Source organism: Cryptomeria japonica, chromosome 5 (assembly GCF_030272615.1).
Source record: "Cryptomeria japonica chromosome 5, Sugi_1.0, whole genome shotgun sequence".
NCBI classification, from domain to species: Eukaryota; Viridiplantae; Streptophyta; class Pinopsida; order Cupressales; family Cupressaceae; genus Cryptomeria; species Cryptomeria japonica.
Window position 1 is genome coordinate 557,225,046 of NC_081409.1, and position 72,089 is coordinate 557,297,134.

A 72,089-nucleotide genomic window follows, 5' to 3' on the forward strand; every position below is an offset into this window, starting at 1 on the left:
AATGTAAGAGAGTGTGGAATGGAAAGGTATCCCACCATGGCTTAAAACTGGTCCACGTTCAGATCAGTAGGAAGGGCAGTGTCTCTCAATATTTTGTCAAGAATAGCTTTATGTGTGGGGGATATGCGTAAAATCTCAAGGATGGAAATAAGCGCAGGTGTTTTTCCTAATTGTTCTACAAGGTCATACTCAGGCTTGGTTGATGAAGAAGTGGTGTTTTTAGCTGGAGCACCTTGCAAAGTGAATTTACCTCGACGGGTTGTAACGTGACATTCAGAGGTAGGTTCAGAAGAAGATCCAATGCCTTTCAGAATAATCTTGGGTCTCTGGGTAGAATTCTCAGGGGTTTTGTCCTTGATGATAATGGTAGAGACATATTTGTCCATCGAAATGTGATTGATGGTTGAATCATAGTTATAAGATGCTCTGGTATAGTTGGTTTGGTCATCTGTGGCTTTAGCTTTTCCCTTGTCATGCTTTGGGAATGGTTCCTTAAACATCTCATGTTCTTGATTGGATGAGTGTCCTTCAATCTTAATGTCACCTCTATCAATGAGATCTTGTATGATGTTCTTCAGTCGATGACAATTTCCTGTCTTATGACCCTCGCTCTTATGAAATTCACAATATTCATCATCATTCCACCAATTTGGTTTCACCTTTGGCTCATATGGAGGAAAATTTGGAATTGTGATTACCTTGTTTGCCACTAGCTTTTTGAAAACTGACTCAAGTGGTTCTCCCAATGGAGTGTACTTCATCTGTGATTTGGAAGTTGTTTGAGTATTCACTTGATTGTTTGTAGAACTTGATTCCGAAAAAATGAATTTGGGTCACACTGTATTGGCATCAACAACACCATCATTGACTGTGTTCTTGTTTTTATTCCAAAATCTTGGCTTATCTTTTCCTTTAAAGTCATCTTTGTTTTCCTTGAATATCTTAATGACTCCTTGTTCAATTAGGACCTTCTCTACCGCTAATCCTTTTTCAATGACGTCCTTGAAGGTGGACAAACAAGCTTTCCTTAGATCATAGCCAATGTCTTTGTTAACATTTTGGGTGAACATCTCTACCATTTGTTTTTGTGGAATTTCACAAGAGCATCTGCTAGCTAGATTTCTCCATCTTTGTAAAAATGATGCAAAAGACTCTCCCTCTTTTTGCTTGGTGTTGCACAAGGTAGTGACTGATATGTTTGTCTCTATGTTGTATGAGAAATGTTGGATAAATGCCTCTACTAGATCACCCCAAGACTTAATTCCAGGTGGAAGTTGGGAGAACCATTCCATAGCTTGATCACCTAAGCTTTGTGGGAATAATCTCATCAAATATGTCTCTTCTGAAGCTACCTCAATGCAAGCTGTAAAAAACTGTCTTATGTGTGCCTTAGGATCCCCTTTGCCTCTGTACTTATCAAATTTAGGTGTCACAAAGTGTGTACGAAATGGAGGCATTGGAATGCTATTGTCAAATGGATAAGGACATATGTCTCTCATTGTGTAAATTGGCTTCGGTGTATTTATGTCCTCCATTTTCTTTTGTAAGTCCCTGATTTGTTGCTCCAAATTGTTCTTAGGTGGAGATCGACTCCTTGGACCATACCCCATGCTTGAGGCACCAATTGGAGGAGGAGCATGCTGCATATATGGATGATATTGATCATACACATGTTCATATGGAGGAGGTCTATAATGATGTTGTGTATATGGACCACTTAGTATAGATTCATGTTGAGGAATGAAATATCTTCTTTGTCCATGTATACCATACTCTACAGGCATGTCATGAGTTTGTTCTAGCGTGTTGTCCCCAAATTTGACATAGGGTTTCCTTGTGTCTAAATTTTGAGCATGCCTTTGAATATCCAATTACTTTGGTGGTTGATCCTTAGCATTGGTATGTGATTGAGCATATTTTTCTGCATAAGACTTCCATAATGGTCTGCGAAGGTGAGTATCATATGCTTGGCCATGTGTGTATGGGACCTCTGGTTTTTGAAACAAAGATGATGGTGATTCAGGCACCATATGTGGTCCTCTTTTGCCTCCACTATTAGGCCTCCTTTGATCCATGTTGGAGTGAGATTGTTGCAAAGGTCTATGTTCCATTATTTGAGACATGTCAAAATCATGAGGTATCTTGGCTCCACTTTGTGCCATCACTTGTAGAAAGTATTGTCTATCTCTCCTCATTATTTCCTCAACCAATCGATTGAAATGGGGATTCATAATGGTGTCTTCCACTTCTGCTGAATGTACTGAAATGTTGTCCATATTGTCATTGTGTGTATCATTGTTGTTTGTAGTGTCAATGTTTTCAACATTTGGAATGTTTCGATAAGCATCTATGTCAGGTAATGTAGTATGATCAGAATTGAAAAAGATATCATTGTCATACTCATAGGAGTTCATGTTTGCGGACTCTTGAGCCTCTTTAGTTTCTCTCCTAGATTTTTGGGAACGAGTTTCAACCATGAACTAGGTCTTGACCAAGATGTGTGAGACTAGATGAAAAATGGAAAGAGTATGGAAGACCAAGAGTTGGATGGAATGTAAATGAATCTGAGGTATACTTGCAATGTCCAAAGTGTAAGACTAAGTATGTATGTAGTAGAGTAGGTGTGGCTTCCAAAGAGAGGATAGTTTCTCTTGATGAGGTAAGTTGACCTTGACTCTAAGTAAGACCAAATGAGACCCAAAGGTGATAGACCTTGATGAGGGACCACTTAGCAAAATGTTGTTGTATGTAATGTGTTAACAAAGTGTGATGAGGACAAGCAAGTGACCTTTTGACTCAAGTTTAGAAAAATGTGAATGTAATGTAAGGTGTAAAGCAATGATGGACTTTGTGAGACCCAAAGACAGGTTGAATGCTAGATGAAACCCTGGAGAAATAACCTAGGAAGCTCAAGAATTGCGAAACTGACTGTGTTTGTTTGTTGGGCTGTAAAAGTTTTTCAATTCTAGATACAGACGTGCGTGTATACTACACAGACGCGATTTCCTGACGCATATGTGGTTCTGTTTAACACAGATGCGTTTCTGAGATTTTGTTAATGCAATATTGATTCTGAGAACACAGACGCGTTTCTGCCCTTCACAGACATGGTTATACGACAGAGACGCTATTATGTCAGACACAGACGCGCTTCTGCAAAATTTGTGCAATTTTTTCCAATTTGTGAAGTTGCTTTGTTGTGACCAAATCTGAATGTTTGACTGTTTTTTCGTGACAAGATGATATAGTGTTGATGAGGACTCAATGTTTGCAAGTGTCTAGACTCGAAAATATGACTCGAAGAAAGTGTGTTGTTTGATGTAAAAATGTTTTGCATACACTTGAGGACACAAAAGATACAATGTTTTGCTATTTGGTCTTGAATGTTTTGAATGTTTAAAATAAGTCAAGCACAATTCTTATGGCTGGCCAAGACAATAGTTGTTGATCCCACATGGGGTTTTACCTCCAAGGCTACGCTATTCAGAGTGGATACTTAGATGCTTGACCTCACTAGCTCCACCCTCGGCACTCACTTCTCGGGTCAGCCAAGCATCAGTCCCCACGAAAACTCCCCGTGGTGAACTTTGTATCTCTACTAAGAACCGTATGTGTGTGGGCCGCTACCAGAGGTTCGACCTCCTGCCCCAACAACTAAAAGGATTTGGGCTTCTAAAACAAAAATATTCTAGTAAGGGCATCCGCTCGTGTGGCCATACATGCGACACTTTCAACTTTGTAAATACAGAAGGCTCCCAGCCAGTAGGGGTTACGCCCTACAACTGATCAAATAAATTTGATCAAATGGGTTTATGGGGAGACATAGTGTCGGTATGAACTAATCAGCACACGTTATCCATAGTTTTCACCATGAATATAGCTATTTATAGTGGTTTGGAAGAAGATGGCTTTTCTTTTGCTACCACTTGGGTTGTTCTCTTCTCACTAGTAGTCCTAATGACCACACAGAAAGACAGGCCCTCTAAAGATTAAACAAAAAGAGCCTATTGCTCAAGACACGAAAGACAATGGTTCAATTTTAGTGCACCAATTGAAGTGTTTGCTAATCTATGAAAAACAAGGCACATAATAAAAATCCAAAAACCCTTGCCAAGGACCTACAACAAAGATTTATTAGTAGTTTGGATTGTTTCAAATGATCACCCCTTCCTGCAAGCACACAAGTTAGGTAAATTTTAGATCCAAAAGACTTTGTAAAAATAGGGGCCTTCAACAAAACGATTTTGCTTTCAATACACGCTGCACCAATTTTGTTAGCTAGATTTGCAAATGTTAGCTCAAAATAATCCAGATCTAAAAAAAACCGAATCAATAAAACTCCAAAAATGAAATCAATGCACACAGACGCGGTTACCCCAAACACAGACGCGACTCTCTGACGCAGACGTGCTTCTGTGAAACACATATGCGGTTTCAGAACGCAGATGTGGCTTCTGGACACAGACGCGTCTAAAAACACCACAGACGCGACTAAGGAACACAGATGCGGTTTTTGGAATCTGCAAAAAATAAAATACCGTCGAGGATGTAGATGCGATCCAAGATGTCGTAAACGCGACAAAAAACCAAAAACGCGATCCGAAAGTATGCAGACGCGAAAATACCAAAATGTCATCGAAAATGTCAGATCTGCAACTTCAAAATACAATATCTGCAACAAGGATGTTAAATGCAAAAGGGACAAGAGTCCCACAGGGTGTGCCAAAATGTATACGATGAAAATGGATAACAACAATAACAGTGTTGGAAGACTAAATGGATTCAACCACAAAACCCTAGCCTAACAACAACAAAGATCCACCATAACATATGAAGATTACCTAAGACAATGCAAATCAAATGAAATCACAAAGATTATACCATCACATGTCCAATAGGGTTTGGATCTCCATTCTTCCTATTTCCATTGATCTTGCTTGATATATTTGCTCTCATATTTTTATATGTGCACAAGAGCTCAACAAAGAACGGAATGTGGTTGCAAGTAGGATCACAATATGAAAGTGCAAAAGCATAGTGTAGTCGAGTGCGTTAATTGATTAGCCAGGTAGTTAGGGTTTGATAATGAAGGAAGCATCTCCTTATATAGAAGACACCATAAGAAATGGAGGGATAAGATTGAGAGGTGTAAAAGGAGGTCGGCTATGATTAGAGGGTAGGTAGAGAAAATAATAAAATAATGAAAGGGTAGGTAGTGTATGAATTAAGAGATGAATGACATGTGTCATGGGTAGAAAAGGCTAATGAATTAATTAAATAAATAAAGATTTATTTAATTAATAAAGGAAGTGGGATCAATTAAAGAAATAAGATATTTATTTAATTTAGGAAAAGGGATAATTTAAATAAATAAATATATTTATTTAAATGAGAAATAAGGGTAGAAGAGGATAAATGAATTAATTAAATAAATAAAGATTTGTTTAATTAATAGAAGAATTTGGCTAAAGTAATTAAATAAATAAAATATTTATTTAATTAGACATGACAATTTTAGGTGTCTACAGATAGATTATGTAAAGATCGTGGCATTAATAGACAAAATACAACTCTATATTATCCACGATAGAATGGATTTGCAGAAAGAATGAACATGACACTAATGGAGAAGGCTAGGAGTATACGTGGTGTTGGTCTCAAACAAAATTTTTGGGTTGAAGTTGTAGCCACTTATTGCTACCTGATTAACAGGTCTCCTACATCAGCTCTTGTTGATAACACACCTATGGAAGCATGGTCAGGTCACAAGCCTTCATTGAGACATCTTAGAGTTTTTGGTTGCGACGCATATGCACATGTGTCAAAGGAGAAGCGAACAAAGTTGGAGAACAAGGATGTGAAATGTATTTTCATCGATTATAGTTATGGTGTGAAATGATACAAGCTTTGGGACCCTGTTGCGCAAAAGACAATTCATAGTAGAAGTGTTATTTTTAGAGAAATTAAATCTCCTTCTATTACATTGCAGCCAGAACAAATTAAATAGGAAGATATGATTTAATTCCCTTCAATGCCTGAAAGAGTTGAATCGAGACCACTTGATAGGAAAGAAGTTGAGGAGAGCTAGTCTAGCTCTGAATCTTCAGAAGAGGAGGAAGAACCTCCAAATCAGCTTGTTCATAGGTCTACAAGACATAGACAACCACTTGAAAGGTATTCACCTGATGATTGGAGATGTATTTTTTCTTTGAATACTAATGTGGATGAACCTAAATCTATAGAAGAGGCATTAGGTGTGAATGATACAAAATCCTAGAAGATTGATATGGAAGAAGAAATGATGACTTTGAAAAAGAATGATACATGGGATCTTGTACCATTGCCCGAAGGACAAAAGCTTGTTGGTTGTAAATGGGTTTTTAGGAAAAAGATTTGTTCAGATGGAAGCATTGAGCACTATAAAGTAAGGTTGGTTGCAAAAGGCTAGTCTCAGGTTGAGGGTGTTGATTATGGTCAGATATTTTCTCCTATTACAAAAATGACATCCATTAGATTTTTGCTTTCTATTGCTGTTGCTTATGATTTAGAGGTTGAGCAAATGGATGTAAAAAATACTTTCCTTCATGATGATTTGGAGGAGAATATTTATATGACACAACTAGAGCACTATGTGGTGAAAGGTAAAAGTAATTTGGTCTGTAAATTGAAGAAATCTTTGTATGGCCTCAAACAAAGTCCTAGGATGTGGCACTAGAAATATAAAACATATGTGTTGAGTTTGGGATTTGAATGTTCTAAATCAGATCATTGTGTTTATTATAAATCCGATGGTGATCATTTCCTCTACATTGCATTATATGTTGATGATATGTTATTCATTGGTAAAGGGAAAGGTATGACTTCAGAACTAAAGTCTCAACTTACTGCTAAATTTGGAATGAAAGATCTTGGTGTAGCGAAACACATTCTTGGGATGGAAATTAGAAGAGATATAGTGAACAGAAATCTAAGGCTAGGCTAGAGTAAGTATGTGAAATCAATTTTACAAAGGTTCAACATGCATGATTGTAGATCATTATGTGTTCCCTTCATAGTTGGAACAAAATTATCTATTTCAGATTGTGCTACATCTCCATTATAGATGGAAGACATGAGAAAAGTGCCTTACTAGAGTGTAGTTGGAAGTTTGATGTATGCTATGGTCTGTACTAAACCAAAAATTGCCTAAGTAGTGGGTGTTCTTTCCAGATATATATCTAATCCTAGTAGAGTTCATTAGGATGCAATCAAAAGACTCTTCAGATATTTGAAGGGTACCTCATAGTACTCTTTGTGTTATCATCATAATTTGGTTGGAGATGTGATTTCCCTTGATATTTATGGTTATATGGATTCAAACTGTGCAGGTGATATTGATAGTAGAAGATCCAACAATACTTATGTGTTAACTTTATTTGGTGGTGCAACTAGTTGGATGAGTAAGTGATAGGCTGTGGTTGCTTTGTCCACTATAGAAGTAGGGTATATGACAACTACTCATGCTTGTAAAGAAGTCATTTGGCTTAAAATATTGTGTTCAGATATTGGAATAAAACAAGGTGCAATGATAGTTAGAGTGCGATTTGCCTAGCTAAGAACTCGACATTTCATTCCCAAACCAAGAACATTGATGTTCAATATCATTTTGTCAGAGATATTGTTGAAGATGGAAGGGTGAAGTTGGTTAAGGTAGAAACTTTGATGGATGTTGCATATTATTTAACTAAGGTTGTAAGCATAGAAAATTTCATATGGTGTTCGAAATCTATGGGCCTCATGGCATCTAGCAAATAATTTGTTGTGTTGATACTCCCTTTTCTCTTGCAAGGTGTTCGACAAGTGGGAGAACGTTGGGAAAATTGTGTCTCAGCCTTGCATTTACATGAGGTTACTATTTATAGTAAGTTTTTTCGTTTGAGCATGAAATGATGCAAAATTATCCCCAAAGCTTCAGATTGGCTAATTAAGCATGCCGATAAATTTTTGTTGCAAGATCATAGCTAGTTTTGAAGATATTAAAGTTTTTATTTTTGGAGGGTGCGATGAAAGTTTTAAATTTAATTTTGAGGACTTTAGACCCTCTAAAATGCCCTGAAAAGTGGGTGTAACCAACATAGCCAGTTACATGATGATAGATCACTTCACGAGCTTTTCAACACATCAAATAATTCGTCAATCAGACACCTGGTTCACAAGTTATGGCCTTTAGAAGTTTGGACTCCTGAAACAAGAAATATAAAATGCATCAGACACATAAGTGAGTTGTAAAAGGGAGGGACACGTGTTGATGTGTGTTTTGACATGTCATAGGGCATCTAGAATGGAGATAAGGTCGACTCTACTTTATTGGGTGGTTTTAGCCCATAGTTTGTAATACCCTTTGGCAGTTTCTTGTATTGTATCTCCTATATATGAGGTGCATGAGATAGAGGTTGCGTGTAAGAGTCTTATGGCCATTGAGTTACCTCTGAATCTCTAATCAATGGTACTCCTATGAAGAGCTTCCTTCACAAGTATATTGTAATTTGTTATTGATTGTTGAATAATATATTGAGGTGCTTTTAGAGTGTGGGGTTTTTCTCCCAAAAGGTTTTTCCCCATGTAAATCATTGTGTTGTTGTGTTGTGGTATGCATGATATTATGATTATTTTAGTTAATTTTTTGTAACTATTGTAACAATTTGTTAAATTTTTGCATTACCCTCCTCTCAAGATTAGTGTGGGAAGTTGTTCCACTGCTTAACTTCCTTATAATGCCAAATGGTGAGTTTGGTTGTCAAAAATTTGTCATTCACTTGAACAATTGCTTTGTAAGTAGTTGGATATAAAATTGTTTAAGACATTGTATGACAAAGTAGCTCCTGAAAAGGATGTCTTCTCATCAACTAGGGAGACAATTAAATCAAGTTGACATTTGTGCATTGACGCTAGATTGAGACTATCATAGTTGTCAATTAAGTTTCGAGAGCAGGTTGAGTTGAAGATTGAAAAGCAATGACAAAGTGCATAGCTTGTGTCAATGATAAGAAGGTAGTTGGGGTTTGATGTTTAAGGATTTGCAACAAGATTTTTAAGTTAAGTATTCATGGCGATAGGAACTTTGTTCATAGCAATAGGAGCTTAAAGAAATGTGTTAAACATCATAACATTAAATAATAATATTATTAACCATTTAAATGGTTTATAAGGTCGATGTTTAATCTTTAAATGGAACGAACATAAAAATCTAAGATCAAATTTTAAATTACTAACAACCATTGCATCTAATAGAAGTTTGACGCGTAGTTACAAGTTTTTGTTTTGTGTGTAACAGATTTTGGTAACTATTTGTTGTGATTGACTTATTGATTTAAATGGAAAACCTTGTTTTTTAGTGGGGTTGATCAAGGTATTGAATAAAATGACTTATGAAGAAATACAATGGAGATAATAGTAGAGCATTAATATTATGTTTATTGTTGCAGATATAAGTAAAGTGATCAATTATTTGTATTGAAATAGAGTAACCCTATGTATTATGTTTTGATTTCTTCTAAGATTGTTGTAATGGAGGATTGTGGCTTTTCAATGAGAAGAGCTCTTATTGTCAGCAAGGCATATAGTGTATTACCAATGAGGTGTTGCCAACGAGGCATAGATTGTTATCAGTGAGATTTATGGCCAATGAGGCTTAATAAAGTTCTTTTTCATAGTGATTTTTTACCCTTCTAGGGTTTTCCACTCAAACACTTGTGTCATGAGTTGTGCATATATGATTTTTATGTTCTATGAATTTATATATATGTCTCGATGCTATTATTTTATGGTTTGTAGACTGGTGTATGTCTCAATGCCATTAATTTTAAGTGTTTATATGTTAAATCAATAGAATTTTATAGACCATTGATTCAACCCCCCACCCCCACCTCTTAGTGGTCCAGAGTATTCCAACACATATTAACTTTGACAATATGGTGAAGATTAGTTCTACTCGTGTTGTAAGGGATTTACCAAATATTATCAAACTTGTTGATACTATGGGCATGGAATGCCAATTGGGAAAGTAAACAGAGAGGAGATTCAAGAACAAGGAGTATTCAGTTTCAAAACCTTTGGAGTCGATGCATACGAATCTATGTGGACCTACAAGAAAAAGAGGACTAAATGGTGAAAGTTATTTTATGTTTCTTATTGATGATTAATGTGGAATTACATGGGTTACTTCTCTGAGAAAAAAATCTGAATCTTCAGAAAAGTTTAAAATATTCAACCCAATGGTTGAGAATCAAGTTGATGCTAAGATAAAACATTTAAGGTTTGATATAGGATGATAGTTTACCTCAAATGAATTTTATAGATTATATCAAGAGTACAATATTAGAAGACATTGTTTTGTTCCTAGGACACCTCAACAAAATGGAGTTGTTGAAATAAAGAATAAAACTATTGTTGAAATGTCTAGAAATATAATGAAGGATGTTAATTTGCCTGATGTGTATTGGAAAGAGGTTGTGCATATTATTGTTTACATTCTTAACTGGGTTTAGATAAGAGTGAAAAACACAAAGACGCCTTATGACCTATGGAATGAAGACCTCCTACAATCAAGTATTTCAGAATCTTTGGAAGCAAGTACTACATAAGGAGAGATGAGAAAAATCTAGGGAAGTTTGATGCAAGGTCAAATGAAGGAATATTCTTGGGATATTATAGAAGGAGTAAAGCATATAGGTTTTAAAACAAGAGGCCAAATAAGATTATTGAGAGTGCAAATGTTAGAGTTAGTGAAGAATGGAACCAAACCAAGATTGTACCTAAATCTAAGACTAAGGTATAAGTTGTTCTAGTGGCTACAAAAGAAGAGGTTGCTTTGGAAGAGAAATATTAGACGAGTGCAGAAGAAAAAGAACCTAAATAGACACTAAGATACCAACAAAGTATGTATGTAAGAATCACACAAAGGAATAGATCATCGAAGACAAGAATAAAGGAGTTCAGACAAAGAGAAGACTTGTAGAAATCGATGAACAAGCAAACTATTGTTTCTTATCTCAGGTGGAACCAAAGGCATATGCAGAAGCTAGCAAGGATGAAACTTGGAACGAGGTAACGGAGGAGGAGCTGAATTGAATAGAGAAGGATCAAACATGGGAACTGGTACCTAGATTGATGGATAAAAATGTGATAGGAACTAAGTGGGTGTTGAGACTTTAAATGGTCAAGGAATGAGGCAAGGTTGGCGTGCAAGGCTTATTCAGAGGTTGAAGGCATAGATTTTGAGGAGACTTTTGCTTCGATTGCAAAATTGAGGCTATAAGGATGTTTCTTGCATTTGTTGCTCATAAGAACTTTAAAATATATCAGATGGATGTCAAGTCAACATTCTTGAATGGAGAACTTGAAGAAGAAATATGCATTGAACAACAAGACGGATTAAAGATATCAAAAGATCTAGATATGGTTTTTAGACTCAAGAAGACACTTTATGGACTCAAGCAAGCTTTTAGAGTTTGGTATGCAAGGTTGGATAGGTATTTATTGCAATAGGATTTTAGAAAAGGTACTACAAATAACAATCTTTATTTCAAAGTTGAAGGTGATAATATATTGGTCGTTGTTGTGTATGTTGATGATATCATATTTGGAGGAGATGATAATGTATGTAGAAAGTTTGCAAAAGAAATGCAAAAGGAATTTGGGATGTCTACGATGGGTGAGCTATCATTTTTCCTTGGTATTCAAGTTACTCAGTCAGAAAAATATATTTTTTATTTCTTAGACCAAGTATATCAAAGAGATGTTGAAGAAATTTGGGATGGAGAATTCTAAATTGGCTGTAAGCCATATGGCTACTTGTTGTAAGTTGAGAAAAGGATGATGGATCTCCAAATGTTGATTAAAAACAATATAGACTATGGTTGGAGGATTGTTGCATTTGACTACTTCAAGACCAAATATTACATTGGCTATTTGTTTGGTTGTCAAATATCAAGCTAATCCTAAGAAATCTCATGATCAACAAATGAAAAGGATATTCAAATTCTTGAAAGGGATTCTAGATTATGGATTATGGTATAAGAAGGATGATGATTTCACTTTGAAAGCATACGCTGATGCTGATTGGGGTAAGAAATAAGATTCAATATCATTATCTACTATAGAAGCACAATACATTGCAACATTTTGTTGTACTCAGGTTATGTGGATGATGCAAACTCTTAGTGATATTAATGTGAATTATGATGAGAAAATTCCTCTTATGTGTGATAATAAAAATGCATTTAACATTTCAAAGTATCCGTAATGCATTCAAGGATTAAACACATTGCAATCAGGTATCGTTTCTTAAAAGAAAAGGTTGCAGAGAAAGAAGTTAGATTTGAGTATGTACCTACTAAAGAAAAAATTGCAAATATCTTTGTACTAAGGCTTTGACAAATGACATCTTTGAGTACCTTCAACAAAAGTTGGGGGCTATTGCCCCTCCTTTAAACTAGATTCATTCGAATGGTGAATATATCCATGGGGAGTTCTAAAGTTCATCTTTGGCTCCTAGATTGATTTGGTGGTTGTTCTTAGGGGGAGCAGTGAGTGATACAATTATCAAAGCTTATAAACAAGGGGGTAGATTTTACTAAAGTACCCTCTGTACTTGTTTTCAAAGGGGGAGATAAATACAGATTGGGAGAGAGATCAGTTGTGAGTTCAATTTTTATTTGTTGTTGGTGATACACATGTTTCCATTAATGACAATGGGAGAGAATGTTGGAAACTTAAGTTGTTGTGTTGTCATTGATGTCAACTTGTCTAGTGTTGTCATTTATGTCAACCTATCTAGTGTTGTCATTGATGTCACTATTTGGTGCAGATGGTATGAGAAATGAATGTTCTAATGTTGTTGTGTGGTTTGGTAGTGATATTGAGTAAGTTTGAGGTGTTTTAGAAGGTTGGTATAGTGGAAGTTTCAATATGCAGGAAACAATATTTATGTAGGAAAGAGTTTTTAATGTCCCAGTGGAAGAATGCTTTGCATTACTCTGGTAAGTGAAGATTATGGAGTGCAGTTCAATATAATGTTAATGATTTGTGCATGTTTTTCTATTAAGTTTACAGTTCCTTTATTTCTCAGATGGTATACTTAGCTGTTGTTGTTTCTGACAGTGGGGTGTCTGTTAGAACTGGTTTGGAAAATGCTTGGCAGTTTTATGAATTGTGGTTTTCTATGTTGCAACTTGTAGGACATTTTCATTTGGTTCATGTAGTGTTCTACTCCAGTTTTCTAGTGATGTTTAGATTGGCAATTGAAGTTATGGTGGTTTGAGTTTTGTGTTGTCAATTGGTCTGGCTTCCAGTTGACTAAGGTAGTGTATCCTACCTGGATCAAACCTTTTTGGCCTGAACATGCTTTGGTGGTTGAGTGGGATGTTTATATGGGTCTCACCATGGTGTGTGTAGAACCACATTAAGCTTTATGCATTGGATGGTGTTTTTGGGTCGATTGGTTGGCGCGCTTTATTGTTTATATACACGTTTCATTTGATGCCAACTTTGGAGGATGTTTTAGCGTGTGTAGTTCATTGGAATCATTTGGAAAGGATGTGTTGAGATGTGTTTGGGCCCCCTTTATCTCCTGAAGTGGATCACAATGGATGTTATAGGTTCGAGTGGTCGAATTTATGTAATATTTTCTATTATATCTTTGGCTGACCCTTAACTAGGGTTTCAATGAATTATCTTGTATATATAGAAGTGCATGTGTATGCATTGAGTATGGATGTATGCGGATTGTTGTGAAGTGAATATGAATGATGAACAATTAGATTTGGTATAATAGAAGTGCGAAAGATTGTTTGTGAAGAGCTTTGAGATAATATTTAAAGTTAGATGTGTTTGCCATGATATTGGTTGCTTAACACAATGGTTTGTGGACAAATTCATGAATAGGAGATCTTGTTCTTTTCAGTTCATTGATCCTTTGCACTTGCCAAAAAAAGGCGTGTTTCTTTTGGCAGTTTGTGCAACCCTTTGTATCTTGCCCTAAGGTTGTGCGCCTTAGTCTTGCAAGTCCTTTAGGGGCAGTGAGCTCCTTGGCCTTGAGCCTAAACATTGTAATCAATTATTCATATTGCGAGTGTGATTCTCTTCGTGGTTTTTCCTATTTAGGGTTTTCCATGTAAATTTGGTGTTCATGTGATTGTTATGCTTTATGATTTCATGTTTCATAACTGTAATAATAAGTCAATTATTGTTTAAGGTTTGATAGATCAAAAGTAAAGTGTTTTGAGGTTCGAATTGATTCACCCCCCTTCTCAATCCTATGGTGTGTCTAATGGGCCTAAATTGTGAAATACCTTAAAAACACTATATAAGAGCGTTCTTCTAATTTTTTTTCACAACTCAAGCATTCCAATGACAAGTATTAATCCACTCATTGAGCATCAAGCTGACATTTCATCCCCCATATTCTTCAAGTATTCTTCAAGGTCTAGGCACCATGGAGCAACAAATTACATCAATCTTCGTGCAAGAATGAGTTTATGATTGAGTCATTTATGTCTTGTCAAGTCATGTCATGTTATTACATTAACACTTGTGATCATATTTAAAGAGTACAACATCATCAACCTTCAATCAACTTCAACAAGCTCGCTCGGTATAACATTCAACATTTTACTTCAGCATTGTCAATTCAATTTAATTAAAGGGTTAATTCAAAACCCATGGTTTGACCTAGGCAAACCCCTATCAACAACACAATTTGTCTTCTTATGTGTGTGGATGATAGGTTTAGAAGACACAATTGCAGAATCAGACAGAGTAGAAATGCAAAATCAGGCAGAGTAGACAAAGACAATCAGATCCATCTTTTGCAAAGGTGAAAAATGGAGGACAAGGTTGCCCCACGCATTTATGTCTGACAACTTTTCGATGAATCTTTGGGAGAACATTCATGACGACATTCTAATCTTGGAAATAAACATATTATTAGCATTCAACATTCTGAGGACAAGGTCGCCCAAAACATCCTTGTCTCACACTTTCAAGCCTAGATTTTGGACACAGGTTCCTCTTAGCTCCCTACTTCCATATCTATACTTGTGTCTACATATCAAATATGGAACTACTTGTCCATGTATATTTATGTCAATTTCACACCTTAGCCCTAGACTTTGCATTCAATTTACATCTTTCCATAGTTCATTTTCAACTTAAACAAAGGGAAAACCAGAAATGAATCAACATTCATCCTTTGGGAGTTAATCTATTGATTTCATCTCCATTTAATGTAATGGTACATTGGAAAAAAGCTCTTTTCATTGTTTACATGGCTAAATTAGTGAATACTTGTAATAATTATTCGAATAATGGCAACACTAGGGGAATATCTAACTACTATCTTTTATTGTTACTTTGAGAAAATTCCTTGGTTGTAGACTATGGGCTTTATATCAGTGTTCGTGTTCAAGGAAGCATATTGTGAGAAACATAAGTGTAACTTGAGTTTTTACACAATAATGAAACTATAAATTTTGAATGCAGTAATATGCTTGTTTTTATAAATATGCTATTTAAAAAATGTAGGTTGATAAAAATTTACATTTAACTGCATCTTTTATAAAAAAATATACTTTATTACATTCAGAATTTATAGTTCCACCACTATGTACAAACTTGAGTTACACTGAGCTATAGATCTCACAATATGCTTTATGTTAAACCCTTCCTCCACGAACACCAACATTCTATAAGGCCCATAGTCTAGAACCAAATAATTTGTTCAAAGCAATGATAAAAGAGAGTGGCTAGATATGCCCCTATCATTACCACTATCCAAGTGATCGTGGGCCATATAAATAGGCAAGCAACAACACATTTATTGCTAGAAAGAGTAATCTCACCACGATTTCAACCTGTCTAGGGGTGCTTGTCAAATATGCTGCTAAAATAATACTACCATGAAGAGTACTATAACAACATTCACAAACACCTTGATTTTCAAGAGATTTCTCCTTGTATGGGAGACATGCAAGGATTCAATGAGCCATACAACTAGTATCAAAATATAAAAAACCAAAAGAATTACAAATAGAAATATGTAAAAATCAATGGTTCTAGTGGAATCCTTCGAAATGGTGTACATACCTACTACTATCGTGAGAGATATTAACCCCAACATGATGCCGATATTTTTTTTTGCCTTTAAAAAGCCTTATTGAGCTCATCTTCATCTTCATTATCTCCAATTGATAGTAGTAGAGGGTGTTCATCAACATATGATGTCATTCACAAATTATGTTGGGATACACTAACTTCACTTTCTAAGATTGTATGTTTTACCACTTGCAAAGTGTCAAGAGCAATTCAAATTATTTAATGTTATATAGTCATTTCTTTAAATTGGATGGATCACAACAAGCATCTAAAAGATTTCATATGTTACATAATCTAACACTTATCTAAATTGTTAAGAGGAATGAAATATAACATTTAAAGAGAGGGTTAAGAAGTACTCTTGAAAGAGCATATTGGACTATCTATTTTAAGTAGTGTGCAAAAATATCTTAAAAAAGGAGTTACATGTTTTGGAATTAATAATTCTAGACATTTGATTATTAATTCATTATCGATATCTAATTTTTAGCGGTCTATCACAACATCTTAAATAGTCAAAGCATTCAAAATCAACATCACATCAATTTCCAAGTCAGTCATAATCATTCTTGATCATTTCAACACATTTTTTGTTGTTGTCTCAAATTACTCAATCTATCTTCATTTACATTAATCAATCTTATATAATTTTAATTTAAAATTTAATTATAACATTACAATAAGATCAAATTGATTTCTCTACAATACCATGCTACAAAATAAATCAAATTTGTTTAAGTTGATAAATAGAAGATATTATCTATTGTGTCAATCCCATGAACATCAACTAAATATAATGAATAGGAAATAGTGTTTGGACCATTCATATTTAGAAAAAAATGAAGTAGTGAAATTTGATAATGAGTTAAAAAAAAACAAAAAAACAACAACAAAAAACCGATTGAATTCTCATTAACCATTTAATCCAATACAAGGGCAAAGGCCGCCATAGGGGATGGTTTGCTATTAGGTTTAGGTCTAGGGTTTTCAAATTAGGGCTTCGTCCACAAGGCACCCTATTTTAAGAGCATTAGACCTAAGAACCTTTACATCGAAGCACCATTAGTCCACGAAGGGAAATCTGGTTCTCGGTTGTGAAGGAACCCGACAGGTAAGATTTACTCTCATCTGCCTCGAAGATCTCAGTAGTTTCTTGTTTGCTTTTTTCGTTTTTGAGCTTCTTTCACTGGTCACCGGGCTAATCTGTGCATGAGTGACTCGTTCCCTTGAAGCCAAATCAATTTTCCATTTCCTCCCTCGCTATCCTGCTGCAAACTTCTATTTCGCAGTGGGACGTTGGGATGAAACAATCAAATCGTATATTAATTGTAAAGCTTTTTTTCTCGGGGGTTGTTTGGGCTGTAGTGTTTTGTTTATGGGCAACAGTGATGAAAATATACACAGAATCTTGATAGCTGCGAAAATGATCGCACAAAAAGAACATCTAAGGGGCTGAGTTGTCCATAACTTCTCCAAGTCAATGATCTTGATAGTTTCTGGAATATCAAATCATGACATTTTTGTTCTCTGCTGTTATTAGGGCTATATTTTGTTGTAAATAGGAATTTCTGTTATCTGTGCTTTTTATCTGTCGAACAATCGCTTCATAATGATAGGGTTTGGGCTTTTCTTTTAATCCGTTTTTACGATGCAATACTTGGTGTATATTGTTTGAATATCTGAAATTTGAATTTATTGTAGTGGTTGGGGGATCTACCGAGATCAAGGACTTAGGCGGGTGTCGTTATTCACCTTAGTTGGTTTGCCTAAAGAGTAATAATAGCTTAACCACATGTCTATTTTACCCTGGAATGAATTTGCATCACATCTGGATTAGAGAAATGTTAGGCACATCTTGTGCTGCAGATCTCATGTGGTAATGAGAATGAAACGATTAAAGGGTTGTAACAATTACACCTGTATTCTTTCTTCATTGTTATAAATCGAAACAGTAGGATGCATTTATGTCCGTTCCAATTTATTTTAGTTGAATGTTTGTTCTGTTTGTTCACCTCTGCTGTATTTATTTTTATCTTGAAGTGATTATTTGTCGATACAATTTTAATATGTAATGTCTGGTGTCTTCTCTCTTTTGGAGTTTTTAATTTTTTTCAGTCTTTGAATTTTTAATATGCCTTTTTTAGTGTTGTTATGTCTGGTGTCTTTTTACTCTCTTTTTGGGTGTTTTATTTTCAGTCTTTGAATTTTTCAATATACCTTTTTTAGTTTTTTGTTTAAAATATAATCCTACATTTTTTTTCATAAAGATGCAACTGATGATGTGACTCCAAGACGAGATAAACTAAACTGGAGCAAATCATAGCAATCAATGGTGAACAGGAAAATACAAGATCAACACTAAACTGGATCAAATCATAGCAATCAATGGGTAACAGAAAAATACAAGATCAAGCTCAGAATCTGGAATCTCTAAACAAAATGATAGATTATTAATGATCTATTATTAATAATTTCTTGATACGTAAACAAAAATAACAGTACAGAAGCCTCACCATTTTACCGTTGCACAGTCAACTTCACTTTCATAACAAATAACATGTCCACTAAAAATAGTTAGCAAGACAGTAAAAAATAGGCAACACCCATCAGAACATAGGTAGAGCAATTAAGGTAACGCTGTTCAGGACATGTATAAGGTAACGCTGATCACAACATATGTAGGGTAATTAAGAGATGCTCTGCATCATCTGTCATTTGTACGAGAAAATCTGAACCTCCTAATACAGAATAGTCGTACTGAATTGTGAACTTCAAGAGATTGCTATTATCAACTATTAAGAATCAACCATGGAACCATGGCGTTCCCTTATATCATGTAGGATATTTTGGTAAATCATTTTATATTTTCTTCTATTGCTTTAATCTCTTCATAGAACAAAGATCTTTTACCTCTGCATGTTTGTTCCTTTTTCTTATTTACTCCCTTGAAGGTTTAGCAGTACACCGATTATCATTATTGTCCTTTTGCATCACTCCTAGATCTTATTATACTTTAAAAAAGAAATAAAATTAAGGGATTGATGCAACTCAAATCAAGATGAGATGATTAAATAAGAACAATCATAACAATCAACAAGGAACAGGAAAAATGCAAGATCAAACTAAGAAAACTTGAATCTGTAAACAGAATAGATATAAAATTTAGGTAGATTGGTGCTTCTCAAATCAAGATGAGATCAAATTTGAGAGCAGAAAAAAATCAAGAGTTAACTCGGAAACTGTAAAACTGCAATTTCTAAACATGATAGATATTAAAACTAAGGGAGACTGATGCATCTCAAATCAAGATGAGGTCGATTACTTGGAGCAATCGATTAAGAGAGACTGATGCATCTCAAATTAAGGTGAGATGGATTAAATTAGAGCAATCATGACAATCAACCAGGAACAAGAAACAATGCAATAACAAACTCGGATACTCGAATGTTTAAACAGAATAGATGATATTTCCTTATGACAATAGGTATATTATTAAACAGAATAGATATATTATCATCAATATTGACTCGAATCTCTGAACAGTTTTAATATTTCCTTTATCCATAGACAAATTACAAAATAGAAAATAGTTACAGAAATCACCTTCTTCGGTCTCCCTATAGTACCTCTGTAAAACCAATTTTACTTTATTAAAACAAAAAAGTTCCCTGAAAATGTTAGTCAGCCAGTGGCGACACCTATCCGGCAAGCCACTAGGCCACTACTCAGCCAAATAAAAACAGTAAAAAATAGCGACTCTAGTCAGAACATCGGCAGAGCAATTAAGGGAGATGCTCCGCATCACTTGAAAGAGCAACAAAGAAAGTAAAGATTAATGAGTGTGTCGGTGCTCTTGTTTTATGTAATGATTGTGCTCTTGTTTTATGTAATAATCTATAACTCGATTTAAAGCAGCACATAAAAGGTCAATAAACCTCTTACCTAAAACTTAGGTGGTTCTACAATAATCTCAATGAGACAATCTGCCTTAGTTGTGTAACATTTTACACAATTCTAAGTATGTAGCTATTTTAATCAGATATTTATTTGCAAGTCTTTTTTTAATTGCGAAGAAATTTGTAAAAATTTTTGTAAGGGATTAATTGTAAGATCTCATTTATTTGATATAATGGTACAATTCAAGATGCCATCAAATTAAGTCTATATAAATATAGGGTGTCCATCAAATTAAGTCTATATAAATACAGGGTGTCCAGAGAATTTGTGCTCTTGAAATTCAAATTTCACAGGGAGTAATCCGATATCTTGGACAATATAAAAGAAATCTTTATCACTTTCTTTCCACCAAATGTATCAAATGTATTTAAAGATGTAATTAGCTTGCTAGCCAGAAAATACAAATTTAAAGAAAGCTTAAAAATAATTGTTATAACATTGTATGTTGTATTTGTTAATAAATTGTTGTGTATTTTTATCAATTTTGTCTTCTATAAAATTTGGGCGAATTATTAATTAGAGATAGTTCATCACTAATTCAGTATTAGTATTCAGTTTTTGTTAGTCAGTCACAACATTTAAACTAATCAAAGCATTTAATTCAGCATCCCATCAATGGTAGTAAAATTCTCTGATAATTTTTCTCCAAAAATGGTGAAGCCACGTGTCATTTTTCTCCTAAAATGGTGAAGCCACATGTCATTTTTCTCCATAAATAGTTGCTGTATTTTTTTCAAAGCTTACCCATGTCCCCATACTGCTACAATTTTTGCTTAAAAACAAGTGGTAAGAGGGTTCCATGCAAATTTTTAATCAAGGAAAAAGGATAAATTGGAATATTTTTTAAATTTTTTAATGAAGGAGAAAGGGTAAATTGGAATATTTGTCTATTTAAGTGGAGCAGCAGTTGCTAAAAATTTTAAAATAAGTTTTGCCAAAAAGGGGCTGGAAATAAGCACTGTTTATTGAAAAGAAATTGAAAAGAATGAGAGAGGGCTCCACCAATTTATTTGTTTCTATTTTCAAATGCTGTGTTAAGCAGTAGCTGCTTCACTAAAATAGGGAACGATTTCAATTTATTGCTCTAACCCATCTGCAGACTCATATACAAATTGCTGGCATCATAGACTATAAAAGACATTTCTTTTTTTTAATAATTTTAATTTACGATTTAATCATAATATTACAAACGATAAATTTATTTCTATAACTACACAATAAGTATTAAATGAACCATTCATATTTATGAGATAAATTTGTTACTGTTAAAACCATAGACCTGGTTCATATTTATGAGATAAATTTGTTAAAACCATAGACCAATGAACTGGCTATCGCATATAACTGTATACAAGGCTAAAGGCCACAATACCGCTTTCATTAAAATTTTAATTGTTTAATCAAAACATAGGCAATGGGTTGCTATAGGAACGGTTTACCTGTTAGGGTTATATCTAGGGTTTTGAAATCAGGGCTTCCCTCACTATGCACTCTATTTTAAGAGCATCAGCCCTCTGAACTCCACATTGAAGTAGCATCGGTCCTCAATGACAAATCTCACTCAGTTGTGAACTTGCTAAAAGAAGGTAATTAGCACTTTGTCTATTTTTTTGCTGTTATTAAGCTTCTTTCACTGGTCACCGGGCTAATCTGTGCATGAGTGACTCGTTCCCTTGAAGCCAAATCAATTCTCTATTTCCTCCCTCGCTATCTCGCTGAAAACTTTAATTTTGCAGTGGGACGTTGGGATGAAACAATTTAATTGTTTATTAATTGTGAAGTTTTTCTACTTGGGGGTTTCGCAGGGTTGTAGGGTTTTGTTTATGGTTCAACAATGATGAAGATATACACAGAGTCTTGATAGCCTGTGAATATGATCGCACAAAAAGAACATCTGAGGGGAAAAGTTGTCCGCAACTTCCAGAAGATAATGTTTTTTTATGGTTTTTCGAATCTTAAATCGTGTCATTTATTTTCCTGTTGCTATTGGGGTTTTTTATTGTTGGCAAAGTTGTCCACAACTTCCAGAAGATAATGTTTTTTTAATGGTTTTTCGAATCTCAAATCGTGTCATTTATTTTTCTGTTGCTATTGGGATTTTTTATTGTTGGAAAGAGGAATTTTTGTAATATTGCTGGAAATGAAAATTATTTTATTAGGGGTTGTAATAGTTACACTTCTGTATTTTGCGTCTTTCATTCTCACAGTTCTGAAACATATATGATGCTTTTGGGTGTCTCTTTCCCAGGAAAAAAGGAGGAAATGGCAAATATGTGTCTCCTCTTAAGATTATTGGGTTCCAACTTTCCGTAGTTCAAAGGAACAAACGGAGTAAACCCGGATTGAGTATAAGAATCTGTTAAAAGAGCGAGCTAGTCCTTGTGATGTTCTTATACTGTAGTCTATGGTGTATTTTGTTATTATTTGTGTTTAAATGATATTTTTGTTGGTTACATTATTTTTGAGACGCTGTGTCAGTGGGGTCTTCCTTCTTTTGGTTTTTGGTATTGTAGAAGATTGGAAGTAAGCATCATCTAGATGTCTACAACACAGTTTTTTTCATTAAATCAAATCTCTTTAGATTTTGTCAATTTTTTTATTTCATACATTACTTAAATTATAATCTTACATTGATTTTCTAAATTAACCTAAAAACATGAGTGGAAGGGCGAGAACATCAATGAGTGCAACAAAAGAAGTTGGAGGCTTGGAAGAACATCAAATTGCACATCTATATTTTACTTGACTCAATACTTTACACTTCAGTCTCATAAGCAATCAAAAAAACATTGACAAAAAAAATATCATATACATCTAAATAACATTGACAAAAAAAATATCATATACATCTAAATAAAGTAAAACCAATTTGAAAAAGATATTAACAATATTATTCCCACATCTCTATCAAGTTGAAACAATGGGTAAATAATGTTGAAAAGCTAAATGAACCTCTCAACTTTGACTTGAACAATTGAGGTTTCATGGTTGTATAACATTTCACAAGTCTCTACTATTACTATGTAAATAGTAGCACAAGTTTGTAATTGGAAAATTTTAAGGGAATTATTGTAAGATCTTTTCATCTCACATGGTGCCTTTGCATAATAATAGTTTCTACATTTCTATTACTACTATGCAAATAGTAGCACAAGTTTGTAATTGAATTTTTTTAAGGGAATAATTGTAAGTTCTCTTCATCTTACATAGTGTCTTTGCATATGATAGTTAACTATTTTAGATGACATCAAATGTTGCATTTAAAACCCAATTAAGAGTTGCAATATGGAGGGTTAGAGTTGGATTTAATTAATACTTTCTTTGATCTCTGTCTATGCTTAGAGTTTTTAACACTTCTCTTGCTTTTCTTATACTTAGCTATACATTGACCATTTAATATTTCTTATAATATCCTTCACTTTGAGATTTTGCTTGTTTTGGGTCATTAGACTACCATTATTGCTAGTTTTCTTGAAAGAAATTCTACATTCATTTATATAATTGATTGGTGGGATGTACAATGACATTTGTTACATATCTTTACTTATTTGAAAACATGAAACACCTTGTGGTGCATATGTTCTTCAAATAAAGGTAAATCTATTAACAACATAAAATCATAGTTCAAAGATATATGAGAAATAAATCCAAAGGAAAAGACAATAGCAAATCAAGAGAACAAATTCTTCACATGAAGGGGACAGGGATTCTCTACATTCACATGAAGGGGACGGGGATTCTCTACATTGGGCAAGTCCATTTGAAGAATAATCTTGTCATTGGATTACTTAACGAGTTTATAAAAACTTGTCATTGGATGAGGTGTCTCAACTCTCTCAATATTGAATTTTTTTCACATGATAGAGTTACTTAGTTGATATTTTATTGACCTTTTATTTGTTATAAAATTGTCTTCACACGATTTGTTAGAATTATTATATTGGATGGTAAGTGATATAAAATAATAGAACAATATTTTCAAAACTAAATTGGGTTTAGCTATATAAGAAAATTCCTGTATTTGAAATTCACTTTGCAGGATGATAGTGAAGATTAACAAAGGAGAGTGATTGAAATTCACTATGGGATAATAATGAAGATTAACAAAGGAGAGTGATTTGTTGTAGTGAGTGGAATGATTGCTACTTTGTGTTTGCATTTGTTTGTTATAAAAATGCTACAAATGAAGTCTACCTTTGCCTTAATGCCCTTAGAAATGCCCTTAGAATACATCTTGTATAACAATTGTAGAAGCAAGTTCATATTTTTTCATTGTTTCACTAGGTTTTGAGTATTTAAGAAACTCTAGGTCTTGAGTTCAAATCGCACAAAGTTATGCCATCTTTTTAGAAGCAAAACGACATCCATTATTGTTTTTTTCAAAGGTGGGATGCTTACTACTAATCTTGTTATCGATGAGAACGATTTTAGGTATAATTGAATTGAGGGAATTATAGATGTGAAATGTTTCCTTGGGAGGGTTTTAGATGTTGCTTAGATGGCCTTGCCCTCTATTGGCTTGGGCATAGTAGTGGAAGGGATGCCAATACTCCTAAGTCTATTAAATGAGTTTGCCAAATCAAAGATCTCAATACAACATGTGGAGTTGCATCATTGGTTGTTTCTATCAAGAAACAAGTTGGGGTAGGAACACTAATTGTTTACGAGCACGATAGGATTACAAGTTATTTTGGAGGAGATTGAACAACATTCCTCAAAAGTGTAATAATTCCAAATTGCGTCATGTTGCCTTCAAAGTAAAGAAACCAAATAAAACACAAAAGTGATAAATACATTCTAATTGAATTTCTTGAATTGAAATCAATTTAGACTAATCATGTCTTTGAATCTCTTTTGTGCAACTTGACATTGATGTATTCTCTATTTGCAACTATTTAGCATGACGTTTGCCTCCACATGATTTATTCTTGAAGTTCATTTAAAAAAAAATCATTTTGAAATTTAAAATGCAAAATTAGTAATTCCTTACTTAGATCACCTCTTGAATGCATCCTAAATTTTTGTTAGCTTATATAATATATTTCTTTTCTTTCTCAAAAAAAATTACCACAAGAAGAAATTTTTTATTGCTCGAGTTGTTTAACATAACATATTTCTACAATAGGGTTGATTGGCCATTTCTCATGAAGGTTCTTATGTCTTTTGGTTTCTCCTCCAGAGCTATGGACCTCATCACCCAACTTATCACCTCTGCCTCTTTTGCTATCCTTGTCAATGGCTCCCCGTCTCCCTTCTTCCAAGCTTCTAGAGGTCTGAGGCAAGGGGATCCTATTTCCCCCATCCTCTTCATTATTATGGCAGAATGTTTTGGAAGGACTATGGAAAATATGGTTTTGCAAGGCTCCTTTAAGGGTCTCCAACCTTCCTCAGCTGATCTTGTTTGTTCTCATCAACAGTTTGTCGATGATACTATTATCATGGGGGAATCTAGTATCTCTGAAGCAAAAATCTTGAAGAGTACTCTTAGTAAGTTTGCCTCTGCTTCTGGTCAACTATTTAACTTGACAAAAAGCAAACTTTTTTTCCTCAATACCCCTAAGAGAAGACAATAGAGAATCAGTAGAATCTTGGAGTGCAGGATTGCTGATCTTCCTGCTACCTACCTTGGTCTCCCCATGGGCACTACACCTCCTGACTCCTTCTGGAGCTCTCTAGTGGACAAATTCCATAAAAAGTTAGTTGGCTGGAAAGGAGCCCTCTTAAGTCAGGCTGGAAAGCTCCAACTACTTAAAGCTTCTCTTCAAAGCATTCCGATTTACACTCCTAGTCTTTTCAGAATTCCAGTTAAGTATGCTGATGCAATCGAGAAAATTCAAAGAAGATTCCTATGGTCTGGGGTTGAGGACAAGAAAAGAATGTCTTTGGTGGCTTGGGACCAGAACTGTAGATCGAAGAGCAAAGGAGGTCTGGGCCTGAGGAGAATTCGAACCTTAAATGAAGCTCTCCTATCCAAGCAAGTTTGGAGAATGTTTCATTTGGATATCGAATGGTGTAAAATTTGGCGAAGTAAGTACTCTCTGCAGTTCTCCTCTCTTTCTTCTTTTATCAATTCGGACTTCAGTATTAATGGATCCCACATATGGAATCATGCCTCTAAATGTAAAGAAAGTTTAGCCAAAGGAGTGATCTAGAAAGTTGGAAATGGTAGGAAAGTTAAATTCTGGGAGGATCCTTGGCTTTTTGATAAACCTTTGATAGAAATCGACGAATGGCCCCCCCATGCTCCCTCTTGTATTAGAACTTTTGGCTCCTTAGTTGCTGAGTACTGGGATGGTAACAATTGGCAGAATATTGAAAGCATCCATCCAAGCCTTTCTAAGCTCAAGATCCATCTATTTGCGGTCTGGTTGAATAAAGAGGTAGACTCCCTGATTTGGAAACATGATCCCAAAGGTACTTTAACTGTTTCCTCTATGTATTGTGTCCTGTCCCCCACCCCTTCAGGTAATCCTTTCTAGTCAAAAGCCTGGATTAAGGGTCTTACCCCCAAAATCAATTTCTTCTTCTGGACCATCCTCCAAAATAAAATCTTGACCCTTGACAACCTAAAAAGAAGAGGCTTTGCCTTCCCTAATAGATGCGCTCTATGCCTTCAGGAAGAAGAGTCTGTGGACCACATTGCCATCCACTGTTCCTACTCAGCCTCAGTTTGGGATAGATTTCTTAAAAGTTTTAGCATTGACTGGGTGTTTCCTAACACTATCAGTGATCTGTTTTCCTCCTGGAATATAAAATGGACTAACTCCTTTTTGAGATCATTGTGGCAGCTATCTCTTCCTCACATCTTGTGGGGTCTATGGAAAGAAAGAAATAATCGAATCTTCAGGGATGTCTCCTTCAATCAGGATATTGTGTTCCAGAAAATTCAATGGGCAATTCTGGAAAATATAGGGATCATTGAGGGTCCTTGTTTCTCGAACAACTCTCTGGAATCTAATATCTTAAGTGCATGGAATCTGAAGATTACTGACAGTTCTAACTCCAACCTTAATAAAAGACTTGAAGCTAGATGGAAAACCCCACCTTTTGGTTGGTTCAAAGTTAATTTTGACAGTGCTGGCAAAGGTAACCCGGGTCCTTCAGGTTGTGGAGCTGTTCTTAGAGATGACAAAGGAATTTGCAAGGAAATGGTTGCTGTCCCTATTGGAACCCAAACTAACCATAACGCTGAAGCAATGGCATCTCTCCAAGGTATCCTGCTTGCTAAAAAATGGAACTGTCCCTACCTATGGATTGAAGGGGACTCAAACAATATCATAATATGTCTTAAGGGGATATCAAAACCCTCATGGTCGATCAACAATATAATCATCACTGCTATAGATCTTATTAGTACTTTTAAAAAAAAGCTACATTTCCCACATTTACCGGGAGGCCAATGGCTCTGCTGACTGGGCTGCCAATGCGGCGGTTAACAAAGAAGAAATGATTATGTGAACGGGAGAACAAGGACTCCCCGAAAATGTCAGGCAAATCATTTTTAATGATTGATATAGAAGCACTCCAAAGATTCTTGATGGACGAGATAATAATGAAAAGGACTAATTGGAGTACTTCGAGTCATTATAATAATGAGAGACTCACTCATTATAATACCTATGCCATTAGTTCCCACGCTTTCTGGGTAACTTTGATAGTTCCGAAAAGCTCTCCGGCTAATTTGCTCTGCAAGTTTCAAAATTTGGCTTTGAACAGTGACAAGATGGGTGGTAACAGGAGGCGTGTTAGGATTCCCACAGATACTGAGAGAAGGGGGGGGGGGGGGTTGAATCAGTATCTAACCGGTGAATAGAATTTCTTGACTTAAAACATGTAGAACATATTATAACAGTGTACCGGTATGCAAGAAATAAAGCAATAAACAGAATTAAAAACATCCACATGAAAAGCACACCATAACACAAGGATTTAACGAGGAAACCCGGTGTGGGAAAAACTTTGGTGGGATTTGTGACCCACAATATCCACTTACTGGCCAATAAGAGAATATTACTTACAAGAGGGGCCTACACATGCAGAAAGGCCAACTGCCTAGAGCTCACTGCTCAATGGGAAGTCTCACTGACTTACAATGTGGATTATACATATCTTTGTACTGCTTTACAATAGCATCTATAATGCCAAATCTAGTACCGGTTTCTGCTTTGTTCTTTACATAAAACCTTTAACCTATATTTCACACAATAGGTCTGCCTTATATATTTTCTTATTCACTCACTTCTACTTGTAAAATGTCTACAATGATCTCTCTTATATATAAGAGTCATTTTACAACTTGCCAAGTCGGCTTTACAAAGTTTATACAATAATAAACAAAATATAATATAACAAAAATCCTGTCGGCCTCTGTGTCGGTATACTTCCTTTCTCTGTGCAGGTGCCGGTGGTCTGAGTGCTGGTGTAGAGTCTGATCATTGATGCTGGTGAACTATCTTGCCAGTGTAATGCCTTGTCGGTGCCATAGGATTGTAAGATTGCCATCAATGACAAAACCTTCAATCACTTACAATGTCTCATTGGAGTGTGTATATGCCAACAATCTCCCCCTTTGGCATTGATGGCAACACTCATGAGAAATTTCAAAAGTGTCCAAAAATGTGAAGTCCAAAAAAATGTTACCAAAAATGTGTGCTCCCCCTGAGCATATAATTCTTGTGATATTGAATTTTCTCATACCACTACTCCCCCTTTGGCATCAATGACAAAGGTTGTCAAGATGTCAGTAGAGTTTGTAGTTTCAACCTTATAACTGGGTAGTTACAATTTGAAAAAGCTCTGCCAAAATTAAGTTTATACTCTCCATAAAATTTTTACTGTCTCTTATTGCTATCTTTGTTCTTTTAACTATACTGGAGAGGTGCTGCATATGCTCTGCCGATGTTTTCTGTCCCTGTATCAGTGCCTCAGATATTTCCATCTGCAATGATGCTAGATAGTCCAATCTTGGACTCAGTTTTAATCTCAGATGCTTTGCCTTATTCACTATTCTCTCCTTTTCTCTTTCTAATTTAAGTAACTCTTCCTCAAAAGTTGTTATCTTCTGTTCAAAAACTGATAATGTAACAGGTGAGTTAACAAAATTATCTGCAAGTTTATTGATTTCATCCTATACCTTGCTCATCTTCTTATTTGTGTCTACTGTCAAAAAGTTTGTTTTGCAGGTGTCTTTGTACAGAGTTTTGTATTCCTTTAGTAAGTTACACAGTTCTGGTAGAAGTGTGTCAAAATCTCTAGTACACTTCTTTATCTGATCTTCAAAGAATTTCTTCTTTTCAATTTTAACCTTGTCCTTCAATGTCTCTTCCTTTATTTTCTCAGTAGTCACTGTGTTCTCAGTGATGTATTTACACAAAGCATCAAGTTGTCCTAAAGAATCTTTATTGTCTATATTACAGTTAGGAGCAATTACCTTCAAAATTGGGATTGTGTCATCTATAGCTTTATAAGCCTGTGAACTACAATCTGTTATCCTTTTGATTGAATCCAAAAATACTTCAGTTACATTTGTTGGTTTGTGGCCTGCTGAGGAGGAACCAACATTCTGAATTCTGTCGGTGGAGGAAGTAACCAAGCTTGTTGTGGCCTCTGGTAGGTCAGTCTGTGTTTGCATTTCCTTAAGCAATGGTTTGTGTACTTCTCGAGTTGCCGGTGGCACTCTTTCCTCATGAACTTGTTCCTATTTCTGTTGCTCTTCTTGTTGCTCTGTCTCAGTCTGAGTTTCTGCCTGTTGCTCTTTGTCATTTGCTGGTTTCTCTTGTGTGTTATCAGTTTGCTTAGCTACCGGTGGCTCACTAGCCATTTCAGTCTTACCAGTTATATCTTTGTCTACCACAATGTTGATCTTTTGTGTATCAACATCTATTGTATATAAGACTTCAGGATTAGGATTGACATCCTTTACATTCATACTTTCAACTGCCGATTGATCTTTTGTAGTTGTCATTATCGGTGATGTAAAAGTAGGTGGGGGTAAGTTGTCTTTTACTTTGATACTCGGAGGTCCACCAACCTTTCTTTTTCCTTTGTCTCTTTCCTTCTAATATACCTTTATTGGTTTGGGGTTCCTGTATTCTTCCTGTTTTTCTTTTTCAACTAGGAATATATCCCATCCATTTTCTATTTCTTCAATCACCTCATTAACTCTTCCAACCATTAATGCAATGTGCTGGTGTGCAGTAGAGAATACTGACCGGTTGGCTTCAACAATTAAATCATCTATCTCCTTAGGTGAGTTTACTGGATAAACAACTAGTAACCTTTCTATCTTGATTTTCTTGTCAAGTTCTATTATAGCTTGTCTTCTTGCTTCCAGTCTTTTGAACAATTCATCTGGTACACCATCTATCACTTCCATCAAAAATTTATTATACATGTCCATATGCAATATAACACTGTTTTCTACTTGTTCTTTTTCATCTGCAGTCAGAGTGTCATACAATTTCTCTATATTCTTCCGTTTTCCTTCCTCTGTAATTTCATTTAACAGTATGTCAAGAGGAGCCAAATTTTGTTTTGTTCTCTTCTTCTTCTTGGGTGTCAACTTTTTCTTTGGTGTTGTCTTTCTAACAGGAGACCTCACTGCTTGTTGTTTCTGTCTAGTCCTTCTAGGTAAAGGTGTGGTTGCCGGTGAAGGATCTCTTTTCCTTACAACTCTTTTAAAAGCTGCATACATGTCACTCTCCGAAGAAGTGCCTACTGGTGATAGGCGAGTTTAAGGTTGTGGGGCTGCTAACTCATCCTCAGTGATACCGGTTTGCTTCAGTATATCTTCTTTAATAGCTTTTGCCTGTTGAGAGCCTCTTCTCACAACTGCCTCAACCTTTTTCACTCTCTTTTTAGATTGTATTTGATTTTCTATGGTCTCAACACTACCAAATACTTCTTCCTTTGGTTCATTTGCAGCTTCTAGAAGTGCTTTAGCATAAGTCTCAACTATATGATCATCAGTCTCATAACCCATCTCTGTTACCCAGATTGTTCTAGGGATGACTAATTCCATCCAAATCTCATCCTTTTTTATTACAAAACATATATCATCCTTGTACTTGTCAACAATCTTCTGTGATAATCTGATTCTCTTCTTCATTTTGGCCTTAAGTGCTTGAAAGTAATCATGGATATTGTTTTCCTTATCTTCTCCCATATTGTTGAATAGTTCTGTTAGCTGTTTACCTACTGGTATATCAAATCCAAGTGCTTTATAGCCTATATCGGGAACCTGTTTGGTTATGTGTAGCATCAAGCATACAAGAAGATTACCAAACCTAAAAGTTCCTTTCTTATCCTTCTTAATCTTGCCTAAGTTGTCAATTAACTCATCCTTCAACCACTCACATATATCAATCTTCACATTGCCTGTAACCATATCATAAGCACTCTTAATGCATAAGCTTGAAACTGAGTTGAGTCTATTTGCATGAGTAGCTTTATACCCTAAAATCATGCTAACAAATCTCACATTTATATCTGTTACATCATTTACCCTCAAGGACCTTCGATCGGATGTTGCACCAGTTAGGTTCATAACTAGGTCATGGGAGACCTTTTTAGTCTTGTCTGGTCTTTTACCGGTGGATGGTAACCCTGTGACAGCTTTCACAACTTCCTTGGTGATTTTGTGAATTGAATCTAACCAGAAAAATTCAACCATGTACCCTGCTTAAGACTATCCTAATCACATCCTTGGGAAATTCAGGAATGTAAAGGATTTTAGTAAATCCCAGGGTTTCAATGATCTTATGTTCCGGTTTTACATTTCCAAAATTATCACATATGACTGATTTATACATTGTTTTGATCTCTTCATCTCCTAATTCCTCTATGTTGCAGTGAATGTAAATTCTGGGGTCTTCAACATAAACAACTCCTTTTGGAATTTGAGAAAAAGCACCTACAGTGTCATCTTTCTTTGCTACCTTGGAAACTAGTTGAAACATGTGCCTAGGGTGTTTTATGACCTCAACTACAGTAGGGTTTGCTATATATTCAAGTGCAGAGGTGGATGCCATGATGATAAATACCTTTTTTTGCCTTTGGATGGGTTGATTGCTTGAAGTGCTTCGCCTCTTTGCTCAAAATCCCTTAGCTCTGCAAATTTCGTGCTCTTCGAATGTTTGAAATCACGGTGAAATGAAATGGAGCCAAAACCACAAATTTATAGTGTTTATTTGCCATCTACCACATTTAATGCATGCCGGTTAAGTATTCACTTAACATTGTCTACCGGTAAGAAGTAATTTCCAACTTCTCATCTCTAACCGAGGGAATAATAGCACATGTGTCTTTAGATTGCCAAACCCTCAATGAAACTTTCTTCAGTTTGATGAAGAACTTCCTACCGGTGGAGCACTGCTCTGTCCTGTCGGTGGAGTAATACTCTGTTCTGCCGGTGGAGTGTTGATTGGTTCTACCGGTGGAGTAGTATTCCCAACATTTAGATCAACTTTTCTAATCCATTGTTTTGAGAATTCTTGTTTTACCTCTTCAACTTTTTCTTTCCCTTTCAAGCTAGAACTTTTGTTGTTTGCCGTTGATCCTTTACTTCTACAGAATTTTGCAATATTTCCAATTTTGTTACATGCATAACAACATTATTCTTCTGAATAGCTTTCCCATAACCTATGCTGGTTTGTGTTCTGCATTGATTAGATAAATGTCCAAATCTTCCACAAACATAACATCTCACATTCATTCTGCAATTTTCAGAGTTGTGACCAACTTTGTTGCATTTTTAACATTGACCGGTGGGTGTGTTGATATCCTGATAATTTCTAGATCTACATTCATTTTCTCTATGACCATACTTATTACAGTTAAAGCATTTTCCATTGAATTTATAAGTATTAGGTTGTCTTACCCGTTTTCTATGATCCTGAGTATTTGCAGTACCAGAGCTTTCACCAACTTCAAAGCCAATTCCAAAAGTGTCACCCTTAGGTTTTTGATTCTTCAGCAAGGTGCCAAGTTCCTTTGAGCTTTTCTTGAATTTTTCTTTATGTTGATTTGCAGTTTCTAGTTCTCTTTCTAAGACTTCTTTCTGCCTCATCAGTTCATTGGAGTCATTCTGAGTGTGCATCAAATCTGTCTTCAATAAATCATTTTTATAGCTAAGTTGTAAGGAAGTAAAGTAGCGGAAACAACTTCCTACACTAACCTTGAGAGGAGGGTAATGCAAAACTTTTTCAGATTATTACAACAGTTACAGAAAATAGAAATAGATATAATAGCATTCATACCACAACACAATGATTTATGTGGGGAAAACCCTTTCGGGAGAAAAACCCCACCCTCCAAAAGCAGCTCAATATTTTATTCAGCAATCAAAAACAGATTACAAAATACTTGCAGAGCAAGCTCTTCGCAGGAGTACCACTAATCAGAGATTCAGAGGCAACTCAATAGCCATAGGACTCTTACACACAACCTCTATCTCACACACCTCATAAATATGAGATACAATACAAGAAACCGTCAAACGGTATTACAAAACCATGGGCTAAAACCACCCAATAAGGTGTAGCCGACCTTATCTCCCTTCTATGACATGTTTAAAGCACACATCAACACGTGTCGCTCCCTTTTACAGCTCATTTATGTATCCGTTACAAATTATTTTTCCTATTTCAGGAGTACAAACTTCCGGAGGCCATAACTTGAGAACCGGGTGTCCGATTGACGAACCGTTTGAAGCGCCGGAAAGCTCGCAAAGCGCTCTATCACCTCGTAACCCGCTTTGCCGGTTACGGCCACTTTTCAGGGCGTTTCGGAGCCTCTAAAGTCCCCAAAATTAAGTTTAAACATTTTATTGCACCCCTCCAAGACGAAAACATTAATATCTTCAAAACTAGCTGTGACCTTGCGACGCAACTTTACCGGAATGCTTATCTAGCCAACCAGAAGCTTCAGGGAGAGTTTCGCACCATTTCGTGCTCAAATGAAAACTTACTATAAATAGTAACCTCGCATAAATGCAAGGTTGAGACACCATTTTTCCCAACATAAGTCTTGTGTTCTCATTTGTTGCATCACTTAGTCTTCTGGTCAATTCTTCTTCATTCTTCTTCCTATCCTCAATTTCTTTACAAAATCTCATAGTCATATCCTGCATCTCATTCTTTGTTGTCATGTTCTCCAGTTTCAACTTGCTTATTTGATCATTAAGTGATTCCTTTTCATCATTTTCACTTTGCATCTTTTCACAATGTTCTCTTCTCTTATTTCTTGCAACAATAAGATTCTCTTGAAGTGCCTGAATGATATCTTGAGCTGCCTTTAGATCATCTTCTAGTTTGATATTTTTCAATTTTTCTGCATCATAGTCTGAGAGAGCTCCTTCAAGTTGCTTCATCAGATTTTCCATATCTACCGGTGTCAAGATCTTTCTCAAGCTGTTAGGCTTCTGAAAATAGAGGACCAAGCTCTAATACCAATTGTTAGGATTCCCACAGATACTGGGGGGGGGGGGGTGAATCAGTATCTAACCGGTGAATAGAATTTTTTGACTTAAAACATGTAGAACATATTATAACAGTGTACCGGTATGCAAGAAATAAAGCCATAAACAAAATTAAAAGCATCCACATGAAAAGCACACCATAACACAAGGATTTAACGAGGAAACCCGATGTGGGAAAAACCTCGATGGGATTTATGACCCACAATATCCACTTACTGGCCAATAAGAGAATATTACTTACAAGAGGGGCCTGCACATGCAGGAAGGCCAACTGCCTAGAGCTCACTGCTCAATGGGACGTCTCACTGACTAACAATATGGATTATACAAATCCAATATCTCTGTACTGCTTTACAATAGCATCTATAATGCCAGATCTAGTACTGGTTTCTGCTCTGTTCTTTATATAAAACCTTTAACCTATATTTCACACAATAGGTCTGCCTTATATATTTTCTTATTCGCTCACTTGTAAAATGTCTACAATGATCTCTCTTATATATAAGTCATTTTACAACTTGCCAAGTCGGCTTTACAAATTTTTTACAATAATAAACAAAATATAATATAACAAAAATCCCGTCGGCCTCTGTGCCGGTATACTTCCTTTCTTTGTGTCGGTGCCGGTGGTTTGAGTGCTGGTGTAGAGTCTGATCGTTGATGCCGGTGAACTATCTTGCCGGTGTAATGCCTTGCCGGTGCCATAGGATTGTAAGGTTGCCATCAATGAAAAAACCTTCAATCACTTACAATGTCTCATTGGAGTGTGCATATGCCAACAAGGCGGTATGAACCAAGCAGCTGCAAATAATGGAAACAGAAGGAGGAGGTTTGGGGTATTCTACAGAAGGGTGGTTTCTCAAAATTCATGGAGAGACTCCACGGACAAGATGGCACGGTCACCAGTTTTTTCTGCAAAAACTGGACAAAGAGTATGTTGAAAATGGGAGACTAGACTGTTGAAATTGATGAAGATCTAATTGCCCAAGCCACGAGCCTCACAAGAGAAGGTTGCAACTTCTATAGAGATAGGAAAGTCAGTAAGGAAGCTATCAAAAGATACCTGGATACCGAGAAGGAGAAAAAAGGACTGGTAAAGTTGAGCAAAACCTACTACCCGCCTAGGGCTTTTGTCAAACCCTAGCGGGAGGTCCTCTTTGTTTTAATGCACTACATCACATTAGATGGTAGGTTCACAAAAGTTTATGGTTATCACTTCATTCTGCTGAATCATTTTAGGCACAATGAAAAGGTTAATTTCCCCTATTTTCTGCTCTGCTCGATGAATGCTACTATTAAGGCCTACAAAGAGAACCCTATGGGGGATACTGCCATGCATCAAGGCCTAATGGTCCTTATTTATGACCATCTCAAGGCCAACCAATTGCCCAGATGCAGCCCCCTATGGATTCTGAGGATGAGGGGTCTGACTCTGCCTTCTCAGTGGAAGAGGAGTCTACCAGTGACCCTTTGAGTGATACTGAGGATAGCATGGATGTTTCGGATTATGAAAGTGGGAAGAAGAGGAAACACATCAAAACAAGACCTTCTTCCTCTAAGGGCAAAAAGCCTAAAGGTAGATCCTAGATTAGCATTTCTTCGGAGGAGGTCTCAGAAGATTTTGAGGAGGAGAACCCTCAAGGATTACTGAAGAAGAAGACAAAATCTCACACCCAGACCAGGAAAAGCACAAGAAGAAGGAGGAGATTGTTAAGGAACCGGAAGTCCATAAGCAGGTAAGGACCTTGGAAGCCGAACAAAATCTAGAGAAGGTGACCATGGAAGAGGCTATTAGGGTTGAAGACACAACCACTATCCGGGACACCCCTAAAAAAGAATAGGCAACCCCTGGTAAGGCTGACCCCCCCCTAACCCTCCACCAGAGGGTATGCAAGGTTTCATGGATACTATGGAGTGACTTATTAATGGTTACAAGAAAGCTATGGATGAAAACAAAAAACTCTGCAACAGAATTCTGATCTTGGAAACCATCAATACTGGGGAAGGTAAGACCATGGCTAATTACAATAGGACCTGAAAAGTACCATTGCTAAAGCCTAAAACATAAGAGATGCCTTCAACCCTAGGTTTGAGAAAATAGAGAAGGATTTGCTGGAAAGGAAAAATCTTGCTGACGCTAATGACCAAACTATCTTGGATACTGATAGAAAAGTCGGCAAAATTGAGGAGTGTCTGAAGAGCATTGCTGAACAGAGTCTAAGCATCCTGAAGATTTTAGCTAACAACACCAACACTCTCATCAGCAAACTGGATGAAGAAAAGGAAATCCTGGATATTGACCTGGATATTGAAGGAACAAGGGAAGCTCAAGGTCCCAGAACCCGTACCAGAGGTAAAAAGAAGGAAAAGAAACCTAACAAGGACCTGGAAGACCTCAAAGCTGTCAGAGCCACATACGACGAGCTGGTGAAAAAGGCGGAGGACCTGCTGAAGAAAATAACTATGTAGCGCCTTCTTTGTTTCTTTGCTGTTGTTTGTGTAGCTATCCTTTTGGTTTACTGGTTTTTTTGCCAGTCATTTTGTAAGCCGTTCTTAAGCACTTGACTTTTTGGTGTCTTATCTTAATCTCCTTTGTTAAAGGTTTCGGGTCCTGAAAACCTATTTTTTTAATTAATCAAAACATATTTCTACAACAAAACATGTTGAACTGTTCCACGATGAGGCTCACTTTCTTATTACCAAATTCTAATTTTTCGTACTCTTCTTTTAGCTGCATGAGTTGAAAGCTAAAAGGAAAATTTTGAGACTCAAAAAATAAAAAAATCCATCTTAATGCAAAGTTATGGGACATTGACTTGATCCAACATTGTCTAAGATAGAAGAAGTTGAAAGTAATGAGAAGGACAAGAATAATTAACCAAGACAATTCTGCAATGAATTCTTTTTCAATTCTATGGTATTTTCAAGTGAAAGAACCATTTTTAGGAGGGATAACCATTATTTAAAGATAATTAATATTTTAGATATGAAGAAGACTAGCCTAAGGGTGGGTGGGAAGACCTCCCTTGTTTCATTAAGAGATAACAAAAGTATGTGGAGAATTTATTTTGTGAATTTACAAATCATCTCAAAATGAAATCTTATTTTCAAGATCTTAGGGAGCATAACAATTAATAACCAATACATTTAGACCATTAGGAGTTAGAATCCCTTGAAGAGAAAGATCTCCATAAGAACTCAAGAAAATTTATGGAAAAAAATATTTAGTATCCCATGCACAAAGAAGACTGGTAGATGACCAAAGACTAAAATAGCAATGCTTTCCAAATATTTACCAATGACTTTTTAGGAAATAATCACGATTGAAAGGATTGCAATTTCAAGTTGTCTTGTGGATGCATAGTCAAAAGACGATCTTGTTTATTGAAGTAAATAGAAGTTGGATGAACTTGATTAATTATTTGGTGGAGAAGCAATCATAAACAATAATTATTTTGAGCTTTTCTTTAGTTGCAAGAAGTCCAAACTTAGAACTCGTAAGCTCAAAGATATTATTTCAAACTTGTCCTAATTTTATATTACAATCTAAAACATTAGAGTAGGATAGTTGAAATGGCCTTCTTCAGGACAATCAATGAGATAAATGCTAGTAAAATTTAAAAAGTTCCATTTTTTGAGAATGATCTTTAATTTTTTTGTGATCACATGCTGATCATGTAGATAAAATCATTCTTTAGAGTAACTTTACCTTAAATTTTATTTCATTCTTATCCATCCAAATAAACCACCAAAAAAATCTAAGACTATTATAATAATTTGTTTAGAGGCTTGCTTTTGAGGAAGCCATTTTCTATAACTAAAATACTCTTCTATAATTTCATTATTAAGTAAAAGTTTCCAAGTTTAGTTTTTTTTTTGAAGTGAACACCAAAACTAAGAGAAAGAGATGCCCAAATGAAGGAATCTTCTTTACAATAAAAAAAGTTGAGTTTGGGTTTCACAATCTTTAAAACATTTAAAAGAGATATGGAGTTTGAAGATATCTATTTTGATGAGATTTTCTCATTTAAAATTTTTATTGTGGTAAACTTGCCATTGAAACATTTTTATTTTAGGAGTGGTATTGAGGTCCCATATGGTTTAGATTACCATCTAGAGGTTGACTTCCATGAATGGAATAGTCTTTAGCCTAAATCATGTAGGTGCTTGTAGAATTTAACTTGCCCCAAATTAGACTATTCTCATTATCTTATGAATAATTCTCAATATTTATTTCTTAATACCATCTCACTTTGTTTGATGCTCGTAATCAAGCCTATAAAGGAAATGCCACTTTAGATGGCTTCCCTCCTAATCAGTAAGATGAACATGTTCCAATTCTAAGTTGGCTCATGGGTAAAGAGAAGATCCTTAGTTATGAGTGTAGAATTAGAAATTTGAGATTTTTTTAAGAATGTGTTATTATTTATCTCAATTACTCTAGAAAATAATTAATTTTTAGATAGTTTTTGTTGCCACTCTACAACAAAAAGAACAAAAGTAATCGAACAATATTCTAAGTGTTTTAATTAACAAAATAAATTGTTATAAAAAGACAATCAATAAACTAAAAGATTAGAAAAAGGAACCAAAGATCAAAGTATGAAGTTCAGTTGTGATGCTAATATGTTTATGTGATGCATTGTTATTTGACTCATACATTGCAATCTATTTACATGTCATCTTAGAAAATTGAAACACTCAATTGGGTAGTCATGATTTGGCATCTGTACATTACAAAAGACAAAAAATTAGCATGACAAGAAGAACAATGATTCTAAATAACATGAAGACAACAAAATTGATTTTAAATGAGTAGTTCAAATAAATGATGAAATAAATAAAAAGAAAGATTAGTATAAATAGACTTTTGCGCATTTGACCGCCTTGACAATTATTTCTTGGACAAGAAAGAAGGTTTAGAATGTTTGGGAGCTTTTAATGAATGGTTAAGCCCATATTTATCTTTTGATTTGTATGTGTAGTCAATGATATAGAGTAAGTTGAAAATGTGTGTGTTCCCTAGCTTAAGTGAGTCTATGTTAGAAAATTAAATTAAAATTCTATGAATTTTTAAGTGTACAAGAAGCAATAAGTTAGTGTGTATGAGTGTTAAAAGGAAATGATGAATCCAAAAAGTGCCAAAAAAACCAAAGAGTTCACAATTATTGTAAAAATGAAAGCAAAGTGTAAAGGCTAGAATACAATCACCTCACACCAAAGGAAAATGACAACTTACAAATATCATAAGAAAGATATATTTAAGAATGTTAAGGAAACCCAAATTAGACAATAGAGTTCTAAAAAAACTTTCAAATTTTGACAATGATCACATGAAAGCTTAAATACAAGAGGTCTTGCTTGAAAAGAATGTAGAGACCTTGAATGATTGAAAGGTTGAGTTGTGTCATTCAGAATGGAGGTAAAATGGAAGATGAAGATAGTAAAAGGAAACTTGTAGCCATGCATATGACAATTTCCACATAACCCAATTGAGAAATAAAAATAAAAAATACTTAGAATCCATATGCAAGAGAATAGACAACATATTATACTCTAGGAAAACTCTCATGAGGGAAAATGTTAGCTTCCAAAATCATCTATCGTCCATGTATTATTAGCAATGCAACATTACAAACACAACCATGAAAGCTTTTAAAACCCCAACCATCAACAAGTGCTCCATGTGAACAAGCCTGCAACCACACATCCCATCCCATGCTTCTAACCTCCACAAATGCTAACCTAGCTTACCCAAACAACTACCCTTGTGGTTTCTTTCATAGACTCAATCTCCCACAAGGCTAATAAGTGGCATTATGTCAAAACCATGTTCTAACTACTCCAATATGAAATAAATACAATATAATATATCCCAATGTTACAATACAACTCATCTAGTGGCCCCGAGAATATTGCAAGGAATTCTCTACACTTTATACGTCCATCTACAACTCACAAAATAAAATAAAATATTACAATTATAAACATTATTATTCAAGGTGTACAACACATTTTTTCAAGATTCTCCCACTTGTTGTACACATTGCATCGGGGGCAATAAGTAACCACAACATGAACAATGGAACAATCCCTCTAGCCACATATACCATCATAGAATCAAAGTGCTCCATGTGCCGCATCAAGATACCTACAACAAGAAACAAAGTGACTACCATATCATACATGAATTCTCTCACCCTCCACCATGCCATTACCATTGGAAATATGAGGCCATCCAAAGAGAAAACCACACAGTTTGTCACAATGAAATATAAGACCAACTTCATTTGATATCCAAAACACAAACACTTAATCAAAAGGTATCAAATGCAAAGATAAATTTGTCAAGAACCAATAACCATGTTTGAAATAGCATCCACAACAAGTGCTAACACATCCAACTATCCATACCTCCAAGGTATACAAAACATATCAAGTGAATATCATATCATTAATATAAACAACCTGTAACATGCAACCATAAGCTCCAAGTGCCATACCTATCACATACACACATAGAAAATCCCATTGCACAAGTAATGCCAAATCTAAAATGAATCCACTACTAGCAACATATAGAAAGTGTAACCATAACCATGTAGTAACAAGGAACATCCACAACAATATGTATAACATGTAAACCAATAACCTGCAATTACAATCTCCAACAATTTCCCATGTTCTCTATAACCAACAACAAAAAGAGATAAAGGAACTTCCATGTCATCTCCCACATGAGAACACATGAGCAAAAACTAGTGATCAGATAGCTCCAAACAACCTCAAATCCAATGTAATGTGAAACCAAACATCTAGGAAGATAACGAAGACCAAAGAGATAAACACTGCAAATCAAAACTTGTAGCATGTCTTTCTAGATACACCTCTAAATGCCAACTGTGTTAGATATGATCTCCTCCATAAAACCCCACATGAAAAATAATAACAACACCCAAACCCATTCAGTCTCTTAGAGAAAACAAACATATATATCATGTAGTCATCATGGATGTAAGTCTCTCATAACCAAGAATATCAAACCAATGCCATTCCCAATCCATAGGAACAACCCCAATAAACCATCTCCTAAACTCAAAATCAATGAATGCCATCATAATAATAAATCAAGTGCACAAGGACATAATCAATGCCAAACATCTCTCAAACTGAATCCTCCACAACTAACCATCTATCCATAGCTCAAGATCTATATCTATGAAAGATAAGAATAAACATAATAAACTTGAAAGGATCAATTGACATTATCTCTCAAGTAGTAAACCATTGAACATACCAAGAGTGGGGAATATGAATGCTCATCAAGGTATCCAAGTCAACATGACTCACACTATGAACAATCTCCTCTCAAGTCCATACTAGGTGAATGCTCCTTGGTTTTCTTGCTAAAACTATCAATTGTCTCAACACATGTCCCTAATCCTAAGAGAATACAAACATCACCTATGTCTCCATATATCCATGAGCACCTGCAATCAATCAATGCATGCCAAACTCCAAATTCAACATAACTCCATCATGAAGTAATCAAGCAAATGATCATGTACCCAATACAAAGAGGACCACCAAGATCAATATCAAAGCTCCAACCACACAATAAAGAACATAAACATGACAACATGATCTAAACATCCACCTCCTAGGAGATAACATGCACCATATGAACATATCAAATAACCATATAATGCCAAAAGTCTAAATATATAATCGAGAGTATACCATGACATAATATCAACCATCCTATCGAACAAGGATAACATGTCAAATGAAAGCATAAAACCGCACTTCAACTAAGGACTCCTTAAGCCCTCAATGATGGAAATATCCTCAAATATCATGAAGATCACCATCTCCTACAAGTGCACCTACAAATATGCAATACAGTTCTGTAACAACAAGATCTAAGGCATCCTCCAAACATCCGCACACTAAGAAGATTATCCACCATCCAATGGTGAATCCAAATCACTATCATAAGCTCTCATTGAACCGTGGTATTGAGCTCTCCATAACATTGTGATAACCATCTCCTCAATGAAGATCTTCCAAGTCTACACACGTACAACTAAAATTTCAGTAACACCAAATAAACCATTATTTGCAAACCAAGAAGATACAAATTACTAACAAACCATCATGAACCAATCTTACATCACCACATCATCACTGTGAAAAGATCCCATTGAAAGTGTAACCAAATTATTCATGACATCATGATAAAACCATCCTCTACATTAGAATCAAACAAAGTGTTCACATAACCAAAGAACTCAACAATGCATATCATAAGCTCTCAAAAGCCACAGTAACCATGATCCTCAAACGAGACGATACACTGCCATAACCAATCAGGATTCCAATCAAATCATCACCAATCAAAGCACCTGAAAATCCAATCATGTCATGCCAAAATCCCCAAACATAAATAACATCTATGATATCATGATCACCTCCATGAAATAAGCATCTAACTCTTAATGTGGCCAACCTGTAAGCATAACATAGTCAACAACACAGGTCCTCCACCATGACTTTACTTGGTAACCAAATTTCTCCTCCTTAACATGACAAAAAAATCAACAAACCAAGTGACTAAACTAAGCCACCAATTTAAACATGCATAAAAAAGGAAAGGTATATGAGCATAGACAACTTGTAGACCCAACAATGCAACATATATACCCAAACCAAAAATGATGACCATGTCAACATGAGAGAAATCTGAGATACAATACTAAGTGTACAATGGCATAGACTCCAAATCTCCAAGACTAAACATGCCATAAACTCATAATGTCACCATATTCAAAAGAACCCATAAACAACTCATATCAATATATTAGGGAATAAGTCATGTCAAACCTACTCCAAAATTGATCCACTGTGTATTTCTCTCCTCCATGATATTTTTGTCAACTATACAAAGTCCAAAATCTAACATTGTATGCTCAAGTTATGATCTTTCAAAGCCATAAAGGTATCTCTCACTTCCAATTGATATTTCACTACCCAAACAACAAAATATAGAAAAACTAATCACATTATAGAGTAGTGCTTTGAGTTACCTTTTCAATGACTATAAGAAGTCAAAAAATCGATACCATATGTCCAAGTTATGCTCCAAAACTTTTGTAATTCAAAACACAAGCATTGGTATATACAGAATCCAAAATTTTTGTAATTCAATTTAATCTCCATTTTCAAAATTAAAAAAAATAAATATTTTGGGGGTCAGCTGGACTTGACCTCCTATAAAATATGGTTTATAATCATATTGAGTGGTGGCATTTTTTTTGGGCAAACTTTATAATTTATTTTATTTTATTGTTTTTATTTATAAGTGCATAAACTGCTGACAGGCCCCCCCACTTGGCAGGGTACTCCGTTGACAATGTTACCCTTTGGTACCATCGACAGGGTTCGCCCTGCCGATGGTACCACAAGGTACTATCATGAGTGGAGTACACCTCCTCGCGTGGGTGGGTTTACAGATCCCCCACGCAAGGGGTTTAATTTTTTTTTTTTGCAAATTGTTTAAAACAAGATCCTGATACAATTTTTTTTTATTTTTTATTTTTAATAGTTTCAAAGGAATTTTTTAATCCAAAGGATTGAAATATTTTTTTTTATTTCTCTTCAAATATAAAAATGACACCCTAGTTTGGTTGTACATAAAACTTTCAATTTTTTCTTTTCCAAACATAAGCATATTTTATATCAATTTTCATTTCTCAGCCAACCTAGAACCAACGGTGAGGTCTATTTTTTCCTAGGAGGTTATGTAGAGTTTTCTATATCCACTTATGATCATTAGCTGTGTAACCTATAAAATCAAAGATAACCTAGATCTAATTAAGCATCCTCTCGTGGATATTGGGCACATTTAATTGTCAACCCAAGGTTGTAGACTTGAAATGGACCAGCACAATATATGCATCATGTTATTTCTTAGGTTGTCACCTATTTGATTGGAAATAAAATTACAAGGAAAAAGCTACTCAGTACTCCAATAGAACTGTATTCAACAAATCAATGATGCCTACTGCTATGAAATAAATTAAGTAAATTATAACCAAGTGTAGTAACCAAAAACAACTAAAGGATATGAAAATGGTTATGCTAAGACTAAATTGATTTCACTATATCATTAACTCATTGGAACTGCTCAAGTTGGAGGAATAACATAAGGTCCACCAATGTTGTTTAGTCTCATTGAGTTATTAACTACAAAATGAAGTATCTACTTTACTAATTTAAAATAAATGAAGAAAGTGTACCCCAAGTGGGTCCTCCTAAGTACACTTTAATGATGATCAACATAAGATAAAAAATAAAATAATACTTTGTATATTCATAGATGCATGATAACAACAATTGCAATTAAAGATATATTCAACTATAACATAAATATATTAAAAAATAGTATTAGCCATTACAGGCACATGAAGGTTCATTACATAGAGCTCATGAAAGTCTGAATTATTCAACTACCTAGGTGACTAACTCCTTAGATCTAGGAAGGAGATTTAATAAACCATAGAGATTAACAAACATGAGAGACAATCCTCTTATGACTGTATAACATCAATACTTAAAACATAATTTCCATCTCTTATATACGATAATAGGAGCAATAAATATTTTGTTATAAACAATCAAACTCCAACAAAACAAGTCTTTACCATCTTCATCTCTTGACAAGTTAATAGGAACACCTAACTTCAATAGACTAACTCAACTCTTCTTCCTCATATGGTTGACTTTGACAGTCTAAAGTTGCAAGAGATAAGCCAGTTTATTATGTTACTTGAGATGCTGCAAAAGATAGTTAGTCTACAAATAACCACATTTAACACATCTACACATATTGTCATCACATTTACTCCTACAATTGGCCATATAATCATATGATAAAATCATATATATAAGCGTGAAAGTATAATAAATATGTCTTATAGCATACCAAAATATCAAGTTTTAAGCATCATGGACATACTTAAGCAAACAAGAAGTCTTAAACAGAGTGATGAAAAACCATATAAAAGGACTATTAAACCACCCCATCATTCTCCCCAATTAAATTCCCTACTTGTCCCAAAGTAGGGGTGACCAAGCTATTCCTAAATAAAGTAAGTTCCCTAAAATCAACAGATGCAGTAATCCCAAGATTGGGTGTAAGTGGATTCTGATAGAATCTATTTGTCCTTCCAATCCTTCTCCATCTCGGGTCTTCTTGATCCACACCATATTCAACACCTCACCAATTTGGTATTGGCCACCATAGTAAAGGTGGATGAAAGAGAAATGGTAGCCATGTAAGCTCATGCCTGTCAGCAAACTGCATGTAAGTTTTGATCCTTCGGATTGATGCATGATAATTGAATAGGGAATGTGGTTCTTTCCTTTTTAACTCATCACTCAGCTCCTTCCATATCTTTGTAACATGTACTAATACACTCCACCCAATATTTTTTGCTAGCTGAGTAAACATGGTGTAGCTATTCCTCCTATTTGGCAATACCTGAGACTATACCTTGGCTTTTTCATCAATAGTCTTTATATTTATTTATTTTGACTCTACTCTCAAGCCTAAAACTGATGACTTCTCCATTTCCTTATAATTCATCTTTTTCTTCCCCCTATTCTTCTCATTATTTATCTAAGAGTAGAAAGCTTTCACCTAGAGATCACCAACATAGAGGGGATTCTACTTTGCATGGTGAGGTACAACAAGATTGTATAAGTAAAAATTACACGAGGAATTCTACACTTCCACTGTGGAATTATGAAAGATATTAAAATATTATTTTGATGTAACTAAGGAGTGGGGTAAGTCACAATAAACTTACATAAATTAGAAACACAACAATTGTTCTATGAGAAAGAGGGTGTATACCCTGGGAGGTGGTCTACAGTTCATAATATGAGGAACCATAATGGCCATATGGTCTAATTTTCCTTTCAATCTTTTTATTTCAATCTCCTTCTCTTGGAGCTCTTTATCAAATCTTAGTTGCATTTCTTCCTTTTTTAATCCATTTTACTTCCTGTAGTTGTAACTGCTTAAATTGCTTCCATAATTTTAATGTTAAAGTAGGCCATGAAAGGGGAATATAAGGTGTATTATACCATGTTTAAGAATTGTTCTAGTGATTTGACATACAATGCTTTCGTCTTCCTTGAGTGAAAATAAAATAAAAAATTATTTATTTTCAACTAAAAGCGAATATGACAAGTGAAGAGATGAAATTAGCAAATGTGAGAGTTAGATGGAAATGGATGGAAGAGTTGAGTGAGGAGAGACATTAGCAAGCGAAAGAGTTAAGTGGAAATAGATAGAAGAGTTGAGTGAGGAGAAAAATTAGCAAGTGGAAGAGTGGGAAATTTAGTAAGTTAAGTGATAAGTGGAGAAAAATATTGGAAAGTTAGTGAGTTAAGTGGTGTCAAAAAATAAATAAATAAAATTATTTATTTCACCCACATTTGAGAGGATAATTAAATAAATTAAAAATTGATTTAATTATGAGGATTTAAAATTTAAAGATTAAATAATTTAAATAATCATTTAATCTTGGAGGAATAATTAGTTAGGGTAATTGATTAAAAAAGATTAATAATTTGGATAATTATCCGATCATAGAAGAATAATCAGGTTGAGTGATTAATGAATTGCTGTTAATTGATTAAAGAGAGATTAGATGAATAGTAATTAAAAAATTAAAATTATTATTTAATTATTAGAAGAAGAATATTAGTACTAATTTAATAATAAAATTCTAATCAATTTAGATGAAAAGTTAGTGAAAAGTGTCATAGGAGACATAGGTCAATTTTCAGTGTCTACACTTATATCGATGGAAAACTAACAATTTTTTAACTAAACCCTTTTTGTTTCATCAAATTTGGATTAAAAAAGTTGTTCGCATGAAGGGTAAAGTTATAAAAATCAAGAAAAACATGTAAACATGTCCGGGCAGTTGAATTTTCAGGTTTGACACCCCCAAGACAAATCCCAAAGCAATCCCAATGCAAATAACGTTGTAGAAAATTTGTTTGAAAAATATATATTTGTTTATAACAAATATCCATTTTTTGAATTTAAAAATAGACATCCATTTTTTCTATTTATTTTATGGGTGTTCATTTATATATTGAAAGTTAATATATGCTAGAATATATATAATATAACATAATATTTGATATTACATATCCAACATTGTCATGGTGCAAATGGAGGGAACAACACAACTAGAGGGAAATTTGAATTTTGCAAATGGAGGGAACAACGCGGCTGGTTCCTCTGGTTCTGCTGCCTCTGTAGCTCAAGGACAACCAATGGGATCTACGGTGGATGATGAGGATGGTCGACAGGATGGGGACCCACGACATCGGGACCCTCCTCCTGATCATAAAAATAATGAAGATTCTTCAAAATCGGGTCCCGAGATCTTTAACGCTAACTTGGAAAAGATGACAGAGGTGAAGGCTCTCAAACCCTAGAACCGTCTTTTTGCAAACAAACCCACTGGTAAATCATCCTTCCCCTCTGTGGAAGACAGTTTTGATAGAAAAATAGGTCAATTTGCTATTGCAATACCAGATGTGGTTATAGATCATAGTATATCTCTAATGGCTTTCTCTCTAGTGGGAAAATTTGTTGGACCAAGACCCAATATTGAGGATGTTAAGTCTTTTGTTAAGAAAAAATGGAGGCTGAAAGGACAGGTTGATGTTTCTGACTTGTCAAGGGGTTTTTTTGTTTTCTCCTTCTCTTATGGGGAATATTTGGAAATGACCTTGAGTGGAGGACCATGGATGTTTGGGAAATCTTCATTATCCTTAAGGAAATGGTCTCCAAATATGGAACTCAATGACTCTTTTTTTGAATTTGCTCCGGTCTGGGTGAGGCTGCCTAGTTTTCCGCTTGAATTCGGTTGGAGGATGTTTTCTGAGGTATTGCTAACTCCTTCAGGGAGCTTGTAGCTATAAATCCTATGATAGCAGCATGAAAGAGACTGGTGTATGCGAGGATTTGTGTCAATATTTCTCAGATTAAGGATCTTCCCAGGTCTATTGAAATAAAATCCAAACTTGGGATGTGGGAACAAACCATAGAGTTTGAGACCCTCCCTTTTGTGTGCTTCTCTTGTAAGAAAGCAGGACATTGGGCTAAGGCTTGCCCAAGTAACCCCAAAAATGTTCAGAAGCCTAACAATCATGTTAAACAGATATGGAAAGAGAAGACTAACAAAAAGGAGGACAGTAGAGAAGAAGGAGGAAATGGACTTCCTAGTAACCTAAAAGATATACCAAAAGATGAGAGGAAAGCTAGTCCTTTCAAGGTTACTCTTCAGAAGGAAGATAAAAAGATGGAAGATAATGGATTTGAGATCAAAACAGTCAATGGATTTGAAGTTTTACAGACTCAGGAGGAAGAGAATGTAACCATAGAAGAAATTCTTGAAGAGGGTGAGATTGATGACATTAATGAATCCCAATATGAGGCCCTACAAGTTTCAGAAATGAAAAGTAATAAAGCTTGTCCAAATGACTTTGAAGGTCCAGAAGTTATTGTTGAAAAAAAGAACAAGTTCGGATCGCCTTAGGTTAACCTTAACTCTCTATTTTAGAGTGTTGGAATTGAGTCGCCCACATCCTCTCAGAGAGTTGGAGAACCGTGGAATAATAAGCAATCTGCTCATAAAGATGAAGATGATGAAGAGATAATAGGGGTGGAAAAAAATAAAAATAAGAAGACAGGCTGCTCTAATGGGGTTAAAACTAGGACCAGATCTAAGGCGGATATTGGTCTTTCCAAATCCCCGCAGGGACGTAAAACCACGAAGTGGCACAGGGACCAGGAGAGCAAACAAAACATAGCTGATGGAAGGCAACAAACCATTTAGGAATCCTGCTCCTAGGTTTCCAAATGAAGGTAATATCCTGGAACATTCGAGGCCTAAATGGTCTCCATAAACAGGATGTTTTACGAAATCTTATTAGAGATCATAAGCCGGATATCATCCTGGTTCAGGAACCGAAATGAGTAAGGAAAAAGTTGAAAATTTAAAATTCTTCAAATAGGGAGGAGTTTGTGGTTGTAGCTCGAATGGGGCGTCAGGTGGGGTGGCTATATTCTAGAACAAGAAAACTATTGATGGAGATCTGATTGATGAAGATGGTAATATTATCTCTATGAAAGTAAAAAGTATTTCTGAAAGAAAGGAATGGGTGGTTACCAACATTTATGCCCCAAATTCTAAAGCTGCTAGGAGTAAATTTTGGGACAAAATCCAACAGAAAAGAGGGTTTTTCTCTTAGGACAGCTGGTTGTTGATGGGAGATTTCAATACCCTGTTGCAAGGAATTGACAAATTTGGAGGAACTCAAGCTCAACTAGATAGAAGGACTGACCTGATGGACTTCATCAATGCCAATGCCTTGATTGATGTTGATCTTACTAGAGCTTCCTACACTTGGTCTAATCGAAGGGATGGAGGAGACCTCATTCAGGTAAGGCTTGATAGATCCCTTATCACTCATGACTGGATCCTTAAGCATAGATGTTCTTTATCTGTTGTTAACATAATTGGTTCGGATCATTATCCCATTTCTTTTGTTGCCGAGTCTGTTAAGAGCAATCAATGCTTTCCTTTCCGATTTGAGAAAATGTGGATTTCACACCCCTCTTTGGAAAATTCCATTGCTAATTGGTGGAATATTAATGTTGATGGATCTGCCATGTACAAAGTTGCTAGAAAACTAAGAAATATCAAAGATAACATCAAGATCTAGAATAAGAAGGTTTTTGGAGATATTTTTGAATCCAAAAAAAAGATGAAGGAGGAATTAGAACAAATTCAAAACTCTATTTAGAAAGATGGTTATAATAAGTTTCCCAAGGCTAAGGAAGATGAGATTCTAGCCAAACTTCACAACACTATATCCAGGGAAGAAATCTACTAAAGGCAAAGATCTAGGGCTATTTGGTTGGAAACTGGGGATAGAAACACTAAATTCTTTCACATGAATTCTATGAAACATAAAGTTGCCAACAAAATATCTAGATTAATTGCTGATGACAAAATCCTTCTTAAAGATGATGCCATTGGGGATGAAGCTGTTAGGTTCTTCTCTAACCTCCTCACTGGTAGTAAGGATATTGACATTGCTAAGCAACAAGACCTGGTTGATAACATTCCCAAGATTATTGAACCTCACCAGAATAAGACATTATCTGCTATCCCTACTGTTGATGAAATTAAAAAAGTTGTTTTTTCTTTTCAAGTGGATAAGGCTCCGGGCTCGGATGGTTTTACCATGTTTTTCTTTCAGGAATATTGGCATATTGTTGGGAAAGATACAGTCAATGCTGTCAAAGAATTCTTTGGGTCCAGAAGAATCCTTAAGGAAATTAATTCTACTTTTATTGCTCTAATTCCTAAGGTGGCTGGGGCTGACTCTATGGGAAAGTTTAGGCCAATAAGTCTTTGTAATTCCTTTTACAAGATTATTTCAAAAGTCATGACTTCTAGACTATTGGCTGTTCTCCCCTTTGTCATCTTTGAGGAGCAAAAAGGATTTGTCCCTGGTAGGCAGATTTTGGATTCTATTGTTCTTGTGCATGAGAATATCCATTTTCTTAATGCTGCTAACAAAGAAGGGTTCTTGATAAAATTGGATCTGGAAAAAGCCTATGATAGAGTGGAATGGCAGGTTTTTTTCAGGGTTATGGAGGCCTTTGGATTTGATGAGAAGGTAATTAAAGTTACAAGAGAACTGATATCTACCCCAAATTTTTCTATTCTTATTAATGGGTCTCCGTATAGATTTTTTAAATCTTCTAGGGGACTCAAGAAAGGAGACCCTATTTCTCCTATTATTTTTACAATCTTGGCAGAGAGTATGAGCAGACTGATTCAAAAATTGAAAGTGAATAAAACCATCAAAGGATTACAACCCTCCTCTGTTAATGTGTCCTGTACTCACCAACAGTTTGTTGATGACACAATTTTAATGGGATATTATTTTGTTGGTGAGGCTGCTGCTTTCAAAGGTGCTCTCAACTCTTATTCTTTGGCTACTGGTCAACAAGTTAATTGGGAGAAGTCTGCTATTTATTTCATAAATACCCCTATTATGAGGCAACAAAGAATTGCTAAAATCATCGGTTGTAAGGTGGAGATGCTCCCCTCTACTTATTTGGGTCTCCCTCTTGGTCTGGTTCCCCCAAACTCCTTCTGGAACTTGTTAATTGACAAACTCAACAAGAAATTGGCAGGTTGGAAAGGATCTATGCTATCTCAAGATGGTAAGCTTCAGCTTCTTCAAGCTACTCTTCAGAATCTTCCTATCTATGCTCTTAGCTTGTTTAGTATACCGGCTAAATTTGTTGAAGCTTTAGAGAGGATTTAGAAAAGATTTCTTTGGTCAGGGGTAGAAGACAAGAAAAGGATAGCCTTGGTTGCCTGGGACAAAGTTTGTAATCCTAAGTGCAAGGGGGGTTTAGGTATTAAAGTTCTTAAAACTTTTAACAAAGCCTTGCTTGCTAAACATATATGGAGGGCTTATGGCATTAAGAAAGATTGGAGTCGGGTGTGGTTTGATAAATATATTCATAACCAAACACTTCATTCTCTTCTCTACTCTAAAGATATCCCTGCTGGGTCTTTCATATGGAATAATATAATCAAGTCGATAAAAGTTGCTAAAGCTGGAGCTGGATGGGTCCTTGGCAAAGGTGATAAAATCAGGTTCTGGGAGGATGTTTGGATTAAAGATGAACCTCTCTTTAATCAGGATTGCAGCCAATTCATTGATGATTGCAAAAGAAAGTATGGGTCTATGGTTTGTAATTACTGGAAGGAGAATAAATGGGTGAGGCTTGATGCTATTTATGCTTGTTTTTCGCTGCTCCAGTAGGATATGCTGTCCTTTTCTGTTAGTAAAGACTCTGATGATGTGTTTCTTTGGAAGAGAAATCCTAGGGGTAACTTCAGTGTTGCCTCTGCTTATAAAAAAACTATTACTCAGGTCAACAACCCAATATGGACTAAAATCTGGAATAGATTCCTCATTCCTAAAGTTAACATATTTTTTTGGCTTGCAGCTCACAACAAGATTCTCACCATTGATAACTTGGCTCGTAGAGGTTTCATGTTTCCTAACAGGTGCGAGTTATGCCAAAAAAAGGTAGAATCTATGGATCATTTGTTTATCCATTACTCCTTTACCTGGGAAATCTGGAGTAAATTTTGGATGCAATGGAAAGTTGAATGGGTTATGCATAACAGTCTCAAGGAAGTCATTTGGCAATGAATCTTCCCCACCAAATTCCCTGTCATCAAGACCCTCTGGTCCTTTGTCCTTCCTATGACCTACTGGTACATCTGGAAGGAGAGAAATAATATAATTTTTAGGGAGGCTAAGTGTACATCTCAGGTGGTTTTTGAAAAGATCTGCAGGGCAATTAAAGAAAACATAAACACTCTTCACAGAAACAACAAGCAGTGGAGTTATCTTAATATGAATGATAATGAGAAAAGTATCCTCACCGAATGGAATTTGATTCACAAGATTTGCAAATCTGACATTATGAGTAGGAGAGAAAATGTTGTTTGGAGATTTCCCTTTCATGATTAGGTTAAGGTAAATTTTGATGGTGTAGCCAAAGGCAATCCTAGGAAGTCAGGAGGGGGAGGAGTCATCAGAAATACTCATGGTGTTTGTATTGATGCAATTGCCTCTCCCTTTGGAGTTCAAAACAATCATGTTGCTGAAGCTTAGGCAATGTTAAAATGCCTCCAACTTGCTCAGAGTTTTAACTTTAAAAAAATATGGCTGGAAGGGGACTCTCTCAATATTATTCAGGCTATCAAAGGCACTAGTTCCCCCTCTTGGAACATTTACAATATCATTGAGAGTGCCAAAAAATTATTAGATGCCTACGATAGTGTTTTCATTTCCCATACTCTAAGGGAACGTAACAAGGTTGCTGACTTATTAGCTAATGAGGGGGTTTATTTAGAGGAGGACACTAAATATATCAGAGAAGTCTCTTGTAAGAAGGATGTCCGGGCGCAATTATTATTTGATCGAGTCCATGGTATAAGTTAAGTTTATCATTATTTTTCTGGGTTTGGATATCAAAGACAAATATTGGAGTTATGTGAAGTGTCAGTTAGTGATCGTTTTTAGGCATTGTGATTATGATAACTGGTGTGACGGGGCTAATCATTTTAAGTGTTGGCTCTATTAGGTCTCGGAGACAACTGAGAGGCGGGGGGGGTGAATCAGTTGTCAAATATATGCAAACCAAAAATAACTTAACCAACTTAATGCTTAATACTGGTAAACTAGTTCAATATGCCGGTAGACAGTTTTAATAGTTAATTTCTATACCAGTAAGGATTAGTGCATGAAACATAAAGACAAAGTCATCCACAACACATAACACCAATATTTGTACGTGGAAACCCTGTAAGGGAAAAAACCACAGTGGGAAACCTTACCCACAATCAGATGATACTACTGCAGATAGTAAGTGTACATAAATGGGGTCTGCACATGCAGAAAGGCCAGGCGCCTAGAGCTCACTGCTCAATCAAAAAATGGGAGTCACACTGACTACAATTGGATGGTTAAATCCAATAAGAATGTACTACTAAAATTTGCATCTTCATATGTTGGATTCAGTACCGATGTAGTTCTGATTGTCTTCAAAAAACCCTCCTTCAATCTTCAAATGATGTCTGCGTGTATATCTCTGCTTATTCTCGCATATACCTTCACACAATCCTTTTTCACATTCCACACTGATAACTTAATGATGAACAAATAGTACCAAACCGGTACTGAGAGGGGGGGGGGGTGAATCAGTACAGGCAAAAACTCAACCTTAAACCGGTTTGTCAACTAACACTTATGCACTGACAAACAAACAACACCGGTCCTTCAACAGAGTTCAACCGACAAAACCCTGTGTAACTAAGATGAGCAAAGACTAGTTGACACTTATCTTCTCATATAATCTAACTCTTCATCCCATTTCACTCTAATGCATGAACAAACAATCTACCATCAAAGATGTACATATTACAACAACATCAACATGCATCACCACTTAATCAGAAAACAATCATAACATCACATGAAGAAAAAATCACACATGACACACATATTTTTCACGTGGAAACCCAACTGGGAAAAACCATGGTGGGGATGAATAACCACAAGCTTGTTTTTGAACTCTTTGGAAGTCCACTCTGTTAGGAGCCTTGTCTGGTTAAAGATAGATACAATAGGTTCTGTTAGGAACCGATCCTGTTAGGGATCACCCGGTTAAGGGATGGATACAATACTCGGTTAAGGGTTAAACCCTGTTAAGGGTACCTTGTTAGAGGATTTCAAGAACTCAATAGCTAAAGGATATCAATGACTCAGTAGCTTCGAGTTACCCTGTTAGAGGATTTTCAACAAGCCAGTTAAGGCTACCCTGTTAGGGGATTTCACAACTGTTGAAGTAGTTAAAGATCAACAGGTATATCAATGACCTTATAATAGCACTCAATACCAATGTAGATCCGCTTAAGCTCCTCTTCACCTTCTGCATTTACACTCTACAGATATGACTTCTCTCCTCTGGTCTGGAAAGAATCACGTATCTCTTCTCTTAGAAACACACACACAACTTTTGCCAACAACCTCTGAAAGAATCACAACATCGACCTTATAGGACAATAGACAGGTTGGTAGCATAAACCCTATACCCTAAACCCTAGACCTGTTAGGTTAAGGAATTAAAATGGTTCAATCCTGACTGTTGATCATACTGTATTGAATGCAACAGTCTTGATCCAATCTCAAGACATTCTCCATCTTTCGTTTTCCACCGATTTCATGGCGGCTGATAACCCATCACATGTTATCACCGTTTATAGACTTCGTACATTCTCGAGGTAGATAGGAACATTCTTCTTTATGCAAGATCCTTCACGTGCACAAGGCTTACGTGAAAACACTATTTGTTCTTCGTTATCATGCTAACTTCATCACATAAAGATCACCGATTGAGTCACATAGGCTTGATATACTCCAACTGGAAATCTTGAAGTGGAAACTACCTACCAACTGGTAGTCATACAATGCTTCCATGTGCTGGTTCCCATGACTACATGCCGATTCACCTTGAACAAATATACTGCTTTACTTTGACATATGTACTGGTTCTCACATATGCCGGTTCTCTCTTCATATCACATATTGACATCAATGACAACATACAATATCATTATGTCCTCATATCGGTTCACATAATGCCAACAATCTCCCCCTTTGGCATTGATGACAATATACAAAGATATCTTTCTGCAAACTCATCTTCTCCCCAATTTCTGCAGATATCTTCTCCTTTACACTTCTTCTCCCCCTTTGACAACAATGCAAAAGTGGAGGCACAAACATCCCTATTCCATTATGCTGCTCCCCCTGAGGAGTAGCATCCTTCAACACATCAATCAAAATTTTTTTGACTATGCAATACCTGACTGATGTGGAACAAATACTTTTAATTTACCTCCTGAAGGGGTAGTACCCCCAATTCACCTCTTAAATACACAAATGTAGTCTTTGGGAGAGGCTTGGTGAATATGTCTACTAACTACTCCTTACTGGAAACATGTTCCAGTGCGATCTCTTTATTTTGAACCTTTTCCCTCAAGAAATGATACTTAAGCTCAAAATGCTTGGTTCTAGAATGTAAAACCGGATTCTTTGAAATATTGATAGCACTTGTGTTATCAAAAAATATACTTATCAGTTCAGATACATGGATTTTGAAGCCATCTAATACATGCTTCATCCAGATTGTCTGAGTGCAGTTCATGAAAGTTGCAACATACTCCGCTTCTGCTATAGATTGAGAGATACAACTTTGCTTCTTACTCATCCATGAGACCATTCTACCACCGAGAAAGAATGCACCACCAGTTGTGCTTTTCCGATCATCCACATTACCTGCCCAATCAACATTTGTGAATAATTTCAGGTTGAAATAATTGCTGTATGGGTACCATAATCCATAGTCAACTGTTCCCTTTAGATACCTAAGAATCCGCTTGACTACAACTAAGTGGTATTCTCTTGGACTTTTCTGGAACCTTGCAGTAATGCCAATTGCATGTGCAATATCTGGTCTGCTATGCACTACATAATGCAACTTATCAATCATTGATCGGTATTCCTTCTGATCAACCAATGCAGAATCATCCTCTTTTGATAATTTGCAACCGGTCACCATCGGTGTACCAACCGGTTCGCTATCTTCCATGCCAAAGGTATTCAACACCTCTTTGACATATTTGGACTGAGTGATAAAGATTCCATCTTTCATCTATTGGATCTGCAGTCCAATTAAGAACTTAATCTCCCCTATGAGTGACATCTCAAACTCTTCCTTCATCTCATCAACAAACTCATGACTCATCTTGTCATCTCCACCAAAGATAATGTCATCAACAAAAACTTCACAGATCAAGATTTGATCTCCTTCAGATTTCAAGTAGATATTGCTATCTTCACATGTTCTCGCAAATCCAATCTTCACAAGATGGGAATGTAGACGTTCATACCATGCTCTAGGTGCTTGCTTTAGACCATATAAGGCTTTATGTAGCCTGCACACCATATCACTGTCTTCAGATAGGGAAAACCCATCTGGTTGCTCTATATACACCTCCTCTTCAAGTACACCATTTAGGAATGCAGATTTTACATCCATTTGATATACCTTGAATCCTTTAAAAGGTGCATATGCAAGAAGCATACGAACTCCTTCCAATCTGGCTATAGGAGCAAAGGTTTCTCCATAGTCTTCTCCTTCTTCTTGAGCATATCTTTTACACACCAATCTGGCTTTGTTCTTGATCACTGTGCCATCCTCATTCAGCTTGTTTCTAAACACCCATTTGGTGCCAATGATATTTTTATGTTTCGGTCTGGGTACCAAGGACCATGTACCATTTTTCTCTATCTGGTCAAGTTCCTCTTCCATTGCCTTGATCTAGTCTTCATCTTTATGAGCCTCTTTGAATGACTTAGGCTCAAATTGAGAGATCAAACATGAGTTTTTTCTGATCTTTCTTCTTGTAAGGATTCCTGCATCCTTATCTCCTATGATCTGCTTAGGATCATGATTCAGCTTGACATACTGAGGAATAGTCTTGACTGGTTCTTCTTGCTTTTCCTCTTCATCCTCATCTTCATCAGTATCAACATTCACCTGTTTAGGAACACTGTTACTGGTACTTGGTTGACTGACAATGAGTTCCCAGAAGGTTGCAACCGGTTCATTTACAGCTTTCTCACTGCCTATTTCCTCCGATTTCTTAGAGGTTTCATCAACTCTCACATTGATACTTTCCATAATTCTCTGAGTCCTATTGTTGAAACACTTGAGAGCTTTACTCTTGGTGGAATATCCTAGGAATATTCCCTCATCACATTTAGCTTCCAACTTGCCCTGATGTTCACTCCTCTTGATGTAACATTTGGTACCAAATACCCTAAAGTAGCTAATCATAGGTGTCTTATCGGTCCAATACTCATAAGGAGTTTTATCCTTACCTTTCTTGATGAGTACCCAGTTCATTGTGTAGACTGCAGTGCTTATCGCTTCTCTCCAAAAGGTGTGAGCTACTTTTCCTTGAATCAACATGGTTCTAGCTGCTTCAACCATAGTCCAGTTATTCCTCTCTACTAGGCCATTTTGCTGTGGAGTCTAGGGGGCAAACAGTTGCCTCTTGATGCCAAATTCTTCACAATACTTGTTGAATTCACCGGAAGTGAATTCCCCTCCTTGATCAGTTCTGAGACACTTGATCCTTTTACCACTTTCCTTCTCCACTAATGCTCTGAAATCTTTGAACTTCACAAAGGCTTCAGACTTGTCTTTCAAGAATGTGACCCACATCATTCTTGAGCAGTCATCAGTGAGAATCATGAAGTACCTATCACCCTGCACACTTCTAGTTTTCATAGGACCATACAAATCAGTATGCACAAGATCAAACAAGTTGTCAGCAGTGAAAGGTTTACCTATAAAGGTTGAGGAAGACATTTTCCCCAATTGACACTCTCTGCACAAGGTATTATCCTATTTGCTTAGCACCGGCAACCCTCTAACTACCTTGATCTTACTAGCCTTCACAATGTTATCAAAGTTTACATGACAGAGTCTCCTATGCCATATCCAGCTATCATCAAACTTAGCCATAAGACATGTACTTATATTTGCATTCAGATGAAATAGGTTACCTTTGGTCTGCATGCCGGTGGCCACCAATTCACCATCTTTTCCTTTGATTCAACAGATTCCATTCTTGAATTCCAGAGTGAGGCCACTGTCATTCAGCTGGGCAACACTCAGAAGGTTGTGTCTGAGACCATCAACCCAATACACATTGTCAGCACTACTCTTTCCATTCAGAGAGATGGACCCTTTTCCTTTAACCATACATGGTGCATCATTGCCAAAATGAACCACACCACCATCATACTCTTCCAAGGATAGAAACTTGCTCCGGTCACCAGTCATATGGTGTGAGCAACCACTGTCAATAATCCACTCATTGGAATTATCAAAGCGGGAGATAAGAGCCTTCTTGTCTGACACGTCTTCCTTTACAACAACAAAAACAATGTCTTCATTCTCTTCATCTTTTGATTCCTCATCTATGACACCTTCATCAATTGCAACAAAATAGTTTCTCCAGTTTCCTCCTTTAAATTTCCTGAATCTTTCCGATTTATCCTTGTTGTCACTATTAGGACAGTTCATAGCAATATGTCCTATCCGGTTACACGAAAAACATTTCAAAGGGAGCTTATCTTTGTATTTACCAGTTCCTTTTGGAAATTTCCTGGCAAGAAGAGCTTCACATTCCATCAGAAACTACTCATCATCCATTAATCTGCTCTGTCTTGGTTCACCACTAGTGCTTGCTTCTTTTCCTTTCCTGGATGGTACAATAGAAGCTCTAAAATCTGATTCAATCTTTTGAACACTGCCATCAAAACTATTTAGCTCATAGGCTGTCAACTTTGCTATGATGGAGTCCAAGGATACCTTAGTCTTGTCTATTGATCTCAGCTCCTGAATAGCAGCAACCCTTATTGCATAGACCAGCAATAGGGATCTCAGGACTTTTCTTATTGTGAGATTTTGCCAAGATCAAGAGGCAATTGAAAGCACAAATAAGAGAGACAAAATATATGATAGAAATAAACTGTATTCTATCAAGAGAAAATACTGATCAACTGGATCATCAATCGATACATACAATGAATATGAGCCTACTTATATAGGCAAGGCTATATGGATATGTGAGCACACAAACATGACATGTGGCTCAATAAGAAACAAGGGTAGGTAGGAAATAGGCGTGGGTAGGTAGGAGAAACAATATAATATTCCACATGAGGTGGATCACCCACTGAATGTGGAGTGTAACAACAAGATCACACCATAAAAGGTGGAAATTCTCCTACACACACTATCCCAATGTGGCACAGACACCCAAGTGTCTCATACCCAAACTACTATGAAATGCATTTACCTAAGTAAACTTAAGTAAGGTGTAATAATATCCAAGATGAATAATTATTTACACCAACACTTACCACAGTGGAATCTTCCATTTTACCACCTGCACTCTTGATATCTCCGACAATAGTTTTGATTCTAATACCATACTGTTGAATGGTTTCACCTTCAACCATTCACATGTCTTCAAACTTTCCTCTAAGGATTTCTTCCTTAGCTTGTTTTACATGCTCATCACCTCCATAGATATTTTCAAGAGCATCCCATACCTCTTTGGGATTTACCTTATCTTGGACATTAATGAACTCAATATCAGATAAACTACTGATTAGGGCTTCCATGACTTGCCCATTCTCCTATATCTCTCTCTTTTGATCATCGGTGAGAGTATCAGTAAGGGCAACATAGGGATTCTCAACATAGCTCCAGTGTTGAGCACCCATGCTTCTGATGTATATCTTCATTCTGTCTTTCCATATACTGAAATTTTCTTTGTTAAACTTTGGACCTTCCCTCTTCATCATTACAATAGGATCTTTCCCTCAAGTGGTTAAGCTTACAACATAGAGGACCTGGAGGATGCTCTGATACCAATTGATAACTTAATGATGAACGAATAGTACCAAACTAGTACTAAGAGGGGGGGGGGGTGAATCAGTACAGGCAAAAACTCAACCTTAAACCGGTTTGTCAACTAACACTTATGCACTGACAAACAAACAACAACACCGGTCCTTCAACAGAGTTCAACCGACAAAACCCAGTGTAACTAAGACAAGCAAAGACCGGTTGACACTTATCTTCTCATATAATCTAACTCTTCATTCCCATTTCACTCTAATGCATGAACATGCAATCTACCATCAAAGATGTACATATTACAACAACATCAACATGCATCACCACTTAATCAGAAAACAATCATAACATCACATGAAGAAAACATCACACATGACACACATATTTTTCACGTGGAAACCCAACTGGGAAAAACCACGGTGGGGATGAATACCCACAAGCTTGTTTTTGAACTCTTTGGAAGTCCGCTCTGTTAGGAGCCTTGTCCGGTTAAAGATAGATACAATAGGTTATGTTAGGAACCAATCCTGTTAGGGATCACCCGGTTAAGGGATGGCTACAATACCCAGTTAAGGGTTAAACCTTGTTATGGGTACCTTGTTAGAGGATTTCAAGAACTCAATAGCTAAAGGATATCAATGACTCAGTAGCTTCGAGTTACCTTGTTAGAGGATTTTCAACAAGCCGGTGAAGGCTACCCTGTTAGGGGATTTCACAACTATTGAAGTAGTTAAAGATCAACAGGTGTATCAGTGACCTAATAATAGCACTTAATGCCAATGCAGATCCGCTTAAGCTCCTCTTCACCTTCTGCACTTACACTCTACATATATGACTTCTCTCCTCTGGTCTGGCAAGAATCACGTATCTCTTCTCTTAGATACACACACACACAACTTTTGCCAACAACCTCTAAAAGAATCACAACATCGACCTTATAAGACAACAGATAGGTCAGTAGCATAAACCCTAAACCCTAGACCTATTAGGTTAAGGAATTCAAACGGCTCAATCCTGACCGTTGATCATACTGTATTGAATGCAACAGTCTTGATCCAATCTCAAGACATTCTCCATCATTCATTTTCCACCGATTTCATGGTGGCTGATAACCCATCACATGTTATCACCATTTACAGACTTCGCACATTCCCGAGGTAGATAGGAACACTCTTCTTTATGCAAGATCCTTCACGCGCACAGGCTTACATGGAAACACTATTTGTTCTTCGTTATCATGCTAACTTCATCACATAAAGATCACCGATTGAGTCACATAGGCTTGAGATACTCCAACTGGAAATCCTGAAGTGGAAACTACCTACCAACCGGTAGTCATACAATGCTTCCATGTGCTGGTTCCCATGACTACATGTCAGTTCACCTTGACGTGCCGGTTCACCTTGAACAAATATACTGCTTTACTTTGGTATATATACCGGTTCTCACATATGCCATTTCTCTCTTCATATCACATATTGACATCAATGACAACATACAATATCATTATGTCCTCATACCAGTTCACATAATGCCAACACACACTTGATCTTACAAATAAGATCTTACATTTATACCATACCCTAAGACCAATTTTAGTAGGTTGGCTCTACAAGATATTATAATAAAATTAATTTACATATCAATTAATACCCGATGCAATAAGTGATACAATATGTCGGCTTAATGCATTTACAACAATAATAAGTCATCTCCATAGCGTGCCATGCTGATCTGGAAAAGATAAACCTGCCGGTGTAACCTGGACCTATTTGCCGGTAACAACAAATATGCAAATGCTAATGTACCAATAAACAAAACTTCAAGACAAATTATCCACACAATGTCTTTGACATAACCAAGTGTTTTTCATATCATTCCAAGTGCCGGTGATCATTATATCTTGCCAGTGTACCAGATATCGGTGACTGTGCATGAGTCACTTGCTTGCTAGTGAATGTTGCTGATTCTCCAAAGTGTTAGAGTTGATAAGTGTTTAGTAGGTGTTGACATCAATGAAAAAACCATACCAAAATACCAACAATCTCCCCCTTTGGTATTGATGGCAACACAAGATGAAAAAACCATCAAAGTGCCATAACAGAAATGCCAAATACCCAAAAACCAACAATCTCCAAAGAAAAGATCATAACCAGAAATCAAAATCATACAGAGAGTAATAATCTCTCCCAAACACTAATCTCTCCCCCTGGGAGAAACATGTGTTTTCCTTGTGTTTTTCCATACCAATCTCTCCCCCTTTGACATCAAATGCTAAAGTTCTTACCAAGCCAAGTTCATACACAAAATACCAATCAATTTAGTATACCAACTACTCCCCCTGAGAAGTAGCTTCCCATCAAAGCTGGAATAAAAGATTTCTCTGTTAATTCTGCTGGTTGATGACAATCATCAACTTCCTAAGTCTCTACCGGTGGGGTATGACCCCAAGTTGATCTCTGAGATATTCAAAAGTCTCCTTAGGTAGAGGTTTAGTAAAGATATCTGCAATCTACTCTTTAGTATTCACATAAACCAGTTTTATTTCCTTTGCTTCAACATTTTCCCTTAGAAAATTCAGTTTGATAGAAACATGTTTGGTTTTGGAATGTAATACCAGATTTTTAGATATATCAATTGTTGCAGTGTTATCACAATAGATATTTATAGGTTCCTTGCATTTTACCTTTATGTCTTTCAACATTTGCTTGAGCCATAGTACCTGTGTACAATTAGTTGCTGCTGCAACATATTCTGATTCTGCTGTTGATAAAGATGTACAACTTTGTTTCTTACTCAACCAAGAAACTAGTCTGTTTCCAAGAAAGAATGCTCCGCCGATGGTTCTTTTTCTATCATCCACATCTCCTGCCCAATTTGCATCTGTGTATGCACATAATTCAAAGTTTTCATCTCTAGGATACCATAATCCAAGATTTATAGTACCTTGTAAGTACCACAAAATCCTTTTTACTGTTGATTCATGATTTTCTCTAGGATTACTTTGAAATCTTGAAACAATACATACTGCATTCATAATATCAGGTCTGGTTTGTGTCAAATACAGTAAACCTCCTATCATAGATTTGTATCTAGTTGGATTAACAGGTGTAGATTCATCCCTTAGTGATAATTTGTCATTTGTGGTCATAGGTGTGCTTACCGGTTTAGAGTTCTCCATCCCAAATTTCTTTAGTAACTCTTTTAAGTACTTGGATTGACTCAAGAATACACCTTTATCAGTCTGTGAAATCTAGAATCCTAAAAAGAATTTTATTTCGCCAATCATAGACATTTCAAATTCTTGCTGCATTTTAATAGAAAATTCTTTACATAATCCATCTTCTCCTCCGAAGATTATATCATCAACAAATACTTCTATAACCAGGATGTCATCATTAGTCACTTTATAGTATAAATTGTTGTCTGCATTACCTTTAGAAAAACCAATCTTCAAAAGATACTCATCCAATCTTGCATACCAAGATCTTGGAGCTTGCTTCAATCCATACAAAACTTTTCTTAACCTACAAACCATATCTTTGTTATCTATCAAAGAAAATCCATCAGGTTGTTCAATGTAAACTTCTTCTTCAAGATCTCCATTCAAAAATGCACATTTAATATCCATTTGATATACTTTGTAGTTCTTATGTGCTGCAAAAGTAAAAAATAATCTAACTGCCTCAATTCTAACTACCGGTGCAAAGGTTTCATTGTAATCAATTCCTTCTTTCTGAAAATATCCCTTACACACTAGTCTTGCTTTATTTATGATAACCTTACCATCTTCATTAGGTTTGTTTCTGAATACCCATTTGGTTCCAATTACATTTTTATCTTTAGGTCGGGGAACTAATGTCCAAGTGTTATTTTTCTCAATTTGTTCTAATTCTTCTTCCATAGCTTTAATCCAAAATTTATCTTCACATGCCTCATTAACTGATGATGGTTCAATTTGAGAAATAAGACATACCTCTTCATTTGCCAATCTTCCTCTTGTCATAACTCCTTTAAACTTGTTTCCAATTATTTGATCTTCAGAATGATTCAGTCCTACATACTGGGGTGTCTTTGTTTGCTGTTGTTCCTCAGTTACTGTGGAATCCTCAGATGATACCAGGGTAACTGGATCTTCATTATGTACCAGTGGATTCAGTGTAGGTTCATTTGTCAAAATTTTTGTTGCTAGTTCAGAGTCTATATACCTTGAAGTTCCTCTAAATTGTTCATCAATCTTTACATTTGTACTTTCAATGATTTTCTGCAATCTCTTGTTAAAACATCTATATGCCTTTCTTTTAGATGAAGAACCAAGAAATATTCCTTCATCACTTCTAGGATCAAATTTGCCAATATACTCATCTCTTCTGATATAACATTTACTTCCAAAAATTCTGAAATATTTAAGAGTAGGAGTAATACCAAACCATAGTTCATGAGGGGTCTTACTGGTTTCACCTTTGATGTGAACTTTGTTGAATGTATAAACCGCCGCACTGACTGCCTCTCTCCAATATACATGTGGTAGGTTTTCTTCTGATAATATACTTCTTGTTGCATCCAAGATAGTTCTATTTTTCCTTTCAACAACTCCATTCTGCTGTGGTGTCCAAGGTGCTGATAGCTATCTTCTGATTCCATTTACTTCACATAATGTATTAAATTCCTTAGATGTAAATTCTCCTCCTTGATTTGATCTTAGACATTTGATTTTCTTACCGGTTTCATTTTCTACCATTTCTTTGAACAGTTTTGAATTTTCCAAGTGCTTCTGATTTTTCTCTGAGAAAAGTAACCCAACACATTCTAGAATAGTCATCAATTATTAGCATGAAATATCTATCACCTTGTCAGCTTTTAGTTCTAGCTGAACCACATAAATAAGTGTGAATTAAATCAAGAGCATTATTGGATTTTTCTGGAATACTTTTGAAACTAGCTCTAACTTGTTTTCCAAATTGATTTCCTTACATACTGTATTGTGAGGTTTGACAATTTTAGGTAAATCTCTAACTGCCTTAATAGTACTGATTTTCACCATGCAATCAAAGTTTACATGACAGAGTCTCTTATGCCTTAACCAACTTTCATCAATATGTGTAATTAAGCATGTCTTTTCACTATTATTCAAATGAAAGATATTACCTCTAGTCTGATTACTGGTTGCAATTTCCAAGCCAGTTCTATTCATGATTTTGCATTTTCCATTTTTGAATTGTAACTGAAATCCTTTTTCAACTAATTGACCAACACTCAAAAGATTATGCTTTTATCCTTCAACATAGTAAACATTGTCAGTGTTATGCTTACCATCAAGAGATATTGTACCCTTACCTTTGATCAAACAAGGTTTGTTATTTCCAAATCTCACTAAGCCTCCATTGTATTCTTGAAAGTTCAATAATTTACCTTTGTCTCCTGTCATATGATGTGAGCATCCTGAATCAATGATCCATTCATCCTTTACTTCAACTTTAGCTGCCAAGGCCTGTTCTACCGGTTGAGCAGTAGGTGCTGGTTGATCTTCTGTTATAGCAACAAAAACCCATCCATTGTCTGCCGGATCCTCATTAGAATCATCAGTCACACCTTCATCAACAATGTAACAAGATTTGTCTTTATTCTTCTTAAATCTGTATCTCTGATATTTAGGGTTAGGCTTGTATGTTCTTCTAGCTTCTTCTCTTAGTCAAACATGTCTATCAGGGCATCTTGAAGCCATATGACCAATCTTATTGTAGTTAAAACATTTAAAGGGTGCTTTACCTTCATACTTACTTCCAATTGGACCTTTAGGCATTTTCCTTGCAAATAGTGCTTCAAGTTCTTCAAGTTCTTCATTCTCTTTTCCGCTTTCTTCAAGTTCTCTTGCATAAAAGGCTTTCCAATCAGATTTGTCAAATGATGGAGCAGATGATGTTGATGCTTTAAAGGTCAAATCTATCTTTATAGTAGCAACAAGACCAAATTCTTCAATTTCAAAAGCTGAAAGTTTCCCAATCAATGTATCCCTAGTTACTGATGTATTAGGCATTGTTCTTAACTCATTTATAGTAGTGACTTTCATTTTATATGCCAGTGGCAATCCTCTTAAAACTTTTGAAACAATTTCATCCTCACTTAAGGTTCCTCCACAACATTTAATACCCAAAACAATCTCATTTACTCTTTCCATAAAAGCAGAAATCCTTTCATCTTCTTCCATTTTCAGATGTTCATACTTGACCTGGAAGCTTTCAAGTTTTGCAATTTTGACTGTGGAATCTCCTTCATTCAGTGTTTCCAAATGATCCCAAATAACTTTAGCAGTAGACCTATCTGATAGTCCCATGATTTGTTGATCAGATAATGCGCTCAAAAGTGCTTCTCTTGCTTTGCAATCATTTTCCTCATCTTTAGTCAAGTTGGGTGGATTGGGCTGACTCTTTGTAGGAGCAGTATAACCATTCTTTGTAACATCCCAGATGTCCTTTCCAATACAATTTAGATGTGTCTCCATTCTGATCTTCCATATGCCATAGTTGGTTCCATCAAGTTTAGGACTGTCCTTCCTGAAATAGTTAGTATCCTCAAGCTGTTAAACTTCTGCAAAAGAGGACTTAGCTTTGATACCAATTGTTAGGTCCCAGAGACAATTGAGAGGGGGGGGGTGAATCAATTGTCAAATAAATTCAAACCAAAAACAACTTAACCAACTTAATGCTTAATACCGGTAAACTAGTTCAATATGCTGGTAGATAGTTTTAACAGTTAATTGCTATACCGGTAAGGATTAGTGCATGAAACATAAAGACAAAGTCATCCACAACACATAACACCAATATTTGTACGTGGAAACCCTGTAAGGGGAAAAACCACGATGGGAAACCTTACCCACAATCAGATGATACTATTGTAGATAGTAAGTGTACATAAATGGGGTTTGCACATGCAGAAAGGCCAAGCACCTAGAGCTCACTGCTCAATCACAAAATGGGAGTCACATTTACTACAATTGGATGGTTAAATCCAATAAGAATGTACTGCTAAAATTTGCATCTTCATATGCTGGATTTAGTATCGGTGTAGTTCTGATTGTCTTTAAAAAACCCTCCTTCAATCTTCAAATGATGTTTGCGTGTATAGCTCTGCTTATTCTTGCATATACCTTCACACAATCCTTTTTCGCATTCCACACTTGATGTTACAAATAAGATCTTACATTTATACCATACCCTAGGACCAATTTTAGTAGGTCGGCTCTACAAGATATTACAATAAAATTAATTTACATATCAATTAATACCCGATGCAATAACCCATTCAATATGTCGGCTTAATGCATTTACAACAATAATAAGTCATCTCTATAGCGTGCCATGCTGATCTAGAAAAGATAAACCTGCCGGTGTAACCTGGACCTATTTGCCGGTAACAACAAATATGCAAATGCTAATGTACCAATAAACAAAACTTCAAGACAAAGTGTCCACACAATGTCTTCGACATAACCAAGTGTTTTCCATATCATTCCAAGTGCTGGTGATCATTATATCTTGCCGGTGTACCAGATACTGGTGATTGTGCATGAGTCACTTGCTTGCCGGTGAATGTTGCTGATTCTCCAAAGTGCCAGAGTTGATAAGTGTTTAGTAGGTGTTGACATCAATGACAAAACCATACCAAAATACCAACAGGTTCATTATGAATGTTATTAAAGACCTTTTCAAAAACAAGGAAATTACCCTGTTTTTTGAGCCCAACATTTTTCAGAGTCTGAGCTTAAGTCCCAGTGTTTAGTATTTGAGTATCTTGTGCTCTGTTGAAGGCTTCGACCTGAATTACAACATGGGAGACAATATTAATCGAAATGAGCCCTCTGGCTATGATAATTGGAAAAGTGAACAGAAAATTTGGCGGAGTTTGCACAGACATGGTTTCACAGACTACATGGAAAAATTGCATAGTAGTAAAAAGTTGGTGTCTCATGGTTTCACCAAGGGATGGAGAAATAACAAAGTCACTCTGTTTGGGAAGACTTGGAAGTTGGATGAAGATTTGGTGGCGGAGGTTACAGGTTTACAGAAGGAAGGTAACAAATTTTACAGAGACTGAAAGTTCTTGACAGAAGCCTTCAAGAACTTCCCTAAAAGTGATGATGAGAGGGTTCGGCTTGCCAAGAAGGACAATGTATCTTACTACCCCCCTCATCAGGTAAAATACTTTTGGCAGAAGATGTTAAGGGATTTTAATGGAATACTTAACAGTTGATGGTAGGTTTACGAAGGTTTATATTTATCATTTTTCTATTCTAAACCATTTCCGCCATGGTTTTAAGATCTCTTTGCCTTTTTATTTAGCTTCTTCTTTGAATGAAAGCTTGGCTGACCATGCCAAAAAGCCCAAATCCTATCCCATAGCTCACCAAGGTCTCATTATGCTTATTTATGAGCATTTGAAGAATAAAGCTAGGGTTAATAGGGAAGATCCTTTGGTGGCAAATGCCCACATTTCAAATAGTCATGATGATACTGAGTCTGACGAAGATTCGTCTAACATTCCACTTCATAAGAAAGGGAGGTTTGGTGATGGAGATAAAGATGAGATAGATGTGAATGCTGGTTCAGAGGAGGAATAGGGGAAGGCGGTTGATGATGAAGCAGAGAGTGAGAAGAAAGAGGCTATGGGAGAGGAGGAGAAGGTGCAGAGAAAAGAGTATGTTGAAGAGCCAGATTCAAACCATATTGTCTCGGATAGCAGGAATGAAGCTCAACATACTACGGAGGAAGTTGAACCTAGGTTTGTGAGCTCTGCTCGGGGTATGGAAACGGTGGATTCCATTTTGAATACTGCCAGAAATAACACTCTGGAATTTTTTAATTTTTAGAAATGGGTAATTGAAAATATCTCCAGTATTCAGAATAAACAAAGAGATTTGGATTATAAGATTCAGAATTTGATTAAGGATACCAATATAGGTAAAGAGGATACGGAGGTGGACACCAGTGAGGCAGGTGATGAAAAAGAAATGCAGGATTGGTCGGAAAAAGAAATGATTAAGGGAGACTTGAAGAATCTTGAAGATGTGATCAGAACCATCAAAGATAAGGGAGAGGTTGATAATAAAATTATTATCAACCGGATTACTAAAACTGAGAAGGCCTTGAAGAAATCTATGAAACATATCCTTGAGGTTTTGAAGGTCTCATCTCAAAATATGAATGCCCTGGTTGATTGTCTGGAGAAGAACCATCAGAACAAAGAGATGGTGATCATTGACGATGTACCGACCACCAGCTCTGCTCCTCAACCTTCCAGATGAAGAACAAGGCAGACTACCAGCGATCTAGAGATGAAGACTAAAGACACCCATCAGAAGTAGGATAACAAAGACCTAAGAGAAGATGCTAAGGCTATGATGATGTTGGTTAAGGACGCGAAAGAGTCTATAAATTTTTTATCTGAAATGTAATATTGGTCTTTGGTTGCTAGTCTCTCGTTGGCTTTTTGCTGTCCTTTTCCTTAGCTACTATATTCTCTGCTAGTCTTTTGCAGCTTACCTTTCTATGTCCCATTCTCTCTAGTTTCTTTCATGCTTTTCTTCTCATTATGTAAGTGGGTTTCGGGTCCCTTAAAACCTAATTTTCCTTAATCAAAAACATACTATTTGATATTTAATATACATACATACATACATACATACATACATACATACATACATACATACATACACACACACATAGACATACATACATACATACATACATACATACATACATACATATATTGTAGATTAAAATATAAGGCTTAACCTTGAACCTCAATCATTAATGACCTCTTCTAAATTCTAAAAAAAATTCTAAGTATGTTGGGCATCGGACATGGAGCTTTTTTCATAACACTTAAGCTTTACTTGAGGTACAAGGAAATGATCATCCTTGAACCCCAACCCCCAAATTAAATCCATTAGCCTTTCTTCATTGATAGTTATTAGACATTAGGAATTAGGCTCATGCCTTTTTAGTATTGACCAGTTGGTGAAATGGGTAAGTCAGAACCGTGACCCTCGATCCCCAATGAACGCCTTTCAGAATTCAATCATTATTTTGTTTATGCTCGGTAACAATTAAGATTTTCAGCTGTGAACCACAAACCCTTAAACCTTAATTTAGTTCTTCAAACATTAGAATTCAGTCTTTCTCTCTTCTAATTTCATCTACTTTATGAATAAGGTAAGGCAAAATAGTGATCCGTGAACCCCAACAAGTAAACTAGAAATACTCAATGTAGTGCTTATATTTACCCAATCTTTGAAAGGTCATAATTTATAGCTTGGAGATCAAAAAGTGAACTTCTCTATATCATTGGAAAGAGCTTTCTTTGAGAGCTAGATCTATTCCCTTTGAACCTTGCCTACAACAATAGTTCTAGAGGACTGATGAAAGTTTAGAACCCAAGTTTCACCTTGGAGACCTCCAAAAATTTAGTTTTCTAAGACATAAGAAATGCCTATAAAATTAGTACTTTGATAGATTCCATCTCCTTGTAAATCAACCCTTCTTAGGACGATCTCACATGTTTGAAGAAATTCTTGTTCACCCTCTTGATGTTCCTTTGTGGTTAAGCTTGTCCTAAATGTTTAGTATTATGTTGGTCTCACTATGCTTATGAATAGGTGAGGACTTATCTCCTATATTTACATTCATGGATTTACATATTTTGCGACACAATTATGCATATTGAAGTAAAAGTGGTGCATGTGACCTTCTTATCTACATACTGTGTGGTGGTTATGTTGATGCTAATATTTCAAAAAAAACTGTTCTATTAGGTTTTTGTTGGCCTAGTTTGCCGTTGCGTCAAAAGACCAATCTATCAACACTCGATACAAACTGTAGAGAGATGGATCGTACGGGAGGCAGTTAGTCCCTTGTCATGAATCCGAAGGGGAGCATTGACCATTTTTCCAACAATCTCCCCCTCAGCGTTACTCGAGGGAATTCGAACCCGTGACCTAACGCTCTGATACCATTTGTTGGCCCAGTTTTCCGTTACATCAAAAGACTGATCTATCAACACCCGATACAAACTGTAGAGATATGGATCACACGTGAGGCAGTTAGTCCCTTGTAATGAATCTCGAGGGGATCACTAACCATTTTGCCAACAATTTTGTCTCAGACCTTTGAACATGGCAATACATGGGATTTCTAAATATCACGTCTTTGTGCAAATTCAAGCATCAAAGGTTAATGTGATGTATATTTTATAAGTTCATAGCTTGTTAGATTTATCTTGTGAGTTATAAGTGTAGCTTCCTAAATTATACTCGCCTACAATTTT

The 72,089-nt window shown here is 35.9% G+C and overlaps 1 long non-coding RNA gene and 1 other non-coding gene across 2 annotated transcripts; both read left to right on the top strand.

Moving 5' to 3' along the window:
- The first annotated feature begins 17,068 nt into the window (after positions 1 to 17,068).
- Positions 17,069 to 22,541, top strand: LOC131063644 (uncharacterized). Its single transcript, XR_009111109.2, has 2 exons — positions 17,069 to 17,242; positions 17,833 to 22,541. It is a non-coding gene; the product is annotated as an uncharacterized LOC131063644 (long non-coding RNA).
- LOC131063844 (small nucleolar RNA SNORD25) lies at positions 17,510 to 17,593 on the top strand. Its single transcript, XR_009111172.2, has one exon. It is a non-coding gene; the product is annotated as a small nucleolar RNA SNORD25 (small nucleolar RNA).
- Positions 22,542 to 72,089: the final 49,548 nt, after the last annotated feature.